Source organism: Jaculus jaculus, chromosome 16 (genome assembly GCF_020740685.1).
Source record: "Jaculus jaculus isolate mJacJac1 chromosome 16, mJacJac1.mat.Y.cur, whole genome shotgun sequence".
In the NCBI taxonomy this organism is placed as follows: domain Eukaryota; kingdom Metazoa; phylum Chordata; class Mammalia; order Rodentia; family Dipodidae; genus Jaculus; species Jaculus jaculus.
In genome coordinates this window covers 6,673,056-6,745,144 of record NC_059117.1, presented here as the reverse complement: position 1 = coordinate 6,745,144, position 72,089 = coordinate 6,673,056, and the positions used below count along the sequence as shown (strand labels likewise).

Sequence of the window (72,089 nt, the reverse complement as noted above, 5' to 3'; positions counted from 1 at the left end):
ATGGATGCTTAGAATCAAGGCAAGAGAGCTACAGAAAACACACAAACTTGTGGAGATTTTAAAAGCCACCTTTGAGTGAAGAGTCATTCATCGAAGAAAACAAGAAGAAAACACAAAATTCCTGGAACTGAATAAAAATGGGTAGAAGGCTTAGCGGTTAAGGTGGTTGCCTGTTAAACCTAAGGACCCAGGTTAGATTCCCCAGTACCCACATAAAGCCAGATGCACATGGTGACACATGCATTTGGAGTTTGTTTGCAGGCTAGAAGCCCTGGTGTACCCATTCTCCATAAATAAATAATATATTTTTAAACTTAAAAAAGTCATGTAACAAATGTCATTCACCATTATCAAGTGAGGTTTATTTCAGAGATGCAGGAATGGCTTAACATAGATCAACCAATAAATGTAATTCATAACATAAATTGGTTGAGGACAGAAATTACAAGGTCATTTCAATAGATGCAGAAAAGGCCTTTACAAAAATCCAATATCGCTTCATGATAAAATTCCTGAAGAGAATACAGTTTGATGGAACATATTTCAACATAATAAAGGCTACACACAACAAAAATACAGCCAACATCATTCTAGTTGGAGGAAAAATTTGAAACATTCCCACTGAAGTCAGGAATAAGACAAGTGTATCCATTCTGTCCAATCCTGTTCAATATGGTGCTTAAACTACTAACTACAGCAATAAATCAATATAAGAAAATTAAAGGAATACAAATAGGAAATTGAATCAATTTATTCTTTTTAATGTTTTTATTTTAGTTTGCATGCAGTGATTTAGGTATCACCTACTCTGGAATTTTCACAACGCAGAGTACTAACTACTATATGATCACAGTGAGCCACGTGCCCGGTGACAACTCTGGAATTTTCAAATATAACTTGTTTTTATTAATTCCCATCTCCAGCTCCCAATACCCCCCAATTCCCCTTCTGGATTTTACCCCTTCTTCTGTTCATATGTCACATGTGTGCTTTTTCCCTTTAGTTATCCCTCTTCCAGCTCATCTCTTTATAACTGTTTTTGAAAACAGTTCTGTTTTTATAGGTTTTATTCACATTTGCACCTCTATATGCCCATACTTATAATTATTACCAGCTAAAAACTGTATCAATGAGAACATTCAATTTTTGCCATTCTGAGATTGAGTCACTTTACTTAGTATGATTCTTTGCATGTACATCCATTTTTCTGCATATTTCATAATTACATTTTCTGATACAACAGAATAGAATCCCATTGGGTATATGTACCACCTGTTACTTATCCATTCATCTGTCAATGGACATTTAGACTAATTCCAATTGTTAGCTATGGTATTTAGAGCTCTAATAAATATCAGTATGTACTTATCTCTGTAGTAGAGTATGGAGTCCTTTATAGTATCAGACTAGGAATGGTATAATATGACAGTTCTGTTTCTAATTTTTTGACATAGCTCCTTAGTGATTTCCACTAGGACTACACAGTTTGCACTCCCACCAGGGGAGGTGAGAGCTCCTCTCTTCCTGCACCCTTGCCAGCATTTGTTGCCTGTGTTCTTGATGACAGCCGTGCTGACCAGGGTAAGACAATAGGTCAAACTTGTTTTAATGTGTGTTAGCCTAATGGCTAAGGCTATTTAACACTTTTTAAAGTAATTATTAGCCATTTCTACTTCTTTTTGTGAGCTGTCTGCTCATTTCATTAGCCCATTTGATAATTGCACATGTATTTTTAGTGCCTAATTTCTGCAGTTCTTTGTTAATTCAGATTATTATCACTGTGCCTGGAGTATAGGTAGCAAAGATTGCCTTCCATCGTATAGGCTGCCTGTCCACTCTACAGATGATTGCAGAAACTGCAACTTTGTATCGTGATTTGTTGATTTGCGGCATGGGGTGGGGGGTATTCCTTATATAACAGGAGTCCTATTGAAAAAAGAATCTTACTTATGCCTGTATTCTGAAGAATGTTCTCTTGTTTCTTCCTTCTAGCCCTCTCTGTGCTTCAGGTTTTATAATAAGGTCTTTGATCCACTTCAAATTGATATTTTGAAAGGTGAGAGGAGTGGATCTAATTTCATTCTTTTGTAAGTGGACAACCAGTTTTGCCAACACTATTTGTAATTTTCATTTCCTCAGGCTCAGCTCACAGAGGCATCAAGACAACGCTTGGATCAAAGACATCAAAGGTTAGTTTCGATATTTTCAGGGCTGTGACCCCCAATTAGACACCCTGTCACTTTGCTGAAGATACTTATCATCCGTATGAGGTTTCTGGTGGCATTTTCAGAATCTGTTATGCATATTATTATATAAAGATCATTTTGTATGCAAAGAATATGTACACACAAGCTGATTTCATAACTCATGACCCAAAACACCATGGTGAGCACCAGCGATCCCACAGAAGAGGGCCCTCAGTAGAATGTGGACAGGGAGAAGATAAATGGTACCAACCCATGATATGTCCATACAAATGTCTACATAATTACAAAAAATGTATGTAAAAATGCTTTGATGCTAGGGAATCGACTCATAGTTTGCCTCTAAAATTAGATAGGCCATCCAGAATAAGTTACCCAGAAAATGTCAGAGCTATGCCACACTAGTGATCAAATGGATCTGGCAGACAGATGCAGAATGTTCCACTGAATATATAAGAAGCATGCATTCTTCTCAGTGACTCATGGAACCTTCTCCAAAACTGACCACGTAATAGGTCATAAAACAAACCTTAACACATACAAAAGAAAAACCTTTGTTATAATCCTTTCCGCCCTGCCAGATCAGAGCAGAATAAAGGAGAAATGTTAAACGGAGAGGATATCGAAACAACTTTAACTCCTGAAGACTGAACAACATACTTTTAAGTGAATAATGGGTTATTGAATAAATCAAGGAGGAAATTTAAAAACTTCTAAGAAACAAATGAAAATGATGATGCAATCTTCCAGGTCCTCACAATTACAGCCACATTATATTTTTACCAAAATGTCAAGAAAACACATTGGAGAAAAGAAAACATCTTCAGAAAATGGTGCTTGGAAACCTGAACAGTTATATGTGGAAATGAATGTCAATATGTGTCTCTCATCTTGCACAAAAAAAAAAAAAATCAACTCCAAATACAATCAGTAATCTCAATGGCAGACCTGAAACTATGAAACTATAAGACAAAAAAAAAAGGATAGAGTATTCTTTAAGATATACGTCTTGGGCTGCAGGAATGGCTTAGCAATTAAGGTGCTTGCCTGCAAAGCCAAAGGACCCAGGACCCAGGTTTGATTCCCCAGAACCCACATTAGCCAGATGCACAAGGGGGCACACATGTCTGGAGTTTGTTTGCAGTGGCTAGAAGCCCTGGTGCACCCATTCTCCCTTTCTCTCTCTCTCTCTCTCTCTCTCTCTCTCTCTCTCTCTCTCTCTCTCTCTCTCCTTCTGATTCTAATAAATAAATTTTAAAAAGATATAGGTCTGTGTAGTGACTTTCCATCTAAGACCCTGGTCTCCCAGTCAGAAACTGATAAATGAGAGTTTTTGAGATGGAAAAGCTTCTGCGTAGCAAAGGAAACTGTCAGTCAAGTTGAGCATCATCCAGGACAGCAGCAGCATGGCTTTGCTACCTATGCATATGATGAGGGTGCAGCATAGCCAGAATACAGACAAGCGAGAACATTAAAAAAGAAAGTAATGGGGCTGGGGAAGATGGCTTGGTGGATAAAATAATTTCTGCTCAAGCCAGAGTACCCAAGTGTGGTCCCCACCCCCCCCACACACACACACACACAAATGAAGCAAATGAAGCTCGATCATTCTTCTCTAATCCCAGCACTGTGACGGTGAATGGCAAGTACAGCAAGGAGCAGCAACAGGGCCAGATTCTTCCATGTTCCCACACAGACGTACACACATATCTGTTGATCTACTTGGCAGTGAGTATACATAACTCCATAAAACTAGAAAGGAGCCCATGAGAGTGGGAAAATGAGGCTTTGGGTTGGGGCAGAAAGAGGAGAACACCTGTGAGAGGAGAGTGGAAAGGGAAATGTCAGGGAGAGAAGGGGTTCAGTGGGAACGAGGCCAGTGAGATGTCTGAGAAGAGTTGGTGAGGGGGAAGATCAAACAAGACTAAGTTTGTAAAAACTTGTAAAAAAAAAAAAAAAACCTGAAATTAAAAAAAAATATTAAACAAAAATTCCGCCAGGCTAAAGAAAAGGTTTAGCAGTTAAGGTATTTGCCTATGAAACCTAAGGACCCAGATTCAATACCCTAAGGCCCACATAAGCCAGATGCATGAGGTAGTGCATGTATCTGGAGTTCATGTGCAGTGGCTGTAAACCCTGGCATGCCCATTATCTCTATCTGCCTCTTTCGCTTTCAAATAAATAAATAAATAGAATTATTTTTTAAAGTTCTAATAAATAATCCCATACATGAGTAGGTAACACTGCTCTCAGAAGACATTTTTGGTTTTTTGAGGTAGGGTTTCACTCTAGCCCAGACTGACCTGGAATTCACTCATGTAGTCTCTCAGGATGGCCTTGAACTCACGGTGATCCTCCTACCTCTGCCCCCTGAGTGCTGGGATTAAAGGTGTGTGCCACGATGCCTTGCTTAGGCATAGTTTATTAATTGATAATCCCAGTGCCAAGAATGAGCTATCTCTATATGAGCTGTGGGGCAGGGAGACCCTTGAAGCCTTTAAAACAAGATGAACTATTGTCATTGCTCTTGGATGTTCACCAGGGCTATAGGGTAAGACCTTACTTTTAAAGCCACCACACATTTTTGTTGCAAGACATAGAGAAATCAACTTGGAAAGGGAAAGGATGCTCCCTCCCTCCTCTGGCTAGTCTCATTATTCCAGAGGGTGCTATGCAGGTTCCTGAGTGAGATTTGTCAACAAAATCTTACCTAGTGGGCTTCAGAGATTACTCAGTGGTTAAGGTGCTTGCCTGCAAAACCTAATGGCATTTGATTCTCCCCAGTACCCATGTAAAGCCAGATGTACAAAGTGGCACATGCATCTGAAGTCCATTTGTAGCAGCTAAAGGTCCTGGCATGCCCATTCTTTCTGTCTTTCTTCTATCTCTCTCTGCTTGTAATTAAATAAATAAAAATATTTTTAAAGCTGGGCATAGTGGCACACACCTTTAATTCCAGCACTTGGAGGCAGAGGGAGGAAGATCGCCGTGAGTTCAAGGCCACCCTGAGACTACATAGTGAATTTCAGGTCAGCCTGGGTCATAATGAGACCATACCTCAAAGAAAAGAAAAATATGTGTTTTAAAAGTCATACTTAGACATTGTCCCTGGATGCTGCAGTACAAGCCAGTAAGACAAGAAGTGTCCCCTGGTGCAATAGAATCACTTTGGTATTGAGGATAAAGTCCACTTTGTTACTGGAGTTGAAGCCTGCTTCATAAGGCCTAGTCAAACCTAGTCAAAAGCCCATCGCTGGTGGGGACCTAGACCCTAGTGTGGAAACTAGTGTGACTGTTTTGATAAAATGCATGTTATAAGCATCCAATTGCCTTCTAAATAATCAAAGATCAGTGCTGCCATGAGCTTTAGTCACAGAAGTTCCTTTTTACCCCACTGGGCAACAATAACTTCAGAGATTCATAACTAGTCAAGGAGATGAGAGTAAGGGACTATTTAATTTTCAGCCACAAATGGAATACTTATATCACCCACATCTTCAGAGAACATCATGGAAGATGGGGAGGAAATAATGTAAAGCCAGGGGAAAGAGTACCAATAAGATGAAGCTCTTGGTCTTCAGAGCTTGACGTTGCTATTGCCCACTTAATTTCACAGCAGTTGTGATTGCTGGCACTGGATCTGTCCAAGCATGGGCAGGTCAATGCCCTGTTGTAGGGGTAAAGGGCCGACAAGGCTCATCCTTCCCTGAGGTTTTCCAGGTACATAACATTGGCTAAAAGCAGGGAGACCCCACCCCTTCCTGAGTATGTACAACCCCACACACGCAGAAATATCAGCTCTTATTTCTAATTTCAACAAGCTGTGTTGGCACCAAATTAAAATTAAAAATAAAGCCATCAGGTATCTCCCATTTCAAGCCATTGTTGGATGTTTCATTCCTGCTTCCTTGCCTTAATCTTTTGTGATTCTCCAAGTCCAACAATGGGAAATCTTGCTCCCCACTGTCTTCCATTCATTTCTATGATTGTTTCATTTCAGTACGTGTATATTCTTTCAGTATTGTAACCTTCTATTCAAACAGAAACATTTTGATCAACTGGAGAATAACTTACACTTATTTCCTTCCTCTTTTGATCCTACAGACTTTAATAATCCCCACAGTTATTTAAGTCATACTCCTTTAGCTCATTCAGGAAAATTATTCCATATATGCATATTATTTTGTTATGTTCTGCATTACTTCTTGTGCACTTACTTACTGGTTGAATCTGAGATGTTCCTCAGAGGCTCATGTTTTGGGCACTTATTCTCTACCTGGTGGTGCTGTGCTGGAAGACTGTGGATCCTTTAGGATGTGGGGCCTCGCTCATGAATATAGGTCAGTAGAGGAAGGCTTTAAAAGGACAAAGTAGAGGGTTATAGCAGGATCATAACCCCTAGATTGTGAACATTGAGCCATTATAGACCTTTTATCCCCTTAAGTTGTTTCTGTCAGGGAATTTGGTCACAGTGATGGTAAAGTAACTAATATACTGGGATTCTCAAATTCTTCTTTTTAGTTCACATATAGGGTTCCATCATTGCACAGTAAATTTCTACAGAATCCAAAACAGTTTTGTTGCCTTAAAACATAACTATGTTAACCTATTCATTCTTCATTTCCTTTGAACTCCTAGCAACACTTGTTTTTTTCTTCTTTTTTTTTAAATTTAATTTATTAGTTTTCTTTTCAGTAAATACAGGCAGTTTGGTACCATTATTTAGGCTCATCTGTGATCTACCCCCTCCCATTAGACCCTCCTTGTTAATGAAAATGGGTCGTGCATTGTGGAGTTAGCCCCCAGTTATTGGTATGATAAATGTCTCTGCAAATCATGACCCAACATATGACTCTGACATTCTTTCCGCCCCCTCTTCCGCAAGATTTCCCTGAGCCATGTTGGGTTCATTTTTGGTCTGCTTCAGTGCTGAGGTGTTGGGGGCCTCTGAGACTCTGGCTCTCTGATTTGGTAGGAGTTGATTTTTCTCTGCGTTGGTCTCCTTCCCCTTTGTGCTGGTATCTGGTTCACAGGAAAACATCACCCTTGCTTATTTCGCCAGTTGTCCTTAGTTTCAGTTGGGCCCCTTTTGAGGTATGTTGGGGCAGCTCTCTGCTTAGGATCTGCATCTATCTGGAAAAGAGAAGCAGATTCTCCAACGGAGAGTAAGTTAGCACCCGGAAAATTGAGATAACACTTACTTTTTTGATAGACAGTATGATAGGCTTAGGCCCTCTTATACCCCGTGATTGATGGTAGCTTGATGTTGTGGAGTGGGCTTGTGTTTGGGTATGGTACTGACTTGTTTCCCAGCTCCAGCTATGGGTCTAGTACCACTGAGTGGATCAGTTAGCCAAATCAAGAGCAATTGGTTCCTCACCATGGCTGTGTACCACTATTGCACTTGTGTGGGCATCACATCCGGTTATTTGTTGCTAATTAGGTTAAACAATGTGTTGCTCATGGACTAGACAATAAGATGGATGGGAGGGCGGGGAGGGAATCGAAGGGTGGAAAACAGTAATCTGTATCCAAACTGCAATGGTACCATAAAATTCTACTTCCTAAAAGACAGACCAAATGGCTGAACCTTCACTAGACCCTTACAGGAAACACCTGAACCACAAGACACTGGAGAGGGTAGGATCAAGACTGACCTAAATCTCCTAAATCTTCCCTCCCTCCCTCTCCCCCTCTCCCCTCTATCTCTCTCCTCTCTAACTCTTGTATATTAGTTATGTTTTTCCTCAATTTCTTAGTGAACACTGACCTGTAACCCCCACTTCCAGCTTGGGCCTACCATCCACAATGAGCTTTTGATCAGAGAAACCTACAAGGTTTCCCAAACAATGACAGACTTCTGTCAGAGTACTTGATGACCCACCAAAGGCCAGTGGTAAGACCCTATTGCTGAAGACTCTATACACAGCTGACACATAAAATGGAATGATATGGCTGGAAGCCAGAAGAGAGTCAGTCCCCAGACAGTCAGCGTGTCTAGTGCCAGAAGGTGCTACATAGGCGACTGGGGGAAATGACCAAGATCTGTCCAAGCAACACATTGTTTAACCTAATTAGCAACCACTTTTTAATCTATGGAAAATAATGTTTGGAATCACAATATGTAGTCTTTACATAGGGGCTTCATTTAGTAATATGCATTTTGACTCACTCGTGTTTCGTGGATCCCACGTTTTCCCTTTCCTGCTGAAAATCAGTCCATCTCATGACTGCCCTTCCTTCTGCTTATGCCTTCCTCTCCTGAAGGACATCTCACTTGCTTCTGGCTCATAGCACTAAAGCTTCCGTTAGCATTTGAGCTGCTGGCTTTGCACATTCTCCAACGAGTTGGCTAAAGATGTTCCTGTGTCTACAAGCTGCCAAACAATCTTCCAAAGTGGCTGTACCACAAACAATGGGTGAGAGCGCCAGGATCCAAACAATCTCACCAGCGATTGATATTGCAGTTCTCAATACTTCTGTCATCCAAATAGGTTTCATCATACATTACCATTGAGATTTAAGAGTTTGCTATGTTCTGGACACATAAATTAATTATATATATGTTTTTACAATATTTTCTTCCAGTTCACTGTTGGGTGGTCTATTATAATGTAAATATCAAGGAAGTATTCCTCATAAGAGTGTAGAGTTCCTAGTGCAAATGTATCTTATACTAACAGTTGTATAAGTAAACTATTCCATGAAAACTAGTATTAATTATTATTCCTAAAAAGTTGCATAAATTTCCAATATTATCTCATACCAGGCTGACCTTGGATATGTAGCAGTATTAATCTTTAAAACCAAGCTCGTATGAAGAAAGTCCATTGATATCTCACTGTACTTTTCATTTACAATTAATTATTAATACCAAGATTAAGCATCACTTCACATATTTGTTTACCAAAAAGTAACCTATTTTATGGTGAATATAGTTATTGGCACATTTTTAAATGTATGTTTTCTTATTGATCTATGGAAATACTTTGTATCCTGCATGTGAGATTTTATTGGGTGCAAGTATTCGATTCTCTATCCTTATTTAATTCTTATTTAATATCCTTATTTAATTCTTAATTAGTGACTTCCTTCAGTAAACAGAATTTCTTAATCTCAATGAAGTCCAATATAATAATCTTTTCTTTTGTGATAGTGATTATTGTATTTGTTTTTTTATATAAGGTAATCTACCCTTCTACCAAAATTGGAAGTACTTTCTTTTGCATTGTTCATAAATTATAATAGTTTGTGTTTCCTTTATTTAGGCAAAAATCAATCTGCATTATGTTTTCTGCACAACATATATCCAGGTATTTTTCTTTCCATAAAGATATATTATTGACACTACCAGTTATATAAAAGGTCTTCCTTTGACCATTGCCTTCAAATATCAATATTATCATCTATAAAAATTATGTGTGCACAAAGCAAAGTCTATGTTCTATATTTTAGTATCATTTGTATGTTTTTCTATCCTCATGCTGACATAACAATGCCTTAATAATTCTTTATACTAACTTGAGATATAATAAAACAATACTCAATAGTTACTATACACTGAATGTTTGCCTCATCCAAAAATTGTATGCTTCAGTGTGTTTGCCGACATGATGTGATTTTAATATAGAGCCTTTAGTCTACTTAGTTATGAAGGTCAAAAGCTCATGGATGTGGTTTGTGTTATGATTTGAGTCTGAATATAGACTTGTGTTTGAATGCTTATTCTCCATCTTGGGAAGCCTATAGAGACTTTGTATGTAGTCTAGAATTGGAAGTAGGCTCCAAGTGTTGGCCTTTTGGGAAATGTCACCCCTGCCTGCTTCCTCTGTTACCATCTGGGCAACCACTGTCAAATCCCTCATCTTCATGCCATTCCCTGCTATGATGGACTGAACTCTCTGACACTGTGAGCTAAAATAAATGTCTTCTATCTTAGGTTAGTTTTGTCAGGTATTTTGGTCAATGTCATGCAAAACTATTTTTAGCAATTAAGACTGTGTTTTTATTTAAGAACTAAAAGACCTCAAAGAACTCTCTCGCCCTTCCTTCCAATGGGGATAAAATGAGAAGAAATGAAATGAGAAGCACTTCTCAACAGACACTGAATCCTCCAGCACCCTCACCTTGGACTTCCATCCTCCAGAACTGTGGAAAATAAATTTATATTATTCACAAGCCACTCAGCCACTGGTAGTCAATTTGTCATCCCAATAGACTAGGCTAAAATATATTTTCATTGAAAAATATTTTTGTTATTCTTTACCATTTAAAAGTTCTAAGACAAATTTAAAATTGCTTATAGTTAACACCAATAATATTTCAGATTTCAAGTGCATGTATAATTATAGCTTATTTCTCTACTTAATGGTGATGGAAAATCCTTATTTTATTTAGTCAGTCTTTTATTCTCTTAACATGTTTAGCTTATTATTTTATTGACATCCTATGTATTTTTGATCAGATATTCTAATAATCACTTTGTAATTTTATTCTATTTTTAAATTGCAAATTTTAAACTATTTCAGTGTAAACTATTCAATTGTGTATACACAATTAATTTGTTAGAGTACTCTGAAGTCCAACAATCTTTCAAAATTTGCTTATAAATTCTGACAATTGATCTTTGTTTTTTCCACATATGATCATATTTATTATAAACATTGATAGCTGTATTTCAACTGTTCTGATCTTTGAAGACATCTCCCTTATTTATAACATTACCTCATTCCTCCTATACAAGGCCAAAGGGCAGTGGGGGTTACAGGCATCATGGTCTGACTCCTCAACTCAGTTACCACCATCAACATTTTGCTACTTAAGATATTTGAGGGCTGGAGAGATGGCGTAGAGGTTAAGGCACTTGCCTGCAAAGCCTAACAACTTATGTTTGAAGTTTTGCATTTTCTACTTAAATGCCCTCTATAAATCTCAGAGACCCTTAAATTCACTTCCTCCCTCAGTGGACTATCATCTGCCTTCTTAAAGCAATACCATGTATGATCAAGAGGTGGTTGGCAGTGGCTAAAAAGCCCTAGTGTGCCCATTTTCCCTCTCTTCCTCTCTCTGCCTCTTTCTGTCAAATAAAAAAATTAAGAAAAAAAGATAATATTTGATATTGGTATTTAGTAGATATCCTTATGATATTAAAAATGCAATTATATTCCTACTCTGAATATACAATAGTCTGGTTAGGATCAAATCTTTTATTTGTTCAACTTCAGAAAATCTCACAAGTGAATCCTGACCACTTACAAGAGTCTTAAATTATCCTTTAGCTTCTACCTTGAAAATTCCCCACTCATGGTCCTAAGCTTCATACATCGTTTAAGGATTCCTCTACTCCTTTTAGTTAGTGCAACATCAGATTTGAGTGATAAACAACAATAAAAAGAAGACCTCGCCAGGCGTGGTGGCACACACCTTTAATCCCCACACTCGGAAGGCAGAGGTAGGAGGATCATCGTGAGTTTGAGGCCACCCTGAGACTACATAGTGAATTCCAGTCAGCCTGGACTACAGTGAAACCCTACCTCAATAAACCAAAAAAAAAAAAAGGAAAACTTCTTTTAATGATCACTTTTTAATTAGCCGATATCTTTTAATATTTTGTTCCTTTGTGAACACACACACAAAGAGAATTTGTGTATACAGGCACACTAGGATCTCCATCCACTACACAGAAACTCCAGTGCATGTACCACTTTGTGTACCCGGCTACATGGGTGCTGGGGAATCAGTGTTTTTAATACACATACTGAAGAGGCATGAGCATGCAGTATCCCATTGTATCTGCACAAAGAATGAAATAGGAATGCTTATTTACAGAGAAATTTAGTAAGATCTAGGCATCTTCAATGTTTGCTCAAGGATATGAGATAATAATTCCTAAGAAGACACTTGAGCCCAGCTTCAGAAGTCACATTCTCTACTGTTCTCGCTTGAAGCATCTAGCTAAAGCTATTTCTACTAGGAAATCTTAATTCTTTTCTAATAAAATCATCTGGCAACATCTGAAAATGTCCTGTTGCATAGGCAGGGACATGACCCTCCTAGGAGACTCTCTGGATAACTAGGACCTAAATGGCCAAAGAGTGACCTATTATGTGATATGAGTCACACATCAACCAAGCCCCACTTCCCTACTAAGAGAAAAAAAGACCCATCGCATACATAATCGGCTCCCTTACATCTGTCATGTCGGCTAGGACACATGTTAACCAGGCCCACTCCCCTGCCTGCCACGGTTCAAGACTCCCCATTTCCTAAGAAGCCTGACTGAGGCTTCAGCACAGATTGGACATGAGGCAGTTAACCGTATTAGGTAGGAGAAGGCCAAGGATGGGTTACAGAGTCATAAATTAGAGTTTGATCTGGGCCTGCTGTCCTGCCCACACTGGTAGCTTTCTCTCTGACTATAGCTAACAGGAAAAAGAACGGCAAGTGGACACGGCTACTCACCTCTAGATCATACGTGGTGTTCCTTTAAGAAGGCAGACGAGGGCTGGAGAGATGGCTTAGCGGTTAAGCACTTGCCTGTGAAGCCTAAGGACCCCGGTTCGAGGCTCGATTCTCCAGGTCCTACGTTAGCCAGATGCACGAGAGGGCGCACGCATCTGGAGTTCCTTTGCAGTGGCTGGAAGCCCTGGCGCACCCATTGTCTCTCTCTCTATCTGTCTCTTTCTCTCTCTGTCACTCTCAAATAAATAAAAAAAAGAACAAAAACTATAAAAAAAAAAAAAAAAAGAAGGCAGATGATAGTCCACCAAGGGAGGAAGTGAATCAGGGATTTATAGAGGGCATTTAAGCAGAAAATGCAAAACTTCTCTGCTTTCTCCCAAAGTTCCTCTAGGCCAGAACTTTCAGTTCTAAAATAACATAACAAGATGTTAGAAATAATTTAGGTTCTAACTTCATGAAATTCAGCTACAAAGTTGCACAGAATTTCCCAGTATTAAAGCTGGATCTAGGTAATTTGCATTTTTATCATCTACAAAAGGAAAAGATAAAGGAAAGTCTGCCAGCTGGGTGTCTAAAGTGAGCGCAAACCACTGATGGAGCAGTTACAGTCCACATCACCACCCGTCTACTTAGAATATTTGATCACTTCCTGGGCCCACCACTTTCTCTGTACAAACTGATTACTCTAAAAAGCACACAGCACATGGTTACAAGAAGTTGTGTTGAGTAGGACTGCCTTGGAGTATTACATTTCAGGTGACTTATTTACAAGTGGCTAGGAAAAATTTCAGTGCAGTTAACCTTGTTTATATGGTCTTTTTCTCTGTATGACCAGAAAGCCTATGTCAAGATGAACTTTTATGGAGTTGCTGTAAACTACGTGTTTCTCTATTATCCATTTTAGATCTTAGAATCTTGAAGAAATAAAATATGGATTTGCTTTTGGGACATAAGTGACTGGTGTTTATATAGCATGAAGGGTGTGGACTCCATGGTACCTCAGAAGTGCTCATTTTGTGAAGACATATTGTATACACGTACAGACCAGGATCTTCTGTTGTTTCTTTGGTCATGATCACGTGCTATTGACATTATCACTGAAATCACAACTTGAGAGAAGACAAATAGGTCATGCTGTGGCTCAGTGGGAAACATTTTTTTCGAAGGAGGAACCAACATTAAAAGTTCGTTTTTGTTGAATATGAGGTATGGACTTCTGCCTTCATTCCTTCTTCAGTTGAAAATTTTTCTCTGTCTATTCTTCATGTCACTTCCACCCTCAGACTTGGCTCTCTTTGTCCTCTTATTGTACCATTTGAGAAAGAAATCAGTCTGGGTGGAGGGAAATCCATCAGTAAGAGCAGAAAATGAAGCTGGTCCCCACTGGAGGATTTTGCACAAGCTTGGTCCAGGTCCTATGCTACGAGTCTTAGAGCTGTAGCCCCACTCCCTCTAGAAGCTCCCTGATCTTCACTGTCCTCATCTGCGTGACGGAGATTCCCCAGCTGAACCTTCCATGTCCAACGACCCACCCTCACCCTTCAGAGCTGTATGTTGGCCCAGCTGCACTGCCCTCTATTGAGTGGCATGAGGTACAATCCAGGAAATTTTGTAGAAAACTGTCCTGTCCTTGGCCTGAGCCTCGGGCAGTGCTCTGGTAACTTCCCAGCCTGCTGCCTGCTTGTAGTACACTCAATAGACTATCTTTCTCTGGTCTGAAGAGTCGATTCTTTTACAATACACCAATCCCTTCCCTCCTACCACAATGTCAAGCGACCCAGTCCACTGTAACCCAGACATGAGACTGTGAGCGAAACATATGACTATCCTGAAGTGTTCTTTCTGTGCAGGAAGGCAGCAGGAGTCACCCCTGGTGGAGGGGAAAGCACCTGTTCTCTGTTCAGCCCCACCAGACACATGACCACAGCAGTAAGGAAACCACACTCATCTTCTTGGATCCACAAGGATTACCCTCCAGTTCCACATGGGGATATTTCAAATGCTGAAAGGCTTTTTGTAAAGAAGATAGTCAGATGTTTTTCTTGTTTTCATTTAAAACATAGAACCAAACTTAGGAAAAAAATTTGAAGATGTGTTGTGGGAAGCCAATTTACCACACACATTGTGAGTGAAATGTGATTATGCCTTTGAAAACAAGATTAAAAATATAATAATCCTCATAGTTTTCTTAGAAGTGATTACTTAATCCCTGAGCCACAGGTCTTAAAGTCCTTCCTCACCAGTTGTCTTCTTAATGACCAATAGCTCTGAGATTATACAAAAATCTACATGGATTATAGAATGTGTTTGGGGGCTGTAGAGACGGGTAAGTATGCAAAGACTTGCTGTGCTGGAATGAACAATATGAAGACCTGAGTTCATTCCTCAGCCCCACATCAAAAAGCCAGCTGTGGTGATGCATGCCTGTGAACCCTGCAGCTTGCTGGCTACTTTGTCCAGCTAAATCAGTGAGATTCAACCTCAAAACATAATGTAAGGTGGAGATGTAGGAAGACATCTGACATTGGCCTCTGGTCTCCACATGCATGTATGCCCACATGCATATAAACATGCACAGACATGCAGGAACACCATATACACACATATGCACAAAGAAAATAAAAGTTAAGGATGAGGGGACTTCCAGGTAAAATGGCTGCATAGGAGTCATGCCAATCCAGCCTAGGGAGGGATTTAAGTAAAACCACAATAAAACACACCCTTTGTCTGAAAACCGGAGGTGTGTAGGTTTTGATCGGCCACAAAAGAGAAGAAGGAGAGGCTAAGACCCTCGGAAATGTGGGAACCATCCAGAATCCTGCTGAGGCACCAGTGGATCCAGACTGATCCGCATGGCTGCCTGCCTCCCCGCTGCAGGAGCAGAGACCGATCAAGGGGTCTTACCAACCTCACCAGCCTCGAAGTCAAGAAACCTGCAGGGCAGACAGCAGAGATCAGCTGAGGAGCTGCTGAAGGGGACACAGGCAGGACCAGCTGAACAGTTCCGGTACAACTCCAGGCTTCCTGCACTCTCCCATCCCCAACCGACAGCCCCACGACCCTCCTGAGAACACATTCATCCCCTGGCAGCAGGGCATCCAGCGCAGCTGATCAGAACACCAGATTCACAGCACAACACGGAGGGATCAAGGTGGGCACTCAGCATTGGTGAGATTTGAAGCCACTCAAAAAGGTAATGAGGCCGACTGACAAAAAAGCAGGTACACAGGCCTGCACTGGAAGTGCTAATCTTGCTTTCCATGTCAGGGCAGGTTATGGGTGATGTGGTGGTTTGAACAGATGGCCCCAATATATTCAGTTTTTTATTTGTTTGTAGTTTGCATCTGAAGCCACCTGGCTGGAGGCAGTGTCACTGAGTGGATCTTAAGGTGTGGTGGTGGGTTTCAGATTTCAAGCTAAAGATATGCAAAGTGTGCCTAGCAGGAGTTCCTTAGGTGTGCTATGCTGTGTGGCTTTTGGCCTTTAGGCTTGTGCTTCTCTTTCTCAGCTTGGACCTATGAAGGCAGGTCAGCTTCTTCTGCCATTTATGGAACTTCCCCTGGATCTGTAAGCTTCAATAAATATCACTTCCTCCATAACTGTGCCTGGTCTGGAAGTTCATCTCAGTGAACCTGAAGCTGTCCACTACAGGTGACATATTCTTGGTTAGCTTTACCATTCTCAATTAAGCTGTATTTGGGAGTTGACTATTGCATGCTTTCAGATTCATAGAGCCTTTGCTTTTTCTTCTGTAATTATTGGGGACAGGGTCTGATTCAGACCAAGGTTGACCTGAAACCCATTTCAGAACAGAAATCTCACCCTCCCAGCAGACAGGATTAAGGGTATAGAGCAACACACGACCTTAGGAATTTTGGCTTTATAAGGTTATCTGTTTGTTTTGATCTCCATACTTGCACACTCTGTGCTGGTTTTGATTGAATGTGTATATTGCTCAGTTGAATTTTAGAATTTGCCAGTAAATTCTTCCACCTAAATTCAGGAATAAGGGTGTCCACTGGGCCCACTTTTATTTAATATAGTACTGGAAGTCTTAGCTATACCAATAAGGCAAGAGACATTCATAAAAAGGGATACAAATTGGAAAGAAAGCAATCAAACTATCATTAATTGCAGATGATATGCATAAAGGACCATAAAGACTGTACCAGCAAACTGTTAGAACCAATGATGAAAACTTTTAACAATGTAGCAAGATACAAAGTAAACACACACAAATCATTAGCTTTCCTATATACTAACAAGAGACATGTGGAGGATGAAATCAGGGAATCTCTTCCATTCACAGTTGCCTTAATAAATAAATAAATAAGTACCTTGGAATAAACCTAACCAAGGAAGTGAATGAAAGGTCTCTACAATGAGAACTTTACTCGGGCGAGAAATTACAGAAGATACTAGGAAATTTAGACATCCCATGTTCTTGGATTGAAAGAAGCAATATTGTGAAAATGTCAGTCTTACCAAAAGCAATCTATATATTGAATGCAATCCCCGTTAAAAGTGCAATGGCATTCTTCACAGAAATAGAAAAAAACACCATACCCATATACTCTCACTTTTGGTAGAGAACCTTCTCTTTTCATATGGCAGTGAGCTTGGGATGACTCAGAAGGCACCATGGTGCTGAGAAGAAGTGACAGATGAGCGCTCAGCACTGCAGTATCTCTATCACGCCTTCCAAGGCTCAGGGTCCATCGCAGAAGAGGTGGCAGAAAGAATGTAAGAGCCAAAAGAAGGGTAGGACTCCTTACAACTTGTTCCTCCAGACACAAAATGGCCTGGATATTCATGACCTCACAGTGCTTGACACTACCTACACAAGATGATCATAATAGGAGAAAAAGATCATGACAACAAAATTAAAAAGAGACTGATTGAGAGGGGGAAAGAATTTGATGAATGGAGTTTCAAAGGGGAAAGTGGGGGTAGGGATGGCATTACCATGGGATGTTGTTTACAATCATGGAAATTGTTAATAAAAAAATAATAAATAAATGTAAGAAAAAAAAGAAATAGATAAAAAACAATGCTAAAATTCATTTGGAAGCACAAAAACCCTCAAATAGACAAAACAATTTTGAACAAAAAAAAAATAAGGCTTGTGGTACCACTATACCCAATTTTAAGCTATATTACCAAGCCATAGAAACAAAAACAGCATGGTACTGGCACAAAGACAGAAACGTAGAGGAAGAATAGAAGATCCAGATGTCAATCCAGGCAGCTATGGCCATCTGATTTTTGACAAAAATACAAAAAATATTCAATGGAGAAAAGACAGCCACTTCAACAAGTGGTGCTGGAAAAATTGGATATCTATATGTAGATGAATGAAAATAGATCATTGTCTTTCTTCATGCAAAAGAATCAAGTCTAAGTGGATCAGGGACCTTAATATCAGACTTGAAGCTCTGAAACTGATAGAGGAAAAGGTAAGGGAAACCCTTCAACATATTGGCATAGGCAATGACTTTCTGAATATAATCCCAATTGCTCAGGAAATAAAACCACTGATCAACCACAGGGATATCATGAAATTACAAAGCTGTTGCATAGCAAAGGACACTATGATTAGAGCAAAGAGACAACCTATATAGTGGGAGAAAATCTTTGCCAGCTATACATCTGACAGAGGATGAATATCCAGAATATACAAAGAACTTAAAAAACAAAATAATAATAAATCAAATATCTCAATTTAAAAATGGGCTATGGAACTAAATAGAGTTCTCAAAGGAGAAATACAGATGGCATATAAACATCTAAAAATATGTTCTACATCCTTAGCCATCAGGGAAATGCAACTTAAAACTGCTTTGAGATTTCATCTTACTCCTGTCAGAATGGCTATCATCAAGAAAACAAATGACAGCTAATGTTGGTGAGAATGTGCAAAAAGGGGAAACCTTCTACACTGTTGGTGGGAATGTAATGTGGTACAGCCTTATGAAAATCAGTGTGGAGGTTCTTGAGACAGCTAAAAATAGATTTACTATATGATCCAATTATAGGCATGTATAGGCAACTCCTAGGCATATATTCTAATGATTATTCTCATTACCTTAGAGATACTTGCACAACCATGTTTACTGCTGCTCTATTCACAATAGGTAGGAAATGGAACTAGCCGATATGTCCCTCCAGAGATGAATGGATAATAAAGATGTGGTACATTTACACAATGAAAGTCTACTCAGAGGTAAAGGAAAATGAGATTATTAAATTTTCAGGGAAATGTCTGGATCTGGAAAGGATTATACTAAGTGAGGTCCAGAAAAGCCAAATGTCACATGCTTGCTCTCATTTGTGGATCCTAGCTAAAAATGTTTAAACTTGTGTGTGAGCTGGAACCAAAACTTGGTAGCAAAAGCCAGTAATCTAGAAAAAGGCTATAAGGGAGGGAGGAGAGGCAAGAAATTAAGGGGATGATATTGTATATATGTAAGTAGAAGAACAGATTACAGGGAGTGGAATGGCCTAAGTGAAGCCAGAGGAAGAGACTGAGTAAGAGAAGGGCCAGGGGAGGATCAATCAAAATTCAAGATATTCTGAATAAGATATATGAAAGCCTACTTGTTTTGGATAATGACCCAGCCAGAAGCCATAGGTTGCTACTAGTAAAATTTCAGTGCCGGAGATAGGATACCTTCCTGTGAGTTGTTGGCTAGGGATGTCCCTGCTGCCTCCAAACATTGCATCCTATTGCAAAGGCCCTTAGTTTTCCATGAGTATCAGATGGTAAGATCCTATTACTGAAGATTTCACATGCCTGGGCAACAAGGTCACTGAAAAATCAAGCTGGTGCTGAGCTGAAAACCTTCTCCCTGTAGACCAGCCAACTGAAAGCTGGAAAAAGCTGCCCTGCATGCAGCCGTATGGGAGACAGAAGTCAACAGTGATGAAAAATAGTGGACACTAGAAGCCTCAAATTTAGCCAGACAGGCCAAATGACCTAACAAATGCAATAGTGGCATGTCTGCTCTGGGGGAAAACAAATGCTCTCTAATTGGACTGCTCTATGGGACAGCATACATGCCTGGTACTGAAAATCCAATCAAAAGCCTATGGCTGGGAGTCATGAGCCTTGGGAGCATAAACCCTGCTCCTGTATGGCAAAATGAATATATTATTCTCACCAAACTGCCCTGAAAGCACTACACTTAATGTTCATATTCATATATTTATGCTATTCTCACTTTTGGTTAGAGAAGCTTCTCTTTTCAGATGACGGTGATCACTGGGATGACCCCAAAGTCAACATAGTGCTGAGAAGAAGGGATGGAGGAGTGTCCAGCCCTGAAACATCTCTATCACACCCTCCAAGGCTGATCCATTGCCAAAAAGGCAGTAGAAAGAATGTAAGAGCCAAAGGAAGGGTATCCCTCCTTACAATGCAACTGTCCAGACAGAAATTGACCTTGATATCCATGACCTTGCAGTGCCTAGCAATACCTTCACAAGACCCTCATTATAGGAGAAAAAGATGACATAAAAATAAAAGAGACAGGGCTAGAGAGATGGCTTAGCGGTTAAGTGCTTGCCTGTGAAGCCTAAGGACCCCGGTTCGAGGCTCGGTTCCCCAGGTCCCACGTTAGCCAGATGCACAAGGGGGCGCACGCGTCTGGAGTTCGTTTGCAGAGGCTGGAAGCCCTGGCATGCCCATTCTCTCTCTCTCCCTCTATCTGTCTTTCTCTCTGTGTCTGTCGCTCTCAAATAAATAAATAAATAAATAAATAAATAAATAAATGAGACACTAATGGAGAGGGGGAGGGGATATGATGGAGAGTGGAGTTTTGAAGGGGAAAGTGGGGGAGTGGAGGGGATTATCACAGTTTATTATCTGGGAATATAGAAATTGTCACTAATTTTTTTCCATTAAAATAAAAATTCCCAAGGGAACCATGTATTTTAAAAGCAATCTTGGATATGCACAAGGTGAATCAGTGGAATCTAAATAAGATTCTAAAAGCAAATGGAGGCAGGACTCAGGCTACGTTATTCTGAGTGAGGAGCAGACTCAAATAGCCATTCTCATCATATGCTTTGGGAAGATGTTTACTTTCTAAAAAAAGCAAAATCATGGCCAATCAAAGAGGTGAGATGATAGGATGTTATTTTTGGAACACTAGTTCATAAATAGGTATTTTAAGGAAAGGCTTGCAGTCCTTTTTGTTAAACTAAGCATAAGCCGTCATTCAGGGGGAAAGAAAATGGGCAGGAGATATCCTCTCATATCTGGATGCACACACACCACCTTGCCTGATCACTCAGCTCTATTCTTGTGGTAAAATACAGGTCTCAGTTCTCCATGAGGAGTCTTAAATGATCAGAAACTGCCTCTGAAATGCCTTTTGACCTGCTGGATGTACTTATTTTTTAATTAAGTCTTCTTTGGGGGGATGGTTAAATATAAAGATAGCACAGGTAAGTGTTCCACACAACTTAATGCCAACATGTTTGCCAGCACCATTTATAGTCTTTGAGAAGATGCAAGGGAAAGTTAAGAAAATATGCTTTCTGATCTACATTGACAACACTAAAAATAAAATGCCTGCCAAGTAATATTCATAAGAACTAAATGTTCTTTTCCCCAATTTTACCTTCTTTCTTTCTTTTTATACTCTTTCCTCCCTGCCTTCTTACCTATATCCCCCTCTTTCCAACTTCTCTCATGGTGTGGATGCTTATCATTTACTATTAAAAATATTTTGGTGGGGGCTGGAGAAATGGCTTAGCGGTTAAGCACTCGCCAATGAAGCCTATGGACCCCGGTTCGAGGCTCGGTTCCCCAGGTCCCACGTTAGCCAGATGCACAAGGGGGAGCACGCGTCTGGAGTTCGTTTGCAGTGGCTGGAAGCCCTGGCGTGCCCATTCTCTCTCTCTCCGTCTATCTGTCTTTCTCTCTGTGTCTGTTGCTCTCAAATAAATAAATAAAAAATGAACAAAAAATATTTTAAAAATATTTTAGTGGAGCTGGGGAGATGGATTAGCGGTTAAGCACTTGCCTGTGAAGCCTAAGTTCACCCTGGTTCAAGGCTCAATGCCCCAGGACCCATGTTAGCCAGATGCACAGGGGACGCATGCGTCTGGAATTCGTTTGCAATGGCTGGAGGCCCTGGCGTGCCCATTCTCTCTTTCTCTCTGCCTCTTTCTCTGTCTGTCTCTCTCAAATAAATAGATAAACAAAAAAATTTAAAAAAAATATTTTGGTGCCCTTTCTCTCTAATGAATAAATAAGTACATAAAATATTGTAAATATAAAAATATTTTGATGATTTATTTGTGGTATAGCAGCCATTTTTACACTTTACACTCATTTTGTTTTATGTGTACAGCCACAGTGATCAGATTCATAATTTAAAGCATTTAAAGTGCTTTGCTAAATTGATTCAGGCGTCTTCTTAAAATGGATTTATTTTTTTCTTACTGAAAACTATTCAAACAGTAGGTAACCTTGAAGTCAGGTCATTCTCATGATATTCTAAACTCATGTTTATGCTGAATGTAAGAAAGCTAAAATACTTTTATCTCTTTCCACATATCCTGTTCATCAAGACATTGAAAACCAAAGACTACCAGCAAGGTAGAAACCCAATATTTACAATGTTACAAGGTTTAGTATGGGGTAGGTGCACTCATTTGCACTGTGTTTCTATGTACTGAACACATTTTCCAAAAGATAATGTTAGAGAACAAATACAAAATAAAAAACCTTGAGATGGGATAGCAAATTTCAAAATCTTTTTTGGTGAATTCAAAAATAAGTTGGCCAAAATATGGATATAAAACATCCCATGACTGACACCATATCTTCTAACCTGCCAGTACCCACAGTGGGAAACGAATATTGACAGAAGATACATTGCTACGAAGTTATTCTGTCTTGGTTTCCTGATCTTTTAAGGTTAGTCATAAGTGATAAATGTCATAAAACCCCAAATCTATGTTAAGGTTGATGGTTTGTTTTGTTTTGTTTTGTTTTCTGGCCAATAAAGGACTCAGCAATCTACAGATTCTGTCTCTTACATGATATACATACATATATATACATATTATGTATTATGTATATATATATATAAATATATATGTATATATACATATATATTTGTAGATATGTATGTATATATATTATATATATATTTCATTGGTTTCTGAGATATATATATATATATATAAAAATAATTTAATTGGTTTCTGAAGTTTAAACTAAGTCATGTTTTCAAGTAATGTAAAGAATCAAGGTATACTTATTAAAATTATTGTTTTGATGAAAAAATGACTTTAATAGTGTCAAAAAGATAAGTTTACTGAAGGTTAGATTTGATTTGATTAGGACAGATAAGAGATTGTATGTGGCAGATGCTGTTTCCATTCCTACTTACAAGTAGAGTATTCATCTCAAGCTTCACCATGGCAAACGAGATTTGTTCTGAATTCTGAAACTTACAGTGTGTGTGTGTGTGTGTGTGTGTGTGTGTGTGTGTGTGTGTACATGCGAGCGCGCTCCTAAAAATAATATTTCTTATTCATATATAGTCCTGGGGAACATTACGTAATTATCGTTAGGCAAAGGAAAAGAAATTGAACAAAAGAAAACTAACTCATGTAATGAGGACCGTAAGGTATGTAAGAAGTCCTGCCCCACCCAAGATACTGTGGGATAGAGGGAAGGCGAGCTGTGGGTATCCGAATGAAAGAAATGATAACCATAGGACGGTGGGCTTTTCCTTCTGGAACGTTCTCTCGAGCCCTGACTTTTAGTACTTTTTGCGTCTTCCTTTTGCAGCGATGCCTGCACCACTGGCTTCTCCACGGGAGGCTGCTCCATGATAAATTCGCGTGAAATAATAGCGCGCGGTCATTCCGTTAGAGCGGTTAATAACTGGTTAAGCGACATTTCCCTCAAATGGCTGTTTGCATCGCCCCACAGCAGTCCGTGCCACCCCGTCCCGCTCCTCCCCGGTCTCCAGCAATGCCCCAACTTCCTCCTCCCACCTCGCTCCAGCCCCCGGCCAGCGTCGCAATCCTACAGCTGCGTGGTCCTCCGGGCACCCAGCGGCGGGGTCGAGCGGGGCCGGAGCAAGGCCCCGATGCGGGAGCGGAGCGGCGGGGACCGGCTGACGGTCGGCGCGGCGCGGGGCCTGGGGCCGAGCGCGGGGCGGAGCGGCGCGGCGCGGCGCGCACAGGGTTAAGGGCATCATCGCAGCCATTAGAGGGAAAGTTGCGGCGCCGAGCGAGCGAGCGAGCGCGCGGGGAGGGAGTCCCGCCCGCCCCTTGCCCACTCCCCGCTGCCAGCCGCTGCCGGCGGAGGGACGGAGGGAGGGCGGGCAGCGAGCACGCAGCCCGAGCGGCTGACGACGCGGGACCAGCTCCAGGGAGCCCAGGCAGCGGCCGCGGCGGCGGGTCGGCGCGGGAGCCCCGGCGCCCAGCCAGAGGTCCCCGCCGCCCGGAGCCCATCTCGGGGTCCCCGCCGCCCGGCGTCCCCGCCCGCTCCCCGCGCCAGCCTTCCTCCGCCCGCGCGGGGCAGGATGCGCGCGGCGCCGCGCCCCGGCCTCTGAGAGCCAGCCCTCGCGAGCGCCCGCACCCCGGGCTCGCCCGGCTTTCTGGCATCGGCGACGCGGATGTGACCCCCCCCTTTTCCTCCGGCATGATGGGGATCTTCTGGGCGTCTGTTGGATTTGTTTTCTTTTCGGTGTTTTACGTGCAACAAGGGCTTTCTTCTCAAGGTAAGCCTGTGCTCGCTTGCTAATACCCCGTGGCTGGTGGCGTGCGTGTGCCGCGAGTGTGAATGCCAGGCAGATGCCGTGCCCCCCCCCCCAGCAGGAACAGTGGGCATAGGCTATGGGCACAGCGGTCCGTTGGCATTGCAATATTTTTTTTCCTTTAAACTTTATCACATCCTAAGCCGGCTGGGTTTCAGAGACAAGGTGTCTGGCAGTGAGGCGAATCCTCAGCAAGCACAGACACAGGTGCGAGCGCGTGTGTGCCTGTGCGTGTGTCCTGCGCGCGTGCTTTCTGTGTGCATGAACACGGCAGCCAACTCCTCGTCACAAACACAGAGCAGCGTCCGAGGGTGTTCCGCAGCCCGGGCTCTTCTGTAGGCGGCCCGGCTTGGTTTCCCATCTCGGGCCCGTGTGACTTCCTTGGCCAGGGTGCTGCTCGTCAAAGGACAGCGTCCTCCGTCCTCCGAGCGCCGCCCGCGGCTGCAGCGCGCGGACCCCATGGTCCGCGACTTCGCAGGCTGCGGTGGGCTTTCAGCACCACGAACAGATCACACTGCCGCCTCGGGAGCCAGCCCTGCGTCGCCTCGGCCCGCAGAACAGCCCCACTCCCCGGCCGGTCAGTGTGAGCTGCAGACTCGTACTGACTCCCGTTTTCTTTAAGCACAAAAATCCTCATTTCCCTCGTGATCGGCTGGGGACTTCATAAAATATCGAAAGCGAGGGGCAAGTGCATCCTCCCAAATCATTCCTGCAGTTCGCCCTTCTCCCCAAGTGTGCGTGTGTGTCTGGTGGCTCTGCCTTCCTACCAGCCACAAATCTAAGACCTTCTAGACACCCTCCCGCTCCCTGCAAAGTGTCCCTTAGACGAGCTGAGGACAACCATGTTGAAAGCAAGATTTTTTTTTAAAAAAAAATCCCATGTTCAAGAAACTCCTTTAAAGACGAAAGGGGGCATTTTATTCTTGCGTGAATTTCACCTTGTTCTATAAACCTTACAAACTGACAGCGTCAAGGTTAGTAACAAAACGCCCTGCAGATTAGCTGGTGATTTTCAAATAATCTGTAATCTGAACTCCACATAGGGACATGGGTATATCGCAAACTACATGGCAATTTACAGTGTCTTGAAGAGGAAAATGTGAAGGTTAATTTGGAGAGGAAAAAAAAAAAAAAAAACGGAGCCCCCAGCTTAGAAAGTGTGCGACTTGCCTCCCTGCCATGGGCGTTAGAATGCAGCTGCGAGCCTCTGTTTTGATAGATGGGCAACGTGCATTTCCATAGATACTCATGCTCGCCCCTAACACGAAACCTCCAGTTAGTCATATTGTTTAGAAACTTAAGAGATTCCCTCCCACATCCACTTGGCAGATGGTCTAAACGGCACCTCCTTGCATCGCTCGGTAATTTCAGGGAATGCTGCAATCTGACAAAAAGCTGTTTGGATCCAACTCTGGGCGGCTTGTGGAGAGGAGCGTTATTGGCAAGCTCGTTAACCTTTCCATTATCTGAGCTTAATCAACAACAAAGTGATTTAGGCCCGGGGCCAAAAACAAGACTGGGGAGAGGCAGAGGAAGGGGGTGGCGAGCGCTGCAGGCGAAGACGGGCACGTCGTGGGGGCGGGGAGGGGGGGACTTTAAAAGTCCAGAGAGGGACATGGACCTGTGGCCTGAGCTGCCCGGGGGAGAGGTGCGGGAGACATTGGCAAGAGTGGCGTGCAGATAGGCCACAAAACGATGCATTTCTGTTTTGCAGCAAAATTTACCGAGTTTCCGAGGAACGTGACTGCGACCGAGGGGCAGAATGTGGAAATGTCCTGCGCTTTCCAGAGCGGCTCCGCCTCGGTGTACCTGGAGATCCAGTGGTGGTTCCTCCGGGGGCCCGACGGCCTGGAGCCCGGGGCCGAGGCGGCCGGCGCGCAGGTAGCGGAGGCGGCGCGCATAGCCCCGTCCACCTCCCCACGCCCCCTGCGGGATGCCCGCGCTCCCCTGGCCACCCTGCGGGCGCCCTGGGGGTGGGCGAGCCTGAATTGGTCCTGGGGACAGCAAGTTCAAAACACGGCGGAAAGCACACTAGGGGTTCTTCCCCGGATTACACCGGGCCTGACTTCTTGCTAGTGAGTTGGCTGGTGTGCAGCTGTCGGTCGCGACACCGCGCCGGGCTGCGCACCCACGGAGGGGCACCCAGCTTCCCTGCTCCACAGGGTGGAGGCGGAGGTCGCGCCTGCCTCACTTCTCGCTTCTGGTCCAGTGTGAGGGGAGAAGGAGAAGGAGAGAGAGGGAAGGAGGGAAGGGGAGAGAAACCCAGAGAAGGGAGGGCGCGCCCTAGGGAGGTGACTTGGGTAGAGAGAGGCAGGAGCATGGCAAGGAGAAGCCGGAGCAGGACAGGAAAAGAGGGGAGAGGAAGGGAGGACGGGGAGAAGGCGCGGGAGAGACGCTTAGCAGAGGGGGTGAGAGCAGAAAGGAGAGGCCTGGGGAGGAGCAAACAGGCCTTAGCCCAGGGGAGGAGAGCGCGAGGACGGGAGGAGACCCCGGGGACGGTCCAGCCCCCCGTCACAGTTGCCTCACTCCGCTCACTTGCAGGAAGCCGCAGTGACGGGCAAGCCGGAGCAGCTTGCGCAGCCAGCCCGGCGGGGGCCGTCCTGAGCTGGGGCGGGCGCGGGGATGCCTGCTCCTCGGCCCCACGTCCCCGGACCCCAAGGCTGGGCTCTGTGAGGCCCAGCCAGCTCCGGCTCCCGGCAGCCGCTGGGACCCGGGACGAGGTTGAGCCTTCTCTTCCTTGTCCCACAGGTGGAGCTCTTACCAGACCGAGACCCGGACAACGACGGGACCAAGATTAGTGTGAGTGTCTCGGGGACCGGCGACAGGGGGCGCGCTCCGTAGCAGCTGGGCAGGTCCAGAGTGAACGTTAGTAGTAAATTGACTTTAGATCTAAAAGCTTTTTAATTTTCAGTCCGTGAAAAGATAATTCTGCAAACTCAGGGTGAGAACCAGTTGCCTCTTACCACATTAGGTACATAAAAATTGAATCGGTCCTACCTTCCATAAAAATCCCATGTTTTGCCAGGGGTGGTGGCGCACACCTTTAATCCCAGCACTCCAGAGGCCTAGGTAGGAGGATCTCTGTGATTTAGGGGTCAGCCCGAGACTACACAGTGAATTCCAGGTTAGCCAGAGCTAGTGCAAGACCCTATCTTGAAAAGCCAAGCAATGATAATTATCCATGTTTTAATCATGTAAATAATTATTTGCTGATCAATACAGTTATGACAGTGTTTTTCTTGCTCTGTTTACAACAGCTATATAAGTGTAAGAGTAAAGGGTTGCAATGTTAATATACATTCAAAGTGGTGGGAATACTTACCCTTAAGAACAGAAGCGTAACCTACCAAAATCTTTCCAGGAGGAAAGCATCCAATAATCCTGGTGTTCAAAATCAGACAAATATAACAGCAAAAGCAAATACTAACTTAAAACCACAGCTAAGAGTACACTGACCTATTTTCTACATTATTGGTAGTAACTTGTAAAAAATTCGTGTAGAATGAGAAAAAAGTGAGATTGTTATTCTTTAAGACAAAAAGCTATGTACACATTTTTTTTAATTTTTGTTTTGTTTTATTTTATTTATTTATTTGAGAGTGACAGAGAGAGAAAGAAGTAGAGAGAGACAGAGAGAGAATGGGCGCACCAGGGCCTCCAGCCACTGCAAACGAACTCCAGATGCGTGCGCCCCCTTGTGCATCTGGCTAACATGGGTCCTGGGGAATCGAGGCTGGAACCTAGGTTCTTAGGCTTCACAGGCAAGTGCTTAACCGCCAAGCCATCTCTCCAGCCCTATGTAGGCATTTTATATTAATATTTCTGCTCAACTTGATAAGCAGAAAATGCACACCTAGATATAATATGGTTCTGTAACACAAGAGAAAGAAAGCTGATGTGTATGGATAGATGAGTATTTCTTTTCAGAAATCTATATTTCTGTTAAGGTGTGTACCGCAGCTTAAAGGGGAATAAGATTGGGGGTGACAGCTTAACGGCAGTTGTAAAACTATGCTGTTCACACGATTAATATCTCAACATGAAAGAAATACCAAATGGAAAAAATATATATAATTCAGATTTTTTAAATGTAAACTCATAACTGTGGCGACCTTCCAGAATGTCTCAGTGCTGATGTCACTGGGAGTGCTTTGTTTTTGTTTTCCTACAATACTGGATACAATAACCTCCAGGACATCACTGCCCCTGGGCTTCTTCAGAGGCTCCTCACTGTTTATCACGTGTAATTAGGCACGCTGCTGGTTGACTGTTCACCTTCCACCCTTCCCCATAGCCCAAGACCAAGACGTTCAGATACACACAGCACAACCTTGCTTCTACCTGCCAGTAGCATTGGTTAGGCCAGTAGTTTGTAGAGTCCAGTGATTTGAAAGGAATTCTAGACCTAAAGCGAGGCAGGAAGTAGTGTGCCCTCAGGGTACTCCGAGTCCTTCATTGCATATTCTACACCAGCCACCACTACCTTAGATTTTCAAGAAAACATTTTATAAGTCTGGTAAACCTCCACCCCCTAGAGATATACAGGCAATGTCTCTACAGGACGCCTCGCAGACTTACCTTTCACCAGCTCCCCAGATGACTTTAGTGTATCATCAGTGCTGAAAACCACCGTCTCAAACTTCCTCAGCCTCAGCTTATTCTTCTGAGAAACAGAATGGTAGTGATAAAAGTATTCTGACTACCTTAAACTTCATTATGAGACTTAATTGAGAATATATGTAAAACTAACCTCCATTATATTGTGGTATTAATGTATCTACATGTAATTTTGTGAACACATAAATACATACTTATGGTTATGGTACAAATATTGGAAACTACTTGCTATACATTTATATATACTAATGTCTGTAAAATACAGGTGGATATTTCTCATATTTTCTTAGTTGTTTGTAGCCATTTGAAAATGCAGTATCCTTAAGGAGAATTTCTTTCTACCTCATCCCTCATGACTCTGCCTTGCACGATCAACAAAATCTTTAAACCTTGACTGTCTTAGGAAACTCATAGATAAATAACATATATCCATAGACTTCCTAACAGAGTCAACATTGATTATATGATATTAATCATAAATATCAATCATGCATATACGTTATATCAAATTTCATTATATGATACTTATGTATATATAATGTATGCTATGAGTTTTACATTTTATAGACACTTGATAGATGATATTATTAATCTGTAATAAAATTATCATAATGAATTAAAACAATTTCAATTTTGAAAACCAACTCAACATGTAACTGACAGCATTCCAAGTTCCCATAATGACCTGGGATTTGTACTCTGAGCCATGGGCTTCAGATGTTACTATTCTGCACACTGGGCCCTGTCATGCTCTTATTATAGGCAACTTAAAAGAAATGGAAGTTGTTAATTGTAAAAAAACAAGCCTTTCCATAAAAAAGAAAAAATGTCAATATTCAAATCTATTTCTGCAATACTCTTGGTAGTCATCCCATTGTGACAATAAAGGTGTCCTCTCTTAAATTGGTACGACCAACAAAATATTCTGTGCTGTCTCAGATTTGACAAGATTAGTATACAGCACACTCAGGAAAAAGAAACCCCTGGTGATTATAGAGTTATATTCCTCGGATGATGCTCCATCCAATGAGGTAGCCAGGCAGAGGACCAATGCCAGGATGAGAAAAGCATAGAGCTTCTAGGGAAGCCTAGGGAATGTGGACTGCATGACCACTCTAGCACTGGTTGGACTGAAGAAATGACCCTTCAGTTTGTGAACACTGTTGTTGGCCCAACAACCTGCATATGACCTTCAGGTTTCTGCTAAGGAAACAAAAAGTCACACAACTGCCTGTAAAACTATTTAGACTAGACTCTCTTTTTTCTGCACTAGCAAATTTAAGTTAATGAATGGAATTGAGATCATTCAGTGTAACACCATTCATTTACTGCCTGTCATTTTTCAGACAGTGAAAGTCCAAGGCAATGATATTTCCCACAAACTCCAGATTTCCAAAGTGAGAAGAAAGGATGAAGGTTTATATGAGTGCAGGGTGACAGATGCCAACTACGGAGAACTACAAGAACACAAGGCCCAGGCCTACTTGAAAGTCAATGCCAACAGCCACGCTCGGAGGATGCAGGCCTTTGAAGCCTCGCCCATGTGGCTGCAAGACATGAAGCCTCGCAAGAATGCCTCAGCGGTGATTCCTAGCAACATCCACAGCTCTGCTAACCAGCGAATGCACTCCACCTCCAGCCCTCAAGCCGCAGCCAAAATCCCCAAACAAAGTCCACAGTCAGGTATGGAAACCCATTTTGAGCCTTTCATTTTATCACTCACAGACTCTAACAGAAAGGTCAGGGGAATAGAATAGACAGGTTGAGATTTTATGGTTTTTCAAATAGTTTGTGAGGAGTTCAATTGGAGTAAGAAGATAGGAGCCATTGAGAGCCGATGGAGGGAGGAAAAGAGGAAGAATGACTTCCCAGAGCATGTGTATCTGTCCCATTAGTCACTGTTGCAGAGCCAAGGATCTCAGAGCTGGACTCGTTTTGCCCTTCTCTTTTCTGTATTTATACATCATTAGAAGAATAATAAATCATGCAGTGTTGGTTGCATTGCAAATGCATGCTCATTTCCTCCACAGATTTATGTATCAATAATGACCCAAATTAAGAGGCTTTCACTTAATCAAAATGGAAATGAAGGAGACTCACCCTGTCAGCCCCGTTTTTCGTGACCCATAGCTTTAAGCAGTACTATTCCCCAAGGGCTTTTGATTTTGAAGGAGAAATTTCAGCTGCCAGTGATGAAAGTGATGACGATAATGGCAGGAAGTGAGGGGGGAGGTGAAACGCAGTAAGTGGTGCAGAGATAAGGCAACTCCTGCAAATGTGCCTGGAATGCCAATTTGGAAGCTTAGTCACGCATTTCCTAAGTCAGCTGTGCAAGTTAAAGCAGTTCTGAATGGCAGTGGTTTATGCAATCACTCAGCCAATGGAAACTCACTGAAGTTTAACCTTGGTGTGGAATACAGGACCCCTGGCTGTCTCATTTTCTTAAATGCTTTATATGATACAGGATGGTGGGTGCGCTCACCCATCAAAAGTAATACTGATCAGCCATGTATCTCTTTCTATATATGTGTGTGTATATATACATATATACGAAATATAAATGCATCTTTAAATCCTTCCTTAATAACAATTTTTTTAAATAAATACCAGATCTGGAGAAAGAGCCCAGTGGTACAGCACTCACTTAGTTTGTGCAAAGGCCTGGGTTTAAACTGTAGCATCACAGAAAATAATTAAAGAAAAGTAACAATCATTCCCTCATCATACTTTTTGTCCTCCTGGATGTGAGCTGCAGATGGGCAGGACAGGGGCTTGAAGCTCCTGAGAGCTCACTCTGCCTTTGAGTGCTTCTAAGCAGCTTTCACAGCGATATTGGACTTTCTGGAGTCAAATTTGTGTTCCTTGGTCTTATTTTCCTCTTTATCACCTCTTTTCCTTTTCGAATTAAAGAATATTGCTTCTTGGCCTTTTGGCTAAAATCAAGCGTAGTATTGAATGAAAGAAAAATCCCTCAGAATCCGCAGGGGTTTTACTGTAGGTAACTGTATCTATAGATATTTGTAGCTCAGTTACAATTTTGTAGACATTATTTGAGAACAATTTAATAATGTTTTGGGAGGAGCTGCCATCTTCTTCCTTCTCACTTCACAGAAAGGAGCTGACCCCACCTGCCGGACTGCAGGGTGGTCTCTGCAGATAGTGTGCACCATACTCAGGTGAACTCCTGGGATCTGGGGAACAGTCATTAGCACATGCAGGATATCCCAAGCTAGACTCTGTAAATCCATCCATGGAGTAAAGACAGCACACTTGCTCTTAGTGTGTGACTCTAAACAGAAAATGCGATGTTCTGCTTCCAAAATGTCTCTTTTTATTGGAAGAGATGAAATAATGCACTCTAAAACATTCTACTTTATTTTGATATCTATCTAGAGCTGTGAGGGAAACTGGATTATAAACACTAAACACCCTCATACAACTTTCACATAAAATGACAGCCCATATTTTTATATCACCATGCCCTCCTCTTAGATGCAAAGTTGTTTCTTTCTAGATGTTAGAGCAAAAGGAGAGATGGAATACCTCCTCAATGAAAAGGCTTGTGCACTGGCCCTCCTCTGAATGTAGCAAAGATTAATCTGATCAATCCCAAAATATTCAGTTTCTATATTTTCAACTAGTGAATACTGGAAAAGACTTTATTTACTTTTATAAACATTCTTTAACTTTCTTTCAGAATTTGGAACATCCCAAATCACTCATGCCCTTATGTGTAAGTCTTATGCTTGCAAGAAAGATCATTGCTTATCACCCAGTACCTGAGAGGGATATTTCTGTCTTCTGTTTACCCACATCCTGGTTTATGTTTGCTTTTCCACCTTCAGACTCTGGTCAAAGCTGATTTCAATTCCTCTTTTAATCATTCATCTGCTCACCTTCCATGCTTTCAAGGTGCTCATATGCCAGGCATCCGGACACAAAGATGAAAGACACACTTCCGCTCTTCAAGGGGTTTGTTGTTTTAGTCTATAAGAAAACAGGGCATTCATAAATTCCATACATCATGAAATTTTGTTATGATGATGTCATGGGCTAAATACTATACTTTAATATTTTATCATTTGATACAAGAAAGTATGCTTCATATATGATATTGTCATATCAACCTGTGTCACAATAGACTGGTCTATTCGTCCATCTTTTTTATTATACTCTGAATTATTTGAGTAAATTATTTAAACTATGCATTCAACTCTAAATTCTTACCATTTTCCTGTTAAATAACCTCGCTTTATGAATGAAAGGTATTTGCTGAAAATAACTTTTATAAAATTTTTAAATTTCCATAAAATTAATTTTATCCTAATGTAGAAATTAACATGAAAATCAGAGAGGGAAGAGATAACACACTTTTCTATCTATCACAGAATAGACATTTAAAAATCAGTTAATATAGCTAGCCATGTATTTTTATCTAATTTTTCTAGGTAGGGTCTCTTTCTAGACAAAGCTGACTTGGAATTCACTATGTGGTCTCAGGATACATCCTTGAACTCACAGTGATCCTCCTACCTCACCCCCTGAGTGCTGGAATTAAAGGTATGCACCACCACAACTGGATAATATACTTTTCCAAGATGTTTTCCCAAAAGGTAGTGAGCATGTGACTGTCCCCTTTTATTTGAAATTGTGTCCTTTGTCTTTATAATTTACTTTTTAAATGGTCATTAATTATAACTTTATATTTAAATTATTTTAATTCCACCTCCATTTTGTAATCAGTAAGTAGAACAAATGTAATGAAAAAAATGATTTAAAAGGTTAACTAAACAAAGTTCTCTTGAGTGTCTCATCTTTGGCTATTTGGAAACCTTTCCATGACAACCATTGTTCACATTAAATTCAGGACCTCCAACCTTTTCTGTTATAAATATGCAGAACACAGAAAGCGAGGGAGAAGAATGGAAAAATATATATACTGAGAAAAGGCAAGGCATAGAGTGAGTTTAAAACTGTATGTACAGATGTTTTGAGGAATAAAAATCTCTGGTTCTGCCTGTCTCGATCAGGGCCGGCTCCCTGAGTAAAGCAACACACTGACAGGGAACGTTCACATTTTACAGTAAAATGGTGAAGAAAAACTTCTCAGAAAGTAAAGTGACTAGCATTCCATGGACGGTAGAAAATCCGGGGTCTCTGCCACAAGGATCGGCTTTGCTCTACTTCCTGGAGAGCTGGAGATTCACTCTTGCTCTCTTCACTGCATCCCCAAGTCATCAAATTAATACTCTAAACCGTGCTTTGCTGTTTCTCCCTGTTTTCCCCTGTCCCTTAATTTTTTTCAGAAATTAAATCTCTTCCAGGCAAGTGCCTTAACGGCTAAGCCATCTCTCCGGGCCTCATCATGCAATTTTTTTAGCACTCTTAACTGCTTTATCTTATCTCTTCCCATGGTTTTACATTAAATGTTTCTGTTCATATTTCCCTTTTTAATTTCCTTCTGAGGTCAAGACTAGGGCTCCCAATTATCACAGTTATCCTGGACACATATGCACCCTCCAGTCCCCATAGCAGGTGCAAGGCAGTGGCACAATTGTTGACACTCCACCATTAAAAGGTGGAGACTCTCTTACTTCTGCTGGATCTTCGGCTGGCCCGAGACCACTATGGGTAATGAAGTATGAAGATAAAGTGTTATGGAAGCTCCAGGCCTAGCCTTCTGTCTTGACCTCCTGGAAGCTGGCCACTGGAGAAGAACAATTACCTTGAGATCATCTTAGAAAAGTCTCAGCCAAGGCAGTATACCTGCGAGTGAGGAAACCACCGTGGACACCTAGCATTCCCAGCATGCATCTGGCGAGTGCCACCTCCACCTCATAGCAAGCTGAACTCTGCACGCACAGCACAAAAAGCAGTAGAGCTAAAATTAAGTACCATGTTCCAAGTACTGGTTCTAGAGTGGCTTGTTTCACAGCCATAGATACCCACATCCAGTAACAACAACAACAACAACAAAATCTCACATGTTCAGACATGAATTTGTTATCTTAGCTTTCTCACCAAAAAGAAGTGTTCTTCTGCTGTCTTCCTAAACTTCTGATGGCATCACCACAGTGCCTGTTCTTCTGGAAACCCTGGAAGTGTTCATATGTCACCCTCTGTCAGTGAAGATCCTGAAATAGTCATTGAGTCTTAGTAATTTTCTTCCCAAGACATCCCTAAAACAAAAATTGCCTGCTTTCTATTCTACTTGCAATGATTTTTATTCCAAACATAGGCCCTCTTTGCTATAACAGCTCTTAATGATTCCCTGTTTGAATTCCAACATAAGGAGCATATCACAAAAGCCCATGTGTTAAATAATTACTACTCCCAAAGCAGGACCCAAACCTGTAGTTGTACTTCCTGTTTCTCCAATATTATGGGTGTTATTCACCCTACTCTTCCTGCCCAGTGTTTCCTGAATGTTCTCAGATACTTCATTGTCTGTTGCACCATGAAAGTGCCTTTTCCTCTGCTGTGTCTTTCCCTGATTGTTCACTTCCTACATACTTAGAGATCACTCTGTGATACTCTGTGCTTCTCCTTCAGTTAAGAACCTACTATTTCCTCAATTAGTCTTCCTGTTGCAATTTATTCATTCTTCCTTTGAACCTGATATTCTGCCCTGGGCTTTAGCTGTCTAAATCCATGCTCCAGGAGACTTCTCATGGTCATGCAAACCAGGACTAGTACTACCTTCACTCAAACTTGGTTGTAGAGATTGTAACTCGCCAAGAACAAGAACAAGTGGGGCTATTACTTGAAGGACAAGGGCAAAGTAGGGTGCCTTATGTTTCTGCTTATATAAGTTTTCTCATAATTATGTTTTCATAAATAGATATTTCTGTCACAATCCCAAATCTGCTTAAAGTTTCCAAGAAGTACTTCCTCAAATGAGTAAATACACACTGTCAGATCCTGCAGGGGAACTTCTGCAGTATTCACATGCCCACACTCAATCCAGCACTTACTCATCACCAACTCAGAGCATAGACCAGAGACAGACATCACTGTACTTGTATATTGTGGAGATCATTAGCTTTTGAAGGACATCTTTGTATGAGGAAAATTTTTGTTACATGAATGTGATGCCTTATTAATACCCTTAGAAACTGTTCTTTGTATAAGGAAAATTTTTATTATAGTTCCGTATGTACATGAGTATGATGCTGCACAATACACTTAGAGACTGCTCTTTGGCTGCTGTTTTTTTCCAGTGATGAGATAGGCTTTTGCAAAGCTCCTTTCTTCATACTTAGGATCGCCAGCTGGACTGGTAAGAAAGGCAAAGTTGTCAAGGATACACTTAAGTTCCTGAGTGCAGAGCCCTCCGGTCACTCAACAGGAGTGCTGATTCTCTGAGCTCCAGACAGGATGATTGTGTTTGTGTTTTCACCACGCATCAACCTGAGGCCTGAGAGTCAACTGCCGTCTCAGCTTCCAGAAGCCCAGAGCTCATCTCTTGACAAACGCTTTCCAGAAGTGGCCAGGTTCAGCAGAAACGTCCTTAGAATTTCAGAAATGTAAGGAAGAGAAGTGAATGGTTGAGGGTCTAAGAAAAAGATTCTTCTCTTGAGTTAATATATAAGTAAGGGGAGAGTGCATGGAGGTACTGAAACAATGGTGGAATTCAGACCTGAATGCTGAGTCTGGTTTAAATGAGCCAACTTGGCTGCTTACACGTTAATTTGGTCATTGTAACTCCATGAATTAAACAGATGCTATGTAAATCAAATGTCTATGAATTGGTGAAAAACATGCGAGCTATGCTAGAGCTGTTAAAATAGGGTGTATGCAGGTAGAGAGACTGTACAGAGTGGAATAGGGGCGGAGGAGAGGGGCAAAAGAGGGTAACAGAATGGGAATATTGCCAGTTTTCAGTATGTGCATATGTCAAAATTCCAGACTAGAGAGAGAGAGGTATTTTAACATAAGATATGTATATGGAGAGAGAATCTTCAGGATGAATGGGACTTTAACTCCTAGTAGGCTATGTGAAGGTTCACTGGTAAATACTAGGGCTTTTGTGATTGAGGAGAAATGAATCAGAACTTGCCAATGCCTTATCCTTTCTCAAATGACATCATGGTCCTTGGAATTTCAGGACGATATAATAAGAGCACTTTCCTGAATAAAGGATAAAAGCTGAAAAATTGATGAACTAAATTCACCCCATGGGTCAGAGTAGCAAAGTAAAGCAAAGAAAGGCAGGGCTCCTCATTCAGGGACCACTTCCATCATGGAAAGTTACATAACAGCATTAGCCAGGGTGGTCTCTGCTGTGAAGAGCACAGGGAAACCTGCCTCCACCACACCAAAGGGATGGTGCACAGCAGTGAAGGACGACACTGTTCACATCCACTGTAGCACATGTAGCAAAGTCTATCTCCTCATTGCCCAAGTGGATTTCTGAGAAGTATGTATCAAGTCATATGCATTAGAGGCTTGATACATAATAATCACTTGAAAAATGGCAACTAGCAGCAGTATAAATGTGGTTGTCATTGAAAAAGCACATGCAGTGACACCCATATTTATAATGTCTCTAGTATGTTTATGTAGTATTATTTATCATCAGCAACAAAATGATGATAGTACAGTTGGACATATTCCGAGACCCCCAATGTATGCCTCACCTGCAGATATGATGAAATTTACAGATGTTATTTTTTTAACTATATGCATATTGATGATAAAGTTTAATTTATAAACCAGGCAAAGAAAGAGATTAATAATAATGGCAAATAATAAAATTAGAACAAGAATTCCATAAAGATTATGTCAACATGGACTCTATTGAGGAAAGAAAAATACTAATTAATTTTTAGGAGAGTATGAAAGACTATAAATGATTTAGTCTACCTAATTGTATAAGGCATTTTTTTTTTCCCATTGGGGACATGAGGACATAATAAGTTAAAGAAGGAAGACTGAATTATCATTCTTATCATGTCTTGCATTTGCAATGCCGTAGCTTTCTTTTTTCTCCTTCTGTCACAGTGCTATTAATTAATAATAAATGTTTCTCTCTATGATATCATATTAATAACTAGCTGTTTTGCCTAAGGTTGTAACTACATCTTTCTTGAAATCATAATAAAATCCAAAGGATTTTTTAAAGACCTTGATGTGAATAAGAGGCATATATTTAGAAGCCATGATTATATGAACAATTTTTGTTATATAAAATAAGTTCAACTTTCAATAGAGATCCTCTGAACTTTTTAAGTCATTAAGTAATTGCACATACACCTGATAATACACAGAAAAATCAAAATTCTTTAGAAATTAAACATGATGTAAGAACCATTCATAAAAAGTAATTATTTATTACCTGATTTTTTGTGATCTCAGATGGATACAGATTAATCCCTAGATTCACTAACACCTGCTTAATTTGGTGAGCAAACCACCCACAAAATTTCTCTGAACTTTAACAATCTTTTTTATAAAACAAATATGATAATACCTATTTCCCAGTGTCCATTTTTCAGCCCTAAGTGAAATCATGGACTTTCAATGTTTGCAAAGGAAACCTAGCAGAGAATGAGCTCTGCTCTCTTCATTCTCGTTCTTTCTATCTGTTAGAAACTAATCATTGTTCAAGAGACTATTAAAGAAAGATAAATATGCCGGGCGTGGTGGCACACATCTTTAATCCCAGCACTCGGGAGGCAGAGGTAGGAGTATCACCATGAGTTCACGGCCACCCTGAGACTACATAGTTAATTCCAGGTCAGCCTGGACCAGGGTGAGACCCTACCTCGAAAAAACCAAAAAAAAAGAAAGATAAATATGAAAATAGAGTAAAAATATTTGCCAAGGCTAAAAATATACAAAATAATATGTCTTATAAATTAAAAACAGAGAACATAGAAAGTAAATTGTATAATTAAAAGGAAGCATAGGGCTGGAGAGATGGCTTAGCAGTTAAGTCTCTTGCCTGCAAAGCCAAAGGATCCCAATTTGACTTTCCAGGACCCATGTAAGCCAGACACACTAGGGGGTGCATGTATCTAGAGTTCATTTGTAGTGGCTGGAGGTCCTGGCCTGGCATACCCATTCTCATTATCTCTCTCCCTCCCTCTCTCAGCCAAATAAATAAAATATTTTTTTTTTAAAAAAAGGAAATATAGCCAGGTGAGCTGGTACATGCCTTTAATCCTACTACTTAAGAGGCAGAGGTCAGAGGATCACCATGATTTCAAGGCCACCCTGACACTACATAGTGAATTCCAGGTCAGCCTGGCCTAGAGAGATACCCTACCTTGAAAAAAAAACATAAAAATAAAAAATAAAACATAAAAAAGGAAACATATTACCACGATGTCCTGACCAAATGAGAAAAAAATCAAACATAGAAGCTTAAAATAAAATCAGAAGCCCCAAGCTTTAAAAGTTAAAATATATGAAATAATTTACAAATGAAAGTAATATTTATTATAAATAACTTAAAACCTTTATTTGAATTTGGTGAAAAAATGGAATAACTAAAGAGGTATCATTTGTGCATAACATGTAGTAAGAAAATTAAGCATGCTCATACTTAACAAGTGCTTAGAGGTAGCAACAGGGTCATGCAATATAAATAAATGTACAACTTTAAGACAGTCTTCAATATAACTTTAATACATTGATAGAAAAATGCAGGGCATTACACAGAATCCTTAGTAGTAGTAGTATATAACTAATTTTCAAAAAGATAATGACAAGTCCTATATATATGTAGGCTACTAGAACAATTTATTAAGAGAATTTAAGTTGGAATAAATGTGTAAACATGCTGTGTTTGGGCCATCTCAATATTGTAATTATGTTAGCATTTTAGAATTATTTTAATGTGTAGTCAAAATCCCTAGTAATTGTTCTAAATTTGGCAGACATAATTGTGACAAATATTTTCCAAGATAACATGATCATCAAGGTCACAATGAGTCAGACATCCAGCCACATTTATAGTTGCAGTGAGTTGACATGTCCTTTCTCAAGGACAATTCATTAGGGAAGGTCAGGCACAGGGCTTTATACTTGTGACCTCTGAAACAGTACTTGTGGGATAAAATTCTGAAGAGGTCAATACTGTGCCAGAAATGGATTCACAATTTTAAATATAGCTTGTAATACACAATGACTGAAACTATAAAAATTATCTAATGAGTGTGTTAAAATATACAGTGAATATTACTTTTGGAGAATATTTTAAAATCATGGTTGCAAAAAATATTTAATGGAATTAGGAAGACTCAATATGTAATATAACATGGAAAAGTTAGAATACAATATTCTCAAGGGAAAACACCTTGAAATTTTTAAATCACTCTGAGCTATGTTTATAGGAAAATAATGAAAAATTATAAAAATGTACATCAAAATCAAGGTGAAGATTTTTTTACATTTTATTTTTGTATGTGTTAGTACAAAAATCATTTGTTACTTTTTTATAAGAAAACAACATAATTTAACATTTAAAATATGGTAGGTTATCAAAATGACAGGGAGGCATCTCATGAGAGTGGAAAGAAACAAAAGAAAATAGTTTTATATGATTTTGGAGCTCATGGCAAAATTAAAAATTTATGTATGCTATATATATATGTTGGAATGAATGTACACATTTGTACATATAAAGAACAATGATGAAAGTGGTATACTAAGAAATTTCTTATAGGATGACAATAGGAATATGCTATATGTAATATCTTACATATGTATAAGTATCATACTCTGGGTGCTGGATAGAACATTTGCCAATCAATAATCCTTTTGAGCTTTTTAAAGCTAATATGTGTGATACTCATTAATTTATTTTGATTAAGTAAGTCAAAAAAGTAAATATCCATGAGAAAATATGGAATATTTCATCCTCTCAATGAAGGCACTCAGCACTCCACACCAGCTCAAAGAAAGATTAAGACAATAAATGATCTTTGGAACTATCAAGGGAAATCAATATCAGGAAGATTTATAAATAATAAGCATTTTCACTTAACATAACTGTTTCAAAACTCTCAGTGCTTGAACCAAAGCAAACTGAAAGCTAGGACCTATCGCTCCTCATTCCATTAAGCTGATGACTATGGAGCTGCTGAGAAAATGAAATCTGAGGTAAATGAAGCAATTTTATTTTCACAGTCATACAATCACAAACATTTTAGTAAGCATTAAATAAGGAAATCTTACATTCCAAATCACATACATATGAAGGTATTGACCACTGTGCCAAGTGGAGTCTTTTGTGACACCAGCTCCTTTCTTGTGGTGTTTAGATGTTGTATGTTCAGGACCATCATTGGCAGCCTCTTTTATGAACAGTTGAAAATGTTTTATTTTTTTAACTTTTCTGATCAAACAAATTCATGTGTTTTAAAGCAATTTTCTCATTACTAGCATTGTAGATATTTTGGAAAGTGCTACATTTATGGAGGAACCCACACTACTACAGCTAAGTACAGAATACATATTCAGAATTTAAGAACCAATTCTATATAAATTGTCTAAAACCATAGAAAGGTTTGTCTGTCCGAATTTTGTCTTGGCACTGGCAGTGTTATTGTGGTCTATAGGCTGTGCCTAGCATATAATTAGGGGTGAATAAATGTTGAGCAATTGAAATAAAATGTTTTGGCTTATGTGTAGTATAAAACTCAAGGATAAGTCTATTGCTAAAGCAACCCCAGACCACTTACATAGTAATGGTCAGAGAAAATTGGAAAGCAATGATTGGGACATACTTTATTATGACCTTAATGATGAAAACTTTATTAATATTGTAAAGATTTTATGACAAACAATGTCTAGGAAATTTGATAAACAGTCTGTGACAGTAGCTTACTTCTATAATTTGATTTGCAAGTATAATAAATAAGTGATTTAAAAAATATTCTTCTTGACTATTTTAAAAATCCTTAAGATCTGTACTTGATTCTAGCAGTTTAGGAGATAACTTTTATTATGTAAATAATGTATAAAACATTCTAATTCAAAAAATTTTGAAATAGCTAAATCAAAAAGAATAAAACCATTAATTTTAACTTGAAAAGCACATGGACAAAGTCTGAAGCATTTCTCTTGGAATAGGTATACTACTGAGGCCATGTGACTGAGAATTTGTGTGTCCTTGTTGGACTTGGGCGCTCAAATAATTTCAAAATCAAACATTTCTAAACCAAAAAATAAATTTTAGTTTAATAAAAAAAAATTACTGTATTTTTGGGCTGGAGAGATGGCTTCATGGTTAAGGCATTTGCCTGCAAAGCCAAAGGAACCCAGTTCAATTCTCTAGGACCAGATGCACAAGGGGGTGTATCCATCTGAAGTTCGTTTGCAGTGGCTGGCCCATTCTCTCTCTCTCTCTCTCTCTCTCTCTCTCTCTCTCTCTCTCTCTCTCCATCTTTCTCTCTCTCAAATAAATAAATAAAATATATTTTTAAAAATTACTGTATTTTCAAATTATGGTGATTATCTTTACAATCTACATAATAAGATATATGGAAATTATAATAGCACATTCACAATTATTTATTTCAGATAAAGTTTTATTTTACTGTGAATTCCTTAGATGCCATTTCTGTCTTTTTTATTTTTTATTTTTAATTAGTTTTGTACTCAATGAACACAGTCAAGTTGGTACCATTGTCAGTGTCCTCCCTGTCCTCCCCCCTCCACAGAGGCCCTCCTTGTTGGGGTATATGGGTCATGCATTGTGGGGTTAGCCCTCAGTTATGGGTAGGAGGAAATGTCTCTGTGTATCATGACCCAGCATGTGGCTCTGACATTCTTTCCGCTCCCTCTTCCACAAATTTCCCCGAGCCATGTTGGGTTCATTTTAGGTCTGCTTCAGTGGTGAGGTCTTGGGAGCCTTTGTGTCGATGGATCTCTGGTTTGGTAGGAGTTGATATTCTCTGTGATCTCTTTCACCCTTGTGCTGGTACCAGGTCCACCAAGAAAACAGCACACTTGCTTGTTTTGCCAATTATTCTTCGTTTCAGCTGGGTCCCTTTTGAGGTATGATGGGGTGGTTCTCATCTTAGGATCTGCGTGTATTTAAAATGAGAAGCAGACGGTCTAACAGAAAGTAAAGTTAGCACCAGATAAATGGGATAACCATTATTTTCTTTTAAAGAGAATTTAGTAGGTGTAGGCCCTCTTGTAGCTCACAATGAATTGGTGGGCTTGATAATGGAGAACAGGCTCATTTTTGGATCTGGTTATGACTTGTTTGAAGCTCCAGCTATTTCTTTTAAAACATGAGATATTTTTATCCTTTAAATTTGCTTCTGGCGGTCTTAGGGAGGGAGATTTATCTATGAGAATACAGAAAAGGAATAGGTGAAAGGGATACTATTTTTCATCAATTAGTGAGCAATTATCTGATATTCAGCACATCAAGTTTTACTTCCTCAATTCAAGCATTATTAAGATATATTTCTTGGGTTGTTACACTTAGGAATCAGGAATCTGTGGCGCACTTTATATCAGCGTCTTCTCTTGGGGTCAGTATCCTTGCTGCTCTGGGGCAGGTAGACCGGCTGCTCATCTCTCTCAAGGAAGTTACACCTCAGTGCAGCTTGTCTTTGTCGCCTACTCTACCTGTACTTACTTAAGCCCATAGTCAAGTTGGGGCTACTCAACCTTATCAATGCAGGAAAACTGCAAATGTGCAATCCCCAATGTGGAATTATTCAAGCATCTGAATTAACACCTACCTTCATGATATAAGTAAAAGTTTGATAATTAACAATGAAAGTATACATGTAGAAAACATACCTAAGCTCTATGAGTAAATAATTTTAAGCACTTTGGCAGCATTTATTCATATGTCAGTAAATGTACTGTTAATATGCAATTATTTATACTATTATTAAATTTTATTTATTTATTTATTTGATATATAGACAAAAATAAAAAGGCATATAAAATAGATAAAATGAGCATGCCAGGGCCTAGGCCACTGCAAATAAACACCAGATGCATGTCCCACCTAGTGCATCTGGCTTACATGGGTACTGGGGAATCGAACCTGGGTCCTTAGGCTTCACAGGCAAATGCCTTAACTGCTAAGCCATCTCTGCAGTCCCTAACTTTTATTTCTTAAAATTGACATTTGAAATATGTGTGTCAAAGATAGTTGTCTGTTCTGGGGCTAAAATTTACATCAAATTGTTAGCAAACAACTCTTTATAAACAACAAACCATGGGGTCATTGCTACTTTGATAATGGGAGTTTCTGGTTTTTAGGCTTGTCCTTACTAAAGGTAGCATCTCTAGTATTCACTTTAAAGAAAAAAAAAAACTAGTCTGGACTCAGATAATCAAGCTACAGAGGCAAAGGAACAGTTTTCTTCTTTTTCTCTTGAATCTTTGATTTTATTATATACTCAAGGGAAAAAAAATAGAAGAGAAAGGTTTTCAAAGATCACACCTGAATCTGCAACCAGATACTATGAAAGAGGCTATTCCTTGCATTTGTACCGTTTGAAAGTTGTGTTCACACAGAGTTTAATGCTTCAGAAAATATCCAAAACCAAGCAAAAGTGAATATTTAAAGTAAAAACTTAAGTGAAATAAATTGTTCAAGAACTTATCTTCACTTTCCTTTATTACTTCTATTTATTGAAAGAGAGAGAGAGATACTGACACACACACAGAGATAGAGAGAGAGAGAGAGAGAGAGAGAGAGAGGAGAAACAGCAGTTGCACCAGGGCCTCCTGCCACTACAAACAAACTTCAGACACTTGCACTGCTTTTTGCATCTGGTCCTATGTGGCTACCGAGGAATTGACCCCAGGCTGGCTGTCAGACTTTGGAAGCAAGTGCCTTTAATTGCTCAGGCATCTCTCCAGCTGGTTCTCTCCACTTTCCACTTGACTATTTAGATTAAGCACACATGTGCTCATATCTAGTGATATTTCCTGGCAGCCATGAGCTTTCCTTAGTATCTTTGCTTTCCTTGGTTTTAAGCCTTCAAATTTGGATGCCTGGTGACTCCACATTTCACCCAAATACTTAAATGTATGATTGCATTGGGGAGTGATAACATTTTATCTCCTTGTCAGCATAGAGAAAAGGAAACAAAATGAAATAATATCAGTGATCCTTTTCTAAGACCAGATCTGTCTTATTAATATGAAAAACATAATCACACATGGACATCTACCTCCATGTCAGAAAACATGAAAGAAGTAAGTGTGATCCCAGAAGTGACTGGCAGCTGAGAAAGCTGACTCCTGACTATAATCCTGGCTCTCATTATTTCACAAAAATGAAATATTTCTATCTGGAAACATGAGAATAGGGCCTTAGAAGTGGCCAGTGTGCTATTAATGAGAAAGAATATTTTATATGACAAACCAGAGTATTTTGGTTATCTTATGTTTATAGTACACATCTAAATGAAAACAGTAGTGGAGTTATTTGATAAATTTACACAGGGAAAATTATAACATTTTGAGTTTTCACATTTCACTAAGTCATGAAGGGTGGCCAAGAAAGAACAGTTCATTGCTCTTCACTCAACAACATCGATAAGAAACAGAAAGAAAACTATTATATGATATAATGCGACAAATTACATAGAATTTACTATATAATGAAAATATCTCGTTAACTGACCTGCAGAAATAAATTTCATTTAATAATAAATGTTAATACATGCATTCAATAAGAGTGAATGAGTACAACCTGAAAAAACTATGATTTATAATGTGGCTGGTATATCTGAAGCAATTTAGAATTTTAGTGGCCTTAAAATATTCTCAACATGCCAGGCATTGTAGAGCTCACCTTTAATCCCAGCACTTGGGAGGCAGAGGTAGGAGGATCACCATGAGTTCGAGGCCACCCTGAGACTATATAGTGAATTTCAGGTCAGCCTGGGCTAGAGCGAGACCCTACCTCAGAAAGCCAAAGAAAAAAAAATATATTCTCAACAGTATATGGCCAGTTTCTTTTCAGGTCAAACATTTATGGAAATTATGCTTTAACTTGCACATGCTAGATATCGGACAGGAAATGTCGAATCAGAGTGAAGCAGCTATTCCCTTAATATGTTAGCAGAGTGATGAGGCCAGGCGTGTCCTAGAAAAGGCTAAGAAAGCTAAGCACAATTTCAGCAAATTAGAGCAAATTTGTAATGCTCATGCCGAAAAGAAAGCTATTATTTCGCAAAATATCTTAAAGTGAATCCTTTTCCAAAGTTTAGCTACTTTTGGCATCACAAAACAAACAACAACAACAGAAAAAAAAATTGCTCAATACCGGAAAGATTTTGTGTCAAATTAAGTGCTAGTGTGTATCTGGAGAATAGTTGGTCTTATCTTTCCCGTTCCAGAGTCTCTCTTCAAAAGTCCCATGAGTGCATGCTTTGTCTAGGGACAGTGCGTGGATCAGAACAGATGGCATGGGTTTGCTTTGCACGCTGTCTATTCTTAGAGGCTCACGTGGACTGAGCCACTTTAGCATTTCTGAACCTTGTCACCCAGGTTGACTATGGAAACATTCTCCAGAGCGTCCACTAACCTCTGGGTCTCAAGTCATTAGGTTACTGGGAAAAGATACAATGTCACATAAACAACGCACTACCAGAAGGGCAAATCAGGGACAGCACTTCCCTAATCTAACAGAAAAGCAGAAGTGTGGCTCTTTTACTCAGTCATTCTCAAGCCCCAAGTATTTATTCTACAGTGACTTTTTGAGTGGCAGAGGATTCTGCCACAAGTTATATTATTGTATCTAAAAAGCCAAACATGGTTTAGCTGAAATATTGAAAGAAAAAAAAAATGAACAAGAGAACAAGTGAATTCCCTATCCATTCTGTGTTTTTTAGCCATTCTCCAACTCTGAAAGAAATGTTTTTCCCCTTGTCATGTTTTTGTTTTTCATCAGTAAACTTACTTAATACGTCATTAAGAGTTAGAAATTCATTGGATAATGAAAAAAATGCAACAGTACAATTTAATTCCTCCTCTCAGTTTTGAAGCTCCTTCAATGTTTCCAGTTCTTGATCACACTAACACTTTCTCAGTTATGAGTGGTAGAAAAAGATGAGAAATAATTTACTCTAAAAGTTATTAGCTTAGGACCATCTTCCTCCATTAGACTCCCTAGCTTGGAGCAACCTGTTGCACTGGGATTTCCTACATTCCCTAAGGTTTTATGCACACACCTAAACTTTATTATGCACACACCTAAAGTTTATTATGCTCACACCTAAGGTTTATTATGCACACACCTAAAGTTTATTATGCTCACACCTAAGGTTTATTATGCACACACCTAGGATTTATTATGCACACACCTAAGGTTTATTATGCACACACCTAAAGTTTATTATGCTCACATCTAGGATTTATTATACACACACCTAGGGTTTATTATGCACACACCTAGGGTTTATTATGCACACGCCTTAAGTTTATTATGCTTGCACCTAGGGTTTATTATGCACACACTTTGAGTTTATTATGCACACACCTAAGGTTTATTATGCCCACACCTAGGGTTCATTATGCACACACCTAAGGCTTATTATGCACACACCTAGGGTTTATTATGCACACACTTTAAGTTTATTATGCTTACACCTAGGGTTTATTATGCACACACCTAAGGTTTATTATGCACACACCTAAGGCTTATTATGCACATACCTAGGGTTTATTATGCACACACCTAGGGTTTATTATGCACACACCTAAGGTTTATTATGCTCACACCTAGGGTTTATTATACACACACCTAGGGTTTATTTTGTACAGACCTAAGGATTATTACACACACACCAAAGGATTATTACACACAGATCTGTGGTTTCAGCACACACTTACAGTTTATTAGGTACACATCTAGAGCTTATCATACATGTGTCTAAGGTTTATTATGCACACAACTAAGGTTTTATGCTAACATACCAGTAACACTAGGCATATAATTTTAGGTAGCTGGGTAGGATAACCACATGAGGATAGGAGGTGGTACACATGGAGTTGCTTAAGAGAAAAAGTGTTTGGATTTATTACTTGCAGAGTTCCCAGCCATGGCCTTATTTGAAAACAGACACCACCAGCTTCCTGGAAGTGAACTATTTTGTGTGTATTGTTTGCAGTGCATGCCAAGACATTCATGAGCACCAGAGCCAAGCTGGCAAGCAATTACATTTCGATATCTGTGTGTGTGTGTGTATGTTTAAAACAGCGTAATAAGGAGCATTGGAAACCTTCAAGATGAGCGAATATCTTATAACTTCTTCCGCAGGTGCGAGGATAGCTACAAGCCATGGACTTTCTGTCCTGCTTCTTGTTTGTGGCTTTGTGAAGGGTGCTTTGCTTTAGTCTAAAGTGCTGACTTTTTTCCAATATCACTTTCTCTTCTTAAAGCAAAGATCAAATCGCCTGTAAAATCTACGGAGCGGACAGCAAAGTTGACCCTAAACTCCAAGCACCATCCTACACCCCTGTACTCTAGTTACCTCCACAAGGAGCATCAGCTTGCGGAAGCATAGACGAAGAGGCATTTGCACGCTTTGTTGATAACGTTTTCTTTGCGATATCACTCATCTTTGGTTTCAAGAGAAATAGTGTGAAGCACTATGACATTTTCTAATAACAAGATCTATTTTTTTCTTTTCTTTTGGAAAATAAAATTACCATCTCACTGACTGCTCAGGGGTTGGTCTGAAAGTCATCCACATAGTAAATATTTACCATGGACACCACAGATTTCTTACCAAGAGACCCATTGTCTGCAAGAAGCTAACAGATCAAAAGTCTTCAGAATATCAACTATCTTCAGTGAACACTCCCATTTGGGGGAAGGAACAAAATGAAGAACACTGCGTGGCAACAAAGAATGACATTATTTTAAATAAGAAATAGTCAAAGAAAGCATTTTTGTAACTTCTCCTTTCCTTGGATTTTTCCTATTTCTCCTTGATTTCAACTTTTGTTTAGTAGTGACAAGTGCTAGTTATGGCCAATCCTTGTCAATCCTGGGAGGATTAGATAAATATATTTTGAGCCTGCTATAGTTCAATGTATTTCAATTCATTTTGCAATTCTTGTATATGCAAACCTGACAAATTCTGTAAATTGCTTACAGTGTGATATAGCTTCAAACTAGATATACTATTATCCTCATGCAAGCTTTTTCATTCTATATATAAATATATACATATGAGCATCTATTTGTTAGGCCACCAACCAATTTCTTTTGACAAAGCATTTACTTTCATTTGTAATTCATGTATGTAAATTTTGCAGTGTGATGTTTAATTTCCACAGACCTACAGCTGCAAATGGTCTCTGTTGTTGTCTGCTTCATTCTGGAAACAAAATCAAAGTTTTATCTGTCTCTGCTAAATGAATTAATTTTGTGTATATGCTATGTTGGAATTTGAGGTGTTCTTTGGTACTTGGTCATGACGTTTGTGGATCTCGATGATAAAGAATGCGTACTCTTGCATTCACTTCTGTCCCCTCGTTATCACTATTCGATGACAGTTTTGACAGCTGTCCCGTGTTATCACTATTCGATGACAGTTTTGACAGCTGTCCCCATTTATCACTCTTATATGATAGTTGCTTTCACAGCTGTCCCCACATTTTCACTATTCTATGATAGTTGCTTTCACAGCTGTCCCCACATTTTCACTATTCTATGATAGTTGCTTTCACAGCTGTCCCCACGTTTTCACTATTCTATGATAGCTGTTTTAGCAGCTGTCCCCATGTTATCACTATTCTATGATAGCTGTTTTAGCAGCTGTCCCCACGTTATCACTCTTTTATGATAGTTCCTTCTAGAAAGTCTGCCTGAGAGGTGAAATGGAGAAAGTGAGGCAGATACGTGGGCTCCCTGAATTCATGGAAAAGCCCTTTTGCTGGGTGAAGTCATGCTGATTCCTTTGGTATTTATAAGTTTTAGTAGCTTTTTGCTTTGTTGCTTTTTTTTACCGATAACTATATTTTAATGTATCCTAATTAAAAATTAAAATGTGGTTGTTGGCTAAATATAATATGCAAATGATGACTGCAAATTCCTGGTTGCAATTATATCAGTTCAATCTTCACTACTTAAGTGAGTTGTGCTTTTGAGCATTCTATCTTTATTTTTGACCTCATAATATGGTAATTAGAATCTATTTTTCTGGTAAAGAAAGATAAAATTATTAATGTGTTCCACATAAAATATGGAATGTATATGGTTAGAGAAAGAAAAGACATTCAGTTTTCCTTTCGGAGAGACTCTTATTTTCTTTCATTGCAAAACCACAGCATCCTATCTGGAGGCACCGTCTACCCCCAGCCTAACGTCCTAACCTGACTCTTGAAGGGCACTGGCTCTGCCATTTAGTTCTAAGCAGCGCACATATTTTCATAAGTATTGACATTATCCTTTAACAAATGATTCATGATAAATCTTTCCTTAATGATTTTCTTGTTTATTTGTTTTATTGTTTCAGGCTAATGAGAAAAAAAATAAAGGTTTGGTTGTGCTATTTTATTAACCTACAAATGTATTTTCTTTCAAAGTGGTAAATAGGATCTGCTAAGTCTGTTTAAGCTTTAAGAATTCCATACATTGAAGCACCTGTTAGCAGAGTGTCTCACAAACAGTCAAGCTGGGGAAACCCCTGTGCCACATACTGTGCTCAGCTGCGACTAAAGGACAGATGCTTGTTTGGGAAGAATGCTGACTAGGCTCATGTATCAGCATCCAAAATAATGAAGACCTGTTTGTCACTGTGTTACCAATAGTGCAACTCACCCTCACTTTGAGAAAGAACATGGCACAACCTCTGTTTGCTCCAAACTCAAAAAACTGGTATAGAATCTTAAATATTAGAACAGAAAATATAGGGCATCAATGAGACCTTCTAGTAGTTTTCACATTACATTATGTCCTTTTGGTACTATAACTTTTAATGTAGTCATGACTATGGAAGTGAATAAAAATGCAACAGTAATTGATCAGGCTTTCTCAACTTTGATTCCAAATTTTTGTAAGATTTTTCAAAGGGTAGAATTCTCAAGTGCTAAAGTTGCTTATTTCAAGTCAGATCCTTTGTTCTTTCTTAAAGATATATAGACTACTTACAAATAAAACAATGTAAATGAAACCACTTGAGGGCAAAATCAGATATAAAATCATTTAAAACTTGCTGGGGGGAAGGAACCTGGTCAAGTAACAGTCAGCCCTCCACATCCTTTAACAATGCAGTATAGCAACTATTTATGTAGTATCTATATTGTGTTATCTAGAGATAATTTAGTACAAAGGAGGATGTGTATATTATGGACAAATACTGTATCATTTTATATAAAAGGCCCACACATCCACATAGATTGCTAGCCAATAGAGTTTGTAGAGCCAGGGTGCAGATACTGAGAAATGGCTATATATGCATAGTTTTGCATATGCATACTTGTTTATGGAGATGATCCTTAACATTCATTAATTCTGAAATATAGCCTAAGATGAATAGATGAATGATTCTGAGAACTTAAAAAAATAAGATTACTATGTGCTTGGAATGGTTTGCCTTAAAGTTCTCAGAAGCAAAACATGTGCAGGTAAATATATTTGTATACACACATATATATGTATTTGGCAAAGAACACATATATTTTTAAGTCTAGAAAAAGTTAATTTAAATTTGTGATGCATGGCATGGAATAATAGATGTAGGGTAATGTTCATTAAATTTTTAGAACAGACGTTAATGAAGCCAGACATTATGGCCTACACTCAGAAGGCTGGTGTAGGAGAATCATGATTTCGAGGACATCCTGTCTTCATAGTGAGACTCTTTCCCAATTAAAATGAGACTAAAAGTAGATGCTAATTTATGTGTGCAAAGACTACACAGATAATAATTAAGTCAGTGGTCCTGGTACTGATGCTTTACAGAAAGCAAAATATTAAATAAGTTAGTGTTAATTTGTATAAGAAAAAAATATTGCAAGAAGTGAATGCAACTGTGATAGAAACTGCTGGTTTTAACTCAGAATTAAGACTATAAAGCTACAAAGCATGACTGCTCATATTTTAAGTATTGAGAGCAGATAATTTTATTTTAAACTGTTCATTAATTAAGGAAATACTCCTTCGTTAAGAAAGTATGAGAAATTAAGCCCTTCAGACATGAAAGTGACAAGTCCTGTGCCATATTTAGGAAAAGACACCAGAAAATATTCAAAAGCTACATATAAATAAATGGCTCTTGTTAAAGTTTGGAAGGACCCAGTAGGAGGTTATAGTGGGATGTGACTGGAAAGTAAGAGCGGGCAGTTCTGGAAAGGCAATTATGCAAATACGGGATGATAAGAAGCCAAGCAGGAGAGGATTACTGAGAAGCAAAGTCCATCGTTTGAGACCCAGGCAGCAGATGAACACACAGGAGGGACTGATGTCCCAGTAAAGGATTAGACACAGGAGCTCAGAGGTCTGCACCAAGGAGAGCACATGGGGCAGAGTAAGACCTGCAAAGTTCTCGCTTTGAGATTTTATTCTGGAATCAGTCAGCCTCTTCAGTACTCTTGCACACAGGTTAAAGAGTCAGCAGGACTCTCTTGAGAACAACACCGAGTCTTCCAGACGGGTTTTGTCCTGATTCTGCAGGGGTGCAGTAGTCACAAGAGATCAGCACAGCATCTTAATGCTAATTTACAATTGACAATTTGGAGGAGGAAACGGAGAGGTTGAAAGGATTATTAGGTCTGGTTTTGAGTGAGGTAATGAGTAGTTACAATTGCAAAGGTGATTTGGATTTTCAAAGCATAAATATAGTTGCCCCTCCCTAGCCTGTGGTTTTCCTTCCCCTGCTTTAATTTACCTACAGTCAACCACAGCCTAAAAGAATTCAATGGAAAACTAGAGAAACTCATAAATTTTAAAGCATATGTTGTCCTTAGTCGTATGACAAGTCCGTCATCAGAGCCATCCTTTTGTTGAGGGTATCTCTCCCTGCTGATTATCCTACCTGCCCTTCACTTAGTAGTGATTGGTTTAGTACATGGACTTTAGCAAAAATCTCAGTCCTTGTATTTTCACCTCCACAAGTGTAGCGATGCTAGCAATGCAGTTGTCCCCTCCCTTGAAGTAGAAGGGCAGAAGTTCTCACCTTCATCTCGATGTGTACGTATGTTCAGTTCCTAGAATGCATAGTGTTATCTGTGGCTTTAGGCACCGCTTGGGACATAGGAACACATCCCTCTCTCCAGGAATAGGAAAGTGCCTTACGCAAAGTGAAAAGGAAGGGAGTTTTAAAAAATTGTTGGAAAGAGCTATAATTGAAAAAGCCGAGAGAAGGAGAACATATTCTATTATACATACACACACACACATACAAAGGTTATTTAAAAAAAAAAATCAAAAACTAAGACCTTGTAGTTGTCCAGAGTACAAATCCCAGAAGACAATGGAGTAAAGCGTAAACTGTCTTCTAGAATATCCAGGTGTGGTGCACATGCGAATCCTAGCACTTGTGAAGTGAAGGCAAGAAAGTTGCAAGCTTAAGAGCCTAGTTTTCAACTAAATATTGAGACCTTCTCTCAACCAGACCAAAAAAAAAGAAAAAAGAAAAAGAAACAAAGGGTTCAGTGTTTTCAGAGGAAAATTATATATTTTTCATTATATTCAATATATTTTGTCATATTTTCATTGTTAAAGAAATAAAATTGTTCTGAAGTAGACAAGATTCAATGAAGAACAGCCTGTATTGGACTCTCAGAATCTATTCTAGTCTGTACACCCCGCATGAGAAAGTTGTCAATATGAGATTATAAGTAAGCAAGTATGATATCTAAACTATTTACCGTATTCAATTTGAAATTGTGTTCAATTCTAAAGACCAATGGAGCATTTTATTGTATTTATCTGTATATGAAAAGAAAAACTTCACAAATCAATACCCTTATTTTGTTCATGCATTTTAATATTTCTACTTTTGTTCTTTTTTCTGTTTTGTTCATGATTGTCATAAAACATTAAATTGACTTTACAACCTAGACTCTGAAAAAAAAATCACAGGTATATTGTATTCCAAAGTATAGCACAGTCACAAATATAATTAAATGAAGATATATAATATGAACCAATAATTAATAATTGAATTCTAAAATCTTTTGAAAACTAGAAAGTAAAATTTGAACCAAAGGGGGAAAATGTTCTCTTTGTACAATTTTACATTCTGCCGAAGTGATTGTGACCAGAACGGGGACTGGGGAAACAGTGGGATTGTTTTCCATGTCTGGGGTCTGTGTGTTTCACTTAGGATCTACTCTTTCTGAACCCTCTTCCTCTTTTTTTCCCCAATCCTCAGCTAAATCTTTTGAAGCAGCAGAATTTTCCCCTTCAGATCTTTTAGACATACACTGTAGAGTACCAAGGCAGCTTGTAAGCCTGATGCCAAACTGTCCCTGGCACTTGCAGAACAGCCACATGGAGGTCAAAGGTTACCCCTTTCTTAACACAGTCTGAATGGTGGGTTTACTGTAGTGTCTAAACAAAGGAAGCACAAGGATGCCTTTCTTGAATTCTTGCTGAGTTTTCATGACCTAATTAAAAAAAAAAAAATCCTCCATTTTCTGAGGGCAGAGTTTCAAGGCACCATGATAAAGTCACAACCCATCCAAACACACCACTGGTGTCATTTCATAAGCCTAGAATACTTCAAGGAAAGGAAAACTGGTTCCAACAATATCTCATGGCCATTAGGGGGAAATTTCTATCTCTCTCAAAATGGAAATTTCTTGGCAAAAAAATCAAAGAAAGATAAATTCCCACATCGTATGTGTTTCTAGATAATGGCTGTGAACTGATACTTCATTCTGTGTACCCTGGGGTACCCCATCCAAAGTCTTGGGGGACTAATAGAATATAGGAATTATTACAGACCCACTTAGACCAGTGTGACCACCTAACATTATGCTGCTAGGAAAACTGACAATATAGTACAAGAGAAAGGACGTTGGAGGCTACTGCAAATCAAAACCATACATTACAACTCAGCTATGGAATCAATGCAAGACAAATCAAGCAAAGCATACTACATCACATGGAATAAGTATATATTATATGCAGTCAGCTCCATGTTGCTGGGAGGAACTGCCAAACAAACACAGTTTATGGGAGGAAGGGATTTGTTTCAAACTTAGAGGTCCATGGGAAGTTCAATCAATTCTGGAAAAATTGTCTCTCTTTCACAGATGCAAACAAAGAAAAACAACCAAAAAGCCAGCAAACACCAAGAAGCAGCAAGCACTTACCACCAAGGCTCAAGCACCTCTCCCTCCCCCAGGGACCTTACCCCAGCCACAGTGGCCGGAGAGCCAAGTTACAAGTTTAATTCTAATAAAACAACTGAGCCAATGGGGCCATCCATTTTCAAGCTGCCACATCATGGCTTATTCCAGAAATGCAAAGTTTCACAACCTGTTAAGTTTTAATCATATTAGACGAGATTAGAGCACAATAGACACAAGAGGAGAATTTGATTCCAGTGAACTTGTTTTGCAAGTTCACATCATCCATCAACAGATGCAGAAGAGGTAGGAAGACAGAAAGTGCTATCAAACTAGATAACAAGATAGAGAGATGGCTCTGCAGCTTAAGAGCCCTTTCTATGCAAGCATCAAAGAGGGAGGCCTAAGTGATGGCTGGAGTTCAATTCCCAGGACCTACCAAAGCAGCTGGGCACCAAAACAGTCCTATGGGGAGCAGAGACCCAAGAGTCCTGGAGCTCATGAGAAGCCAGCAACCCCCAGAATCAGACTCCAGCTCCAATAAGAGTAGATGAGAGGAGCCGGGCGTGGTGGTGCAGGCCTTTAATCCCAGCACTCAGGAGGCAGAGGTAGGAGGATCACTGAGAGTTTGAGGCCACCCTGAGACTACAGAGTGAATTTCAGGTCAGCCTGAGCCAGAGTGAGACCCTACCTTGAAAAACAACAACAACAAAAAAAAAAAAGAGTAGATGAGAGGGGTGATGCCATGGTCCCCAAGATGCTTCACTTAGGTCACACCACAGGAGCTCCACAACCACGTGTGCAAGTACACATGCCACACACACCACACCAAACAACATAACACAAGGACACAGGCCGCATACTCATCACACCAAAAAAAGCATAACAAACAAGGAAAAAATTGGCTAGCTGTTCTTGAAATCAAGTGAGATTTAACCTCACTATTAACTGCAAAGAGTTGAACAGCCATGTGTGAGTCTTTTCCCTTTGGCTAAGGAGAAACTGAACTATTTATATAACAATTTCTGTCACCCTTGTTGAGAATCACTGGCTTTGGAGGTTAGCTCCAAGATTCTGCAAGCTTGCCCACACATCAGCCAAACCGCCCTCGGCAGCTCTGAGGGCGATCCAGAAAGGACCTGCAAGCACGGGCTTGACCTGGCTGCCCTGGCCAACGAGGAACCGTGTCCTCCACAGCACAGGAAAGGAAAGCACCTGTGTATCTCAGGGGGTTAAACGAAAGCATCTGCTAATCTGTTTTGGTGAGGAAACTTCTCCCTTGTAACCAAACATGAGGAACAAGGCAGACAATGATGCTCAAATCCCATATCTATGGAAAACATTTAATTCTCCAAAATTGGGAAGATCATAAATGAACCTAGTAGGAAAACATATAAAAACCTGGTTTGTTCCCAAAAGAGGAGACTGGAAAGTGAAGAATGAACAAAACCATGGTTCTTTACAACATTAGGGATGAATCTTAAGCTCATATTGATTAATTAAAATAATAAAGAAATATATATATATATATATACACACACACACACACACATAGTAGATTTCCTTCTTTAAAATAAATTAACAAATTGAATCAATGCCCTGAAGCATGTGAGGAAATCTTTCCCCAAGGAGAACTGTGTGGCACCATATCCTCTACCACTAAAAACAAGACGCATATATAATGGTTCTGACTAGATTCTGGTAGTCAAGTGAGATGTCTTGTTCCTTTTCTGTTGGCCTGGAAACTTGCAAAATTTTATTATAACCAGAGGATAGGAAGACTGTTACCTAGGGCTATGCATGATCAAACTCATTCATTCTCGTCATCAGCCTAACCTGAAGGGCCTTGGGCCTCTCTTTTCCATGAGCTTGTCGATAAATCTCGGTAGCAGAAGCACTGTAAAGATTACTCAGTCCTGTAGCACAGCCATGTGCTCTGTGGCAAATGACTGACCTGATTTAATAGAAGTCCCATCACTGCCCTTTGCTAGAAAGTAAATGAAGACCAGACACCAGGAGTCATGCAGCTTAATGGGACCATGAGTGACGCATCAACTCAAGTGTTCCTCGGTAGTTGCCTGTGGAGTGGCAGCAAGGCAGTGACTGAGATGACTGTAAAGGACCAAGTCATCACCACAAAGCAACCACAGCCTGGGATCCCTGCTCCTTCTGTACTGCCTCTCCTCTGTACCACCGCCTCACCCACTGAGGACCTTGCAACCAGAACATTCCCTTAAGGTCATGTAGAAGACATATGCAATGGGACACAACACTAAATCACACTGGTCTGCGTGCTGTTGTGTGTGTGGGAAAACAGTCATGACAACACTCCAAATGCGTGGGAGAAAAGGGATCTCTAAGTAATCTCAAAATAATGGGTTCACTAGTAAAGGGGAACCAAGAAAAGTAAAAATCACTGGGAAGAAAGGAAATCACAGTACAGCACTTAAATTATATATAAATTAAAAGTAAACATTCAAAATCTAACATGAACTACAGCAAGTCCTCCCTCATACACAACATTTCAAATCTTACCCTGAATATTTAAAAAGTTTCTTAATTATGAAAATAAATATGGCTCAGTGATCTAAATATTGGGGAAATACACTTTTTTGTAAGAAAAGAGTAACATGAAAATTTTCAGCCTCACTAAAAATAAGCGGATTACAACAGCCTATTGTGGGCTAAACATGCGTGTTTTCCCATATTCCTGACTTGAAATCCTTGCTTCAATGTGCGGTCACAAATGGGGAGAGCCCATGCATGGGATTAGTGAGCTTCTACACAAGGCACAAGAGAGGGCATTCTCCCACTTCTACCCTCCTTGTAAGGATAGAAAAGAGAAAGCAATGTTTGAATCAAGAAGGGCTCAGTGAGTCTGCCATCACCTTGGTAATGGAAGCCCCACCTCCAAAATTGAGAAATAAATGTTATAGCTAAGATCACCCAGCCAGGCGGTCTTAGCTGCCCAAATGGACCAAAGAAAGATTTCTTTGTATAAATAAATTTGAATTCCAGAATAATAGGTATGCTTAAGTATTTTAGTCTTAAATTTAAAAATGTATTGATTGTGGCTGGGGAGATTGCTCATTGGGTATAACTGTTACTATGCAAGCCTAATAACTTGAGCTCAGATTTTGAGAACCCTCATTAAGGCATGCAAAGAACATTTCCCAGTGTGTCCATGGTGAGAAGTGAAGCTGAATCAGGAGAATTCCAAAACTCACAGGCCAGCCAGCCTGATAAGTGAAGTAACAAACCACAAGAAACCCTGCTGCAAACTCAGATGGTAGGTGAAGACCAACATCCGAGGTGTTTCTCCGACCTCCACTTGGGCCCTGTGGCTTGCAGGTGTCTGCATTCACATATATGAGAACATATCTCACACACACACACACATTTAAACACTTACAGTTTAACCCATGAAGGATTAAAAGTACCATGTGAATGAAACAGAAGATAAAAAGAAATAATAAAACTAAAAATAATGAGCCATATAATTGAAAGTTTCAAAGAGTCAATGAAGACAAATTCCACTGAACAATAAGTAAAATGAAGAGACAACTCTCTGCAACAGGCTCAAGAGCAGATGAAAAGAAAGATGCATCTAAGCCAACAAACCATACAAAGAAGTTAATTTCATGTCATGATCATCCACAGGGTTACACAGTGCTCAAAACAACAGACTTTGTACCAATTGGTGATCTTGTGTGGTTCAGACACATCTGCCTGAGACTGTGAGTATGTTACTTTTGAGGATGAGATCAGATAAGATTGTAGTCTGGCTAAAAGTAATGGCCAACTTTATGCATAACAAATAGAGTTTCATAAAATTCAAAATTACCTAGAACACACACATACAAAGAAATTCTCAGTTTGTAATTGCAAGACATGTTCTCAGAATAATATGAAAAATCAAATGCAAGTAAATCCAATAAGATTGGCCATTCCCTCAATGGATGTCCCTAATCAAAACATAAAAAGAGACATTAGGATCAGAAATAAGCTATGCAACCCTGACCAAGCAAATGGCAGAACTTGCAGAAAAGCAACAAAGGGCCAATACACATATGAATGCTGTCATCATTAGACTAGACCTAATAGATAAGAACCTGGAAGGGTCCAAAGACAGTTAAATGATCTGAAGGAGAGTGAGAAAAAAAGAAGGCCTCAGTAACCAGCTGGCTAAGCTCAATGAAGACATAAAGAAATACAAGGATGAATTCCTAAAAGCATCAAGAAAATAAGAAAATGACATGAAAAGGAAACTTGACAGAGGGATGGAAACTATACATAGAAAAGTAGTAAAAAATGCAAACCAAATTGAACAGGACATGGTCTCAATATGATAAAACTTACACTAACACTTTACAGTTAACACTTAACCACTAAAACTCTTTCATTAAGCTTAGAAACATAACTAGGAGTTCTTCTATTGCTCGGTTTAATAATTATCACCATTAAGCCAGTGCAGTTGACAAAAACAAGAAAAACTCCAGAAAGAATAAAATTAACATAATTATGTGACATACTTAAAAACTGAAAGAAAAAACACAAGAAGAACAAACATAGTTTAGGACTAGTAATTGCCTATGTAGTGAAAGATAAAATATTAATACATAAAATAACACTTTCCTATATATTATAAAATCATGATGGAAATGAAAATATGTTCACACAGACAACTTAAACAAGAATGACAATGTCAAGAATAGGCCATACCTTAATGAAGGAAATATGTATATATACATAAATGTCTACATAGGACACAAAAAAATAGTAATAGTCACTGAAAACTCATGTGACCTGTGTTCTGGAAAGAGTCTTCATTGAGATAATGGTCCTTAAAGTCACACATTGCATAACATATCCTTGACAGTTGGGGTAAGAAAGGAGCAGAAGTAGATATTTTGCCAAATTAAACTTGATCTTGGAGAAAAGCAAAGGATAATATCAAAATGAAAAAAATAATGAAGGAACAAGCAGCTAACCTTCCATTTAATGAAAGTATAATAATTAGAACAATGTGACACTAAACCAAAAAATGCAAGAGAAATCAGTAAGTACAAAGCAATTAATTTGCATAATTAATTACACACAATGGAGATGATGCCCTGGAAAACCAAGAGCAGGATCACCCTGCCTGCTGTTGCTCTTGGATTTTTTCAAAGGCAGCTGCTTTGTCCTTGCTCGCCATGTAGAACCAAACATCCTACAAAAGTCATGGAATTAAATGCGAAAGTTAGATGAAACGCTTGTGAGAAAGGCTTCCAAACATGAAGCTTTAGGTATAAGCATTTATGTAAAAGAGTCAATAGATAACCACATAGAAATGTAAAATTTATGGTGGTAAGTTAAGGCTGTTGATAATAACAAGAAAGCATTAACATATAGAATGGGTAGAGGAAATCTTAAGCATTTAATTTAAAGAGACCAAAATATGAAAATACTAAAAGTACACCTGGAAAACTGGCAAAAGACACAAATATCTATTAGTCAAAACATATGTAAAATAGGAATTAAACCATAAAACAAATGAAAAAGAGGAAATGAGAATTAAAAGATGCTGTCATGAATCACTGGAAACACTCTCCAAGACATGCCTGTAAAGAAGTAGACTTTCCTCGCTTCCTTTCCCACGTCAATACTACTTTGCCGCATGTTTCGTGGGTGATGCCTGGTACTTAATATTGTGATGAAAACACCTAGTACGCTGAATTTATTTTGCCACATGCTTTGTGGGTGATACCCAGTACTTAATATTGTGATGAAAACACCTAGTACATGAATTTTATCTCTGGGTTGTTCACCCGATTTCCCACTGAATTTTTTAGGATTATCATTTTCATTCCTTACAGTTAAAAGTTTTTATGAAGGTATTTCTCCCTTACTTGATTGATCTGTTCAATCTTTGTCTAATTTTTATCCTTCTGCCATTTTCTGTGGTTATGAGATCCTTTAGTTTTAAAACCTTACATTAAAGACATAGTGTCGACGCCTCTCCACATTTCATGCATTTGAATTTATCCCCAAGTTCCTGTGTTCATGGTATTTAAAGCTGAGCTCATGGATTGGTGGATTCTCAGGGGAGTGGCTTTGCTACAAATGTCAGCTCTGCTTGGTGTGTGCGCTCTGCTTCACCAGCTAATGCCCTCTTCTGTGCAATGGCTCAGGAAGGCCCTCACTAGATATGGATCCCAGGGACTTGCTCTTCATTGATGTCAAAATTATGAAGATAAATAAAGCTTTATAAATTACCCAGCCTCAAATATTAAGTTATGGTAATAGAAAACTAAGACAGGTAGGAAAATACTCCTCCTGTAAACTATGTAAGCATACTACAAAACTGTTAAGCACCTGCATGATGGTGAACAATTCAAACACCTTCCCCTTTAAAATGTTGTTCATCATATCTCTAAGTGTGGATAAATCCATAAATAAGAAAACATGAGACAAATACCAACAGGTAAATTAAACTGTCAAGTCAAGACAGTTCTGAAGATCAGCACTGTTAATGGAATGGCAGTGCCCAGCTGCATGACAGAAAGGCTGTAAGTATCAAGCCAGTGTGGCACTATCAAATAGACTAGTAGATGAGTAAACTGGAATTACAAACCCAGAAAGAGATGGACACAGTTACAGTCAACACATCTATGATGATGGAACTCCGACAGGTCAGTGGACAAAGGAAAGTCCTTCCTACAATGCCGTCGAAGCAATGAGAGACCTGCATGCAGAAGAACAGAACATGCATGCTGGCTTCACACCTTCCACAGAAATTAACTTAATTATTGCAGTGTAATGAAAGAGCTGAATGACTTCACCTTCATCCACACTGAACACTTCTACTCGGTGGAAATATACTGTTGAGCCAGGGCGTGGTGGCGCATGCCTTTAATCCCAGCACTTGGGATGATCACCATGAGTTCAAGGCCACCCTGAGAATCTAAGAATACAGAGTGAATTCTAGGTCAGCCTGACCTAGAGTGAGACCCTACCTTGAAAAGCCAAAAAAAAAAGAAGAAGAAAGAAAGAAAGAAAGAAAGAAAGAAAGAAAGAAAGAAAGAAAGAAAGAAAGAAAGAAAGAAAGAAAGAAAGATACTGTTGAAGGAAGATGAACATGAGGTAGAGACTGAAAGGAAATGTTCCCCCAGATACATTAAGTAAGCACATTATACCCAAAATATACCAACAAATCAGACTCTGAACTGAGTCATAAGAAAACAAATAACCCAGTTGAAAAATAAGCAAATGCTCTGAGCAGTGACCTCACCAGGCATGCCAATGGCATAAGCATATGAAAGATGTTCAGCTTCATGTGTCACTGGGGAAATCCAAATTATTATTTTTTAATTTATTTATTTGAGAGCGACAGACACAGATTGAAAGACAGATAGAGGGAGAGAGAGAATGGGCGCACCAGGGCCTCCAGCCACTGTAGACGAACTCCAGATGCGTGCGCCCCCTTGTGCATCTGGCTAACGTGGGACCTGGGGAACCGAGCCTCGAACCGGGGTCCTTAGGCTTCACAGGCAAGCGCTTAACCGCTAAGCCATCTCTCCAGCCTGGGAAATCCACATTAATACACCCACTTGTCTGTGAAAATATGGAAATTAAAAAAAAAAAACACTAAAGCCTAATTCTAGTGAAAAGTGGAGTAATAGAAACTTTCAAATTCAGCACTGGTAGGAAAGCAAAATGGTATTCTTTGCAAAGATAGATTAGGAGTTTCTTGCAAAAGGCAACATACTGTCATTATTTCATCCAGCAAATGTGTCCTTTAACATTTATCTAGGGGAGAATAAAATCTCATTAACACAAACTGTGCACAAAGATTTCATGACAACTTTATTGGAAACAACCAAGATTTATATCCTTCAGTAGAGGAATGGATAAATAAACTGTGATAGATACAGACAACATAAAAAGAACACTATAAAGAAATGAGCTATCAAACAATGAAAACAAAGTTTTAGGCTGGGAAAATGGTTCTGTGGATAAAGCACCGGCCATTCAAATCTGAATGCCTGAGTTGGGACCTCCAAACCCCACGTAAACACTAGACACCGTGGTGGGCTTCTTTAGTCCCAGCACACTGCCAATGAGATGAGAGGTGGAGACAGGACAACTTCTCAGACGCTTGCGACCAACTCGTCTGGAGAGTCAAGAGCTCAGCAGTGCATAAAAACAATGAGAGAGAGGGGAGGGGACGAAGAGAAAGGAAAAATACGGCAGAAGAAAGAAACCTTACCTCAGATGATATTGAAGATGAGGACTGACACCCAAGAGCTGTCTTCCGACCTCTGCACTCACACAATGGCATGTGTATGCTCTTACATGTGTGAACATGGATGCACACACAAACACACAAAAGTGAGACATTAAATGCATAAGACTAAGAGAAAGATAATAATTTGAAAACTCCACATACTAACTTACCCTTTAAAAAGACAAAATTATGGAGATAATACAAAGAACTTCAATTAGGGCTTGGGATAGGAAGAGTTCAATAATCACAAGTGGAGCATGAGGAATTTTGGCAGAGGGAAGCGATGCATGACTGTGGAGGTAGGCTCAACCATAGCACACTTGCCAAGTACATACGCACAGCACCTGGAGGTGATGCTGCATCAACGCTCATCAATTTTAACAATTGTGCCTCTTTGCTGAAGAATGTTGATGATGGGGGAGCCTGTGCATGGAAAATGGGAGAACAAGTCATAAGAAGACATGGAGAAAACTTAAATGCATATTGCTTAGTGAAGCACGCTGGCTTTAGTCAATAATAATGTGCTGATATTAGTTACAAATTGGTGCAAATACAGACAGCAGGAGGAAGTATGTGGAGGAAAGAGGAGGGAACAGCGAGCACTCGGTGGCCGACTCCAGCTCCTGCAAACCTATAGCTGCCAAAAAGCAAAGCAACCAGAAGGTTATTGATGCAGCCATCGAAGCATATTTATAAACCTCCATCAGATTAAGGAATGCGCACACAATTATAATGTTCAACCCGTGTGATACAAACACAGAATTTTAAGTTATTCCACTTTAGACACTCGGAAACCCATCCAGAAAATCTAAAGTGAAATTCTTCTCCATACTCATCCATCTCCCATTTGTGTAGAAAGCAGAAATTTCATTTGTTTAGAAAGCAGAGACACCTACAACCACTAGATTCACCTTGCAAAAAGAAAAAAAAAACAAAAAACCCTTAAGTCTAACAGAAGTTTATTTATCATTCCCTGGTATACAGCACGCCACGAGGGGCATACAGACTAGTGACACATTTCCCGAGCCTCAGACTACACATCTCAATTTTGTTTTTTTAAGTATGGGTCCCAAGTAGCTGCTGCACACCCAGTTATTTCCACAGAAGATCAAGGTCATCACATCCAAGACAAGTGTCACGTGGTCTGCATTACTGAACATGTCTTGGGACTTCGATTAATTGTAGATCTGGAAAAATGCTTCAACAAAGGAAATGGACGAAATGAATACCAACAACAAGGGCTGCTGGCTTCCCATTTACCTTGCCCTGATCCTACCAACCCATCGCTTCCTTCCCGCCTCTCTGCTTCTTGCTCATGCCCCTAAGCTGAATGTGAGCCTTCTGAGTTTGTACTGGCAGCATTCCTCTCCCATGATCTCTTTCACTTTTAATGACACAGGTATCAGGGAATTTAAGCAGTGTGTCCAAGTGAGTACAAGAGATCGGAGATTACACGTGTCTGAGCACTTCTTCCTAGGTGGGTGTCCTTCTCTGTCCCATGTTCTCTCCCTCAAAAGTGGCACTTTTCACCAGAGATGTACCATGGCAGCGATGAGACACTTAGCCTCCCTCGTCTCTGACTTCTGTGGAGGACGTGGCAGCCCTGCCCTGCCTCTCTCATGCGGCAGCTGTAGAAGCAAATGGCACAAGTATGTGAGGTGAGGACGTTCCGAAACACTAATAAAAACCTTCAAGCGTCATTTTATTACCTTCACATAGAAGATAGGTGAAACGCCCTTGGCCCAGATGAACCACATTTAACCTCTGACCACCTATGTTGCCGTGGAAAATAATGAAAGCTCCTTGTGAAGAATGTTTTCCAAACTATGAAACAAAAGTGTTGAACATGATGACCACACAGTCCTTACTAGAGACCCAATCAAGGCTTGTATTCACGCTTTCCCAATTTTCAATTAAAATCACCTATAAGGCATAAAAAATGAGTAGCAAAATTGCAAAAGATCAAGTATTTAGAAATTTTGAGGAACTTTTCTTTTTCCTGAAGCACAGTATTTAGAGGTTAGATCAACAAAACTGATGGCGCCTGAATTAAACTGAAGTCTCATCAGAAAACTCCAAAATCATACCTATGAAGAATGATGGAAATTCACTCTGTTTCAAAAGCCGAGGGCCAGGTCTGTGGAAAACGAGAAGCAGTGTGGTGTCCAAGTAATTTGGGAATTTTGGCTTTTTACCAATGTGGTGTATATAGCAAATTCTCTTGGAAGAAAGACGGAGGCTCTGAAAGAGCCTACATTTAGAAGGTCACATGACCACTTCCCAAGACTATAGGAGTTGTAAACAGTTGTTGCAGGGCAGACTCTGACTAGTGTGTGGCCATGGAGATATTCCCTCCTGAGGGAAGGGGCGCTCAGATGACACAGGAGCTCAAAAAGTCAGAGGGAAAGGTCACAAAACCCCTCACTTAATGTTATATAAAGGGCAAACAACTGCTTGGGGAGGGACTCTCCAGCAAGCCCAGCTGCCTGTAAGCCCTGCATCGTGCTGGAGACTCCCCGACCGGCTGAGCTGGCTGCAGATTGTACAGTGTGCTGCAGGACGCCGCCTCCCTGGGTCTTCACCAGGGCTGGAGTGAGCTTTCTGGTGGTGCAGCTGCCTTTGAGATACCCACTGGTCCTACAAGTCACCCTGGTCTGTAAGTAACCCCAATAACGTAGGTGTTCAACAAAACTGGTTTTGGTAAAATTGTACTTCGGTCTGTCATGTAACCCTTATCTGGAGTGAAGAGACATGTGTTCGCATCACCCCATGGAAAAAGTGTCAAGCCAGGTGGCACTGAAGGGTCTTATTTGAATATAGCAGGACATACGAGATTCATCCCTGACCATATACTTAGAGGCTTCGATTTTCCAGCAGCTACACATTAGAAATGGAAGTTCAAAGAAGACCAGGTCCATATAAGGTAAGGGTAATAAAAGACCTGGGCCATAGGATTGTTGTGAGAATTAAATTAAAGCATATGTAAGTGTCGGATAATGTTGGTGTAAAGCTATTAACATGGTGCTTGTTATGGAGTAAGTGTTCACATGATTTAAGCACAACACAGCAGACATTTAGCATGTGCAGCACCAAGCTTTGCTGACATGTTCTCTGATCCAATGGTAGCTCCTGTAGATAGTGTACAAGGCAGTCCAGGAAGGAAATAAGATGCTCAGGGAAAAGCATTTATACAAAAATGTGTGCTTCGATTGCAGCATCCTTATCATCTTGAAGCTTGTTAGAAATGCAAAAGTCTCTGCCACATTTTAACAAGACCTCGCAAGAGGTTGAATGCAAGTCAACCTGGGAAGCAGAGGTACAGAGCATAAGGGTAGTGAGTTACTGTGTGTTACTCCCACAATCCTGGGGTCACACACTGGTTCACAAATTTCCTCTCTGATATTACTTTCTAGACCTTTAAGATCAAAAGCTCCCACTGTGGTGAAGTACACTTTCAACCAAATTTGGACTGGCCAAGACAGCTAACTGTCATTAATTCAATTCCAGAGTTTAAAAACATAAAAATTCTAAACACAAGCTGCTACCTGAAATTTGGTTCTAATTCATTTCCATTACAAATTACTTTGAACAGACTTTGACAAAAGTTCCTAACACTGAGCCAGTCTAAGGAGTAAGGAGATATGATATACAAAATAAGACTGTCAAGTAGAAATCATCCATTGCCCTTTGGATCTCTTTTTAATAAAAACAGAAATCCCTACTTATATTTATTTATAAGGAGAACTATTTCCTGTTGCAACATGACTTTTTTTTTCCTGAGACACCCAATGTTTTTAATAGTTCCTATGACAAAAGAGATTTTAACAAAATGGAAGTGATTTGATGCTACTTGCTATGTGCTGGTGATTTGTTTAATTGAACAAAAACTAAAAGACACCAGTGTTACAAGTACACTTTGGTAACCAGTGTGGTGTGTGCATCTGAAAGTGCCAAAAGACCATGAGATGACAGAGAGCAGAAAAGGTGCCAGATTCTAATTTGGGGCCATCTTGGATGCTCTGGAACATTTTATAATTTCACATTTGGATCTAGTACTTGGCTTATAAGTATTTAACTTTCCATGGACAAACTGTCCAATGTGTACATTAGTCAGTGTAAGGCTCTTTGCCTGAAGCCCTGGGTCTTCCATACAATCCAATTGGAAACCACCATCAACATCTCATTATTCACTCTAAATTCTTATTTAAAACAACACAGTTGCATATATAAAGCAAGAGGAATCTTGGATGGCCCCAAAATTCCCTAGTCCTGAAGCAAATGAAAGAACTAAAAATAAATGGAGGTTTTGGGATATCACTCATTCAGAGCATACTTACCTATGAAGTGCAAGGCCCGAGATTCAATGTCCAGTAACACACACACACACACACACTCCACATTGGACACGTGGGAGAAAGGAGCATAATGGTTAATCTTCACAGCCAAAATGGCTTATTAGCAACTGGACTCCATTTATAATCCCCATAGGAATAGAACTCTGGGTGTATCTGAGTATTTCTAGAAAGGTTTAACCAATAAGGGAAGACCCATCCTAAATGCAGGCAACACCATCTCACTGGCTGGAGTCCTGGTCTGAATAGAAGGACACAGAAAGTAGAGCGTCCACCTCTCTGCTTCCAGACTATGGATGTACTGAGACCAGCTGCCATCTTCCTGCCTCCATGACTTCCAGGACATAATGGACTGCTGTCAGCCACGGGAGAAAAGTAAGCCCTATCTTCCTTTAGTTGCTACTGTTTGGTATTTTTGTCATAGCAATGGGAAAAGTAACTGATGCAAAGAATATTACAGGAAGCAAAAATAACTAGCATATGTTCACTTCTATTTAAATAAAGAACAGTTATATTTATGAAAATGATGGCTTAATATTTATATTTATTTTTATGAAAATGATCGCTTATTAATAATTTCCAGACTTCATTTTATTCCAAGAGATCTGTGAACAAAAGATGGCTCAAGTGTGTGTGCCTGATGCAAAGGGAACGGACATCACTGCATCAATGAGGAGCCAGCTGTAGGAGCAGAGCAAGGTCAGTTCAATAGAAGGCAAGGCAGAGGAGGTATATAGATACATACGAACACTCAGATAGATTGGTATGGAAGTCTGAAAGCTTTCTTCTAATATGTATGTTTTCCTATAGAGATAAAGCAAAGGCCTTGCTCAAAATAAGAGAGAAGCAGCTTTTCAAGATGTGAGGAAACTTCAGGAGAGTAAGTGATGAAAGAATTGTGGGAACCAAAGTAGTCCCAGGTATACTTCCCAGCAATTCAATGAGAGACTTGACACTGTGGTTGTCTGTTCTGCTCTGGGCTTGGATGCAGGAGTAAAGAGCTGGAATTAATGACATGGATCGTCTTGCCAGGAATAAACAGAGTGGCAGGGATATGAAAATGATTATAGTGAAGGATCTGTAACTATCAACTACTTAGGAAATGATGGAGCATGAGGCACAGTGGTAAGGAAGTGGGTCAATTCACTGAATAGCCAACGGGATCCATGCACTGTAGATACAGGCAATGAGCTGGGACGATTTAAAGTTCTGGTCACAGAACATTGAAGCAGAGGATACACAAGAATTCAAGTCGTTGTTAATGATGGCACTAGGGATGAGAAAGTAGGTGTTGACCTTGATAAATGTTAAAGATCAACAGAAGAGGAACACTTAAGGACATGTGAATTGCCAGGATACTGGAATCATTGTTTGTGAATGCACTGACAGAACCAAACAATATGAATATCGAGTTGCTAGAAAAGGAAGTGATAAATTAGCCACCAAAGTATACAGAGGATGAGAAGTAGCCAGAACACAGAGGAATGTATTTTGACATCAAAGAACATAAGCTTGAAAGGATTTTGAATTTTGAAGGAGAGGCATTACTGTCTGGAGACAGTAATGAAAACTAAAGAATTTCTATTGGTAATTTAATGTTGCATTAAAAAATATCTCAAAACATAAAATAAATAGTAGTGATGTTTTCCTCTCTGGTACTTTCTGTGAGTCATGCATTCAGACGTGTCACAACAGGGCCAGCTCATTTCTTAGTCTAGAGCTCCATCTAAAAACACAAAGCCTGGGGCGACAATCTCCTGCAAGCTCATTCATTGTCCAAAGTGGGCAGTTAGCTGCGAGCCTGGCAGTGACTCAGCCCTGAAGCCTCCACTCGGGGCTTTCCCTGTGACCTGCATTGCCTCACAATACCATGGGTTAGGGTCTACAGCAGGATCCCCAAAAGAAACCTAAGCAAATGTGTTGCCTTTATCACCAAGCCTTAGAACTTGTATGGTGGTGTTTGAAACAGTTGTAATTATCCATCTAAGTTACAGGGAAAGACAGACCTCACAGCCCAACAAAGCAATGTCCCTACCTTGTTCTACCAAGAGCACATGCAATGTAGCGTTCACTGTTAGAAAACACAAGCTACCGTAGCCCCTGACATTAAAATTAGCTCCAAGGATAAATTGAAAGAAAGCATCTACTTAAAATTTGGGGGGAAAATAGCACACAGATCCATTAAGAAGTTAGGCTAGGGAGATGGCCAAGTGGTTGAAAAGAAAGCATCTACCACTTAAGATTTGGGGGAACAGCACACAGATCCATTAAGAAGTTAGGCTAAGGAGATGGCCAAGTGGTTGAAGGTGCTGTCCCTGCTTCAGCACCCATGTAAATCCAAACCAGGGAAAGTTTATCATTTATCTAGCATTTGTTTGCAGTGGTAAGAAACCCTGGATTGTATACCTGCAAACACACATGCAAATAAATAATCTTTTTAGGTTAGAAAAGAAGATGCACATTTTGTTGAAAATAGTGGAACAATTTTTAGGGTTGAGAGAGATGAATGCATGAATCAGGATGAGAGAAGACAGCCATGTGAAGGTAAGGCAGTGGCTGATGAGGGATGATTGAAGATTTAGACTTCTTTTGGTAGCAAAGATAAGCATAGATGTAGGGCAAACGAGAATTCATCTTGAGCATATGGAGTACTCAACAGGAGGGAGGAGAAGAGGTTTTGTTAGAAGCCATAGAAGCCCTCTGGCATTGATCAAAGCTGAGTCCTCGAAGGGACGGTGCCATGGTAAGCCTCTGCTGCGCACAATGGCTGAGAAGGATTAGCCCCACCCCGACAAAGAGTCTACATTAGGAAGCCAATATCTGCCATGTACACAGGTAACATAAGGAATTGCTGTATGTTCACTGAAACAGATGTTGGAAAGGCATTTGACAATCATATGACACTTCTGTGATGCGAAGAAGGTCCTCAGCAAGCCAGGAATCAGACTGAATGTTTGAAAACCATTAATTTTATCGACCAAAGACATTCAGAAACTAGTCATTAAGTGTCTAAGGAGTGAAAGCATTCATCTTCAAAGTCAGGAATAATACAAAGATACCTGCTGCCACTGCTCTGTTAGAACAGTGCCTACCAACCACATTTCTATTCAAAGGCAACAACGGATGATTGATCACAAAGAAAACCTAAGATATTCCAAAGAAAAATAACTTACCAACAACCAACAGGTAGCTTAAATAATCAATACACAAAAATTTTTTGTTTTTTAATTTACCATCATTAACCAGTTCTTAAGAAGATACAAGCCCTGTAGGGAAAAAAGGAATTCCTAAAAATGTGAATCACCTAGGAAAATATATTGAGGTTGTTCATGACAAAACCATAAAACTTTAATGAAGACTAGAAAATAATACCTAAATATGAAGAATTATCCATCATTTGCGGATAGAGATTGAATATTGTAAATGAGACAATTCTTCCCAAGTTAATTGGTAGGCTCAGTAATTACCATAAAAATGCAACACTTCTATGGCTGGGAAGGTCATAGGCCCTAGAGAGGAAGCTATGCTCCTTTTTTTTTTTCTAAATGGACATGTTGTACACATCAAGTTGCCTTCTAATATTTAGGGTTATGCCTATAGACTCTTGGTCAGAGAAGCTTCTTTTTATAGATGACAATGGCTACTGAGGAGACTACAAATTCATCAAAGGGGCTGGAGAGATGGCTTTGTGGTTATGTCACTTGCTAGAAAAGCCAAGGGACCTTGGTTTGGTTCCCCAGTGCCCACGTGGAGCTGGATTCACAGGGTGGCACATGAGTCTAGAGTTCATTTGCAATGGCCAGAGGCCTTGGTGTGCCCATGCTCCCTCCCTGCTCCCTCTATCTACCTTGTCCTATCACTCTCAAATAAATAAAATAAATCCAAAAAATATTATTTTAAAAGCTCATCAAAGTGCTGAGAATAAATGGTGATTGGAAAGTGGCTTCTGAACATGATATGGCTGTGGCATTTATTTCCTGAAGCTGTCATTACTAACACAAGAGCTGTGTAACACTGGGCCTATCAGTGTTTAGTCACACATGGTGGAAGAGGAGAAAATACTTGTGAGAACATAAGACAGACTAACTGGAAAGAAGAAGGAATTCACTGAACGGAGAATGAGTAAAGAGAGACAAAAGAAGGTAATGGGGAAGAA

General features: G+C 39.9%; 1 protein-coding gene across 3 annotated transcripts; it reads left to right on the top strand.

The window, feature by feature from the left end:
• Positions 1-24,240: 24,240 nt before the first annotated feature.
• Positions 24,241-50,570, top strand: Vstm2a (V-set and transmembrane domain containing 2A). Of its 3 annotated transcripts, none has more exons than XM_012951294.2 (5): positions 24,241-24,415; positions 26,166-26,332; positions 27,200-27,250; positions 30,415-30,751; positions 48,446-50,570. In XM_012951294.2, the coding sequence occupies exons 1-5, from the start codon at positions 24,337-24,339 to the stop codon at positions 48,568-48,570; spliced, it is 759 nt and encodes a 252-aa protein (XP_012806748.1). In that variant the 5' UTR covers positions 24,241-24,336; the 3' UTR covers positions 48,571-50,570. The 3 variants fall into 3 exon arrangements, with proteins under 3 accessions (XP_012806748.1, XP_004668918.1, XP_044992021.1); XM_004668861.3 differs by having other exon boundaries at positions 48,324-50,570; XM_045136086.1 differs by lacking the exon at positions 48,446-50,570 and adding an exon at positions 48,095-48,305.
• Positions 50,571-72,089: the final 21,519 nt, after the last annotated feature.

What these genes read in the sequence shown, in the direction of transcription:
- Vstm2a (XM_012951294.2), top strand. Translation starts at nt 24,337, where the DNA reads ATGATGGGGATCTTCTGGGCGTCTGTTGGATTTGTTTTCTTTTCGGTG. An exon ending in CCGAGGCGGCCGGCGCGCAG is followed by an intron (nt 26,333 to 27,199) that starts GTAGCGGAGGCG and finishes CTTGTCCCACAG; the next exon opens with GTGGAGCTCTTACCAGACCG. An exon ending in CAAACAAAGTCCACAGTCAG is followed by an intron (nt 30,752 to 48,445) that starts GTATGGAAACCC and finishes CTCTTCTTAAAG; the next exon opens with CAAAGATCAAATCGCCTGTA.